Source organism: Mauremys reevesii, linkage group 13 (assembly GCF_016161935.1).
Source record: "Mauremys reevesii isolate NIE-2019 linkage group 13, ASM1616193v1, whole genome shotgun sequence".
In the NCBI taxonomy this organism is placed as follows: Eukaryota; Metazoa; Chordata; order Testudines; family Geoemydidae; genus Mauremys; species Mauremys reevesii.
This window is the reverse complement of record NC_052635.1, coordinates 15951704-16004146: the sequence shown is the minus strand read 5'-3', so window position 1 is coordinate 16004146 and position 52443 is coordinate 15951704. Positions and strand designations below refer to the sequence as shown.

General features: G+C 44.1%; 3 protein-coding genes and 1 long non-coding RNA gene across 4 annotated transcripts; 3 read left to right on the top strand and 1 right to left on the bottom strand.

Annotated features, from left to right (window-relative positions):
- Positions 1-21876: 21876 nt before the first annotated feature.
- On the top strand, positions 21877-26436 carry LOC120380129 (olfactory receptor 5V1-like). Its single transcript, XM_039497624.1, has 3 exons — positions 21877-22779; positions 24740-24754; positions 26428-26436. The coding sequence occupies exons 1-3, from the start codon at positions 21877-21879 to the stop codon at positions 26434-26436; spliced, it is 927 nt and encodes a 308-aa protein (XP_039353558.1).
- Positions 26437-29985: 3549 nt separating this feature from the next.
- LOC120380341 (olfactory receptor 10A4-like) lies at positions 29986-30972 on the top strand. The gene has a single exon (XM_039497977.1). The coding sequence runs from the start codon at positions 29986-29988 to the stop codon at positions 30970-30972; it is 987 nt and encodes a 328-aa protein (XP_039353911.1).
- Positions 30973-38306: 7334 nt separating this feature from the next.
- LOC120380345 lies at positions 38307-43185 on the top strand. Its single transcript, XR_005587730.1, has 3 exons — positions 38307-38345; positions 41589-41724; positions 42925-43185. It is a non-coding gene; the product is annotated as an uncharacterized LOC120380345 (long non-coding RNA).
- Positions 43186-45069: 1884 nt separating this feature from the next.
- Positions 45070-51908, bottom strand: LOC120380128 (olfactory receptor 11A1-like). The gene is made up of 2 exons (XM_039497623.1): positions 51803-51908; positions 45070-46041 (listed from the first exon to the last, which is right to left on the bottom strand). Exons 1-2 carry the CDS (start codon positions 51857-51859, stop codon positions 45070-45072), a joined length of 1029 nt encoding a protein of 342 aa, XP_039353557.1. The 5' UTR covers positions 51860-51908.
- Between the last annotated feature and the right edge of the window lie 535 nt (positions 51909-52443).

Genomic DNA, 52443 nt, shown 5'->3' with positions numbered 1-52443 from the left:
ATATCCAGGAAGTCTTATCCTTCTAGAGCAATGGGGTCAGTCCCAAAGACCATCCGTTACTCTGGATAAGCAGCCCCCTCCTGTCATCCCAGGCCACACTCCCCCACCAAGGCTAGAGAAGGAACAGAACCCAGGAGTCCGGACTTCTCCTGGGAAACCATTCCCCACGTAAAAGTCACAAAGACCCTAGGCACAGGAAGCCCAGGGCCCTCCTCATTCCCCATTGATTTCCATACTCGGCAGCTCACAGGGTCTGGCCCAGCTCAGAGACTCCCAGCCTGGGGAACAGTGTCCCACAAGGGAAGGGCTGGGAGCCCCATTACTGGGACATTTCCAAACACACTGGAGACAACTTTGGAGAAGCCCCTGCCCAGTCTGAGGGTGAGGGGCTCTTGGGGGCTCTTTGCAAATGAAATCCCCCTTTGGAGATGTTCTCTCCCCCTCTTTCTGCCTCTCTCTAGACAGATAGGGGAAGCCACCGAGGAACCCTAATGCCACTCACTTGCTCTAGGTGATGGTACAATAGATGGCGGATGTTCAGGGTCAGCAGATGTCCCTCGGCCTCCTCCTCACTCTTGAAGCCCAAGGCAGGCTGGAGAGGGTGGTGACCTGAGGAGTTACCCTGCGCAGTCAGCAGTAAGGGTGATGACTCTAGGGCGATCGACTGGCTGTGAAAACAAGAGTGTATCTTATTGCCAGGGGATGGAGAAAGTCAGCCAGCAGCAGTGGGGTGCAGAACACTGCCCTAGTGTGGAGGTGACAGCAGCTCCAGGATCCTGACATCCCAGCACTTTACACACCTTCCTGGAGCCTCCCAACCCCCCTGGGCTGTAGCGATGGGACCCCAACCCTACTGATGGCAAACGGGCCTCAGCTACCGGCTCAGGGTCACACCGAGTGTCAGAACCGTGGATGGACCCCTTCACTAACCACTGCTGCACACTCCCTCCCACAGCTGGCAATTGCAACCAGGCCCTAATGTCCAGTCCCCCTGCCATTGAGAGGGAGTGTCACTCCTGCTTCCATTGCTGCCTATTGATCTTTGGGACTGGTCAAGTTGCTCTCCCTCTCTATGTCTCTCTGGGACTCCCATCCCCGAATGGGCTTTAAAAAAGACAATGGTTAAAGTTTGGCCCCAACTCTTTTTTTTCTCTACACTAGCCACTTTAGCCAAGTTTAGAATTCTTGACGTTCAAAACCTGGAAACCCTTTCTCCTTTGCAGACAGTTTGAGCATCTCTTCTCACCCAGGCTCACTGCTGCCAGGAGTTAGAGAATCCACCCTATTCCCATTGGACCTACCCAAGGAGTCACACAGCAAAGCGGTGACAGAGCCAGAAAGAGAAGCCAACAGTCCTGACTCCTGTTCTAACTAACAGACAACAACCCCCACAGAGGCAGGGATAGAGCACAGGAAATAAGGGTTGAACATTTTCATGGAAACAGTTTTCTGTCAGAAAATCCATTGAGACTAACCCACTTTGTTTCTTGAAATCATAACACATAGGATGAAAATTCTTTGCAAACAAATATTTGTTTGCAAAACACGAGCATCTCCTGTTTGTCACAGTGCATTAAACTGTCTCGTCGTACACAAAGAGGCGACACTCTGATTTAGAAAAATAGATAAGATGCTTCAGTCTGAGCTAAGTAGTTGCTGCTCTTAACAATTTCAAAAGATTAAAATACAAATAAAATATAATATTACAGTCAAACCTCGCATTAACGTGCCCCGCCATAACGTGAAATCGCATATAACGCAATCACAGGTTGGCTCCCCTTTACAGTATAATACAGTATGGTACTGTACCAATGGTCCCCAACACCATGGCAGGGGAGAGAAGCTGCAGCCCCGCACCTGCCAGGGACAGAGAACTCCGAGTCTGCGGGCGCCAGTGCTCTCTGTCCCTGGCAGGTTCTGGGCCGCGGCTTCTCTCCGGCTTCAAGAGGAGCCGCGGCTCCCCGCTTGCCGGGGACAGAGAGCACCAACATCCACAGCCACGGAGTTCTCTGTCCCCGGTAGGCAGGGAGCCGCAGCTCCTCTCCCCTGCTGGGCACTAGGGGCACAAGGCGGTGCACATCAATGCACCGCATTGGGGACCACTGACAAACCTTGCTATACCGCGACCCCACATTTAGCGCGATGGAAGTTTTTGGAGCCCAAACATCGCGTTATAGCGGGGTTTCACTGTATGTCATAATCTGATATCACTCAATGTGATAGGACACCTCCTATTCTGCTCTGCTACTAGTGACACTCTTCAGTGGATCCCCATCACCCACCCGAGATAGGTGGGAGAGGACTGTTATTCATACTTGACGGAAGGAGAAACTAAGGCTGAGAAAGGAGCAGTGACTTGTCTTAGCTGATGCAGCCAGTCAGTAGCAGAGTTGCCCTCAAATGAGCTACAGACCAACAATTATTCATAGGAATTATTCAGCAAGTATTTTTGAAGAATTGGAATGTTAGAGAGGATCATGAACTGCTCCGAGACAATTCATGGAGAGCAGCATCAACACTGGTCAAACATATAACTGGTTGTGACTTATTTGCTTCTTCATAAAAGAGAACAACAAAGACCAGAGTTTAGTCCCTGTCAATAGCCCCCTCCTCAGCCAATCAAGGTTGAGACTTTGAGGGGTGGGAGGCTAAGGGTTCTCATCAAATAGCCCAAAGAATGGCGCAGGTCACCACCGAGGGGATCACTCTTGGAGCACTATTCCAGTCTCACCTCTCTGTGAGGGCCTCCCACAACCCCCTGCCCCCCAGCCCCTGCTGCACACACAGATCTCCTGGTGGTGGGAGGAGAGCAGAGGAAAAGGACAAAGGAAGCAAGAAGAGAAAGGTTGTGGGGACAGAGGCAAAGGGAAAACAAAAAGGAGAAACCCCAATGTCCCCAGTGATTCTAAGGGACAAGTCCTACATTGGGAATACAATGCTGCCACTTCAATCTAGTGTTTTCCATTCCTAGAATTCAGCTGACACCTGATGGATTAGACTGAACAGGTTCCAAACCTCTCGGAGACTCTTACCTTCTATACAGGGACATCTGTTTTCTAGCAAAATCAATAAACGAAAAGGAGATAACTCTGAAGAGGGTCCTCCTTGCGCTCACGTAGGTGACAATGAATTCTCTTGGTCCTCAAGGAGAGACCTCGAGAAGGAGACGTGCTGAAGCAAAGCCACAGGGATCTCCAAGGTTGCCCCTGTCCTGCAACCCTGTCCTGCCTGGCTGATGTCAAGATCTCTCTGTGAGTTCATTGCCTCCCCACCACCTTTGTCCAATAGGCTGAGGTCCTGCCAAAGGCCCTTGTGATGTCACTGCCACACCCAACCCTCCCCTGCAGTGCTGATGTCCTGCCCCTGTCCAGCCACATTGGATGTTTGAGCTGCTTCCCCTGGATCACCCCACTCAGGCCTGGTCTACACTAGGACTTTAATTTGAATTTAGCAGCGTTAATTCGAATTAACCGCGCACCCATCCACACCAGGAAGCCATTTAATTCGACATAGAGGGCTCTTTAGTTCGAATTCTGTACTCCTCCCTGACGAGGGGAGTAGCGCTAAATTCGACATGGCTATGTCGAAATAGGCTAGGTGTGGATGCAAATCGAACTTAGTAGCTCCGGGAGCTATCCCACAGTGCACCACTCTGTTGACGCTCTGGACAGCAGTCCGAGCTTGGATGTTCTGACCAGCCACACAGGAAATGCCCAGGGAAAATTTGACACACTCCGGCGCCTTGTGGATGTTCTGCAGGACCACAGCCAGGAGGACAGAGCCCCCCGCAGTGTATCTGCAACCGCCCTCCTCCGCCACAAAGTCCCATACCTCCCGTCACCCAAAGTAACCAGAAGGAGTGGCGCCAGGGGCCGTGAAAACTGTCACTGCACCCCAGCAGAGTGCTCAAGTACCCAAAAGCTCTCATACCCTAATTTTTGAGAATTCCTTCCCTTCCTGACTCACCCTAGCCTCAATCCCAGTTTCATCCCCTGACTGTCTGGTTAATTATTAAAAATACTTTGCTGTTAATTACTGTTTCCATCATGCTTTTTTACACAATGCTGCGTTTGATGGGGTGGGTGGGTGGGTGGTTGGTTGGGGAAGGGGGTAGGTTATTGCATAGGTCAGTCACCTTTAGCAGGGTACAGAGACGGGGGCAGGATCAGCAGCAGGGCACACACACAGTTCAGTCAGTAGGCACCCTGGTCGGTATGGGAGGTGGTTTGCAGGTTCTGTGTGGGTGGGGGGGTACGTGACTTTGTAGCGGGGGAGGATGGTTACAGATCTCATGCAACGGTCCCTGTCCTGGACCACAGAGCCACGCAGCAGAGGAATCTGTATCTGTCCTCCCCCGCCACAAGGCCACATAGCCCCCGCACACAGAGTCCCAAAAAGGAGGGATGGCAGGCTCCGTTGAAACAACCAGTCCGGCACTGCAGACCGCTCTGGGAGCAGGAGCCTGTCATTCCTCGAGTTTAGAGGTAGTCTTTACATCACCGCACACCCTACCCAGCACAGTCTGCGTCCCAGTTTCAACCATTTAATGCAAAGTCATCAATAAAGAAACCTTTGTACAGTTACAGTGGAACATGTATTTTATTTTTAAACGTGTGTTGGAAGTGGGGGAAGCGGGGTGGACGGGGTATGTAACTGCAGATGCTAGTAAACAGTAACTTGGTAAAGAAACAGGGGCAGGTTCAGCTTCTCTGTAAAGAAACTGAACAGTCACAGGTCACGCTGCTCGCTGCTCGCTGGTACTTGAAGAGTTCCTTGTCGCTGTGCAAGGCGCCTGCATAGGGCTTCATGAGCCAGGGCATTAGCGGGTAGGCTGGGTCCCTGAGAATCACTGTAGGCATCTGCACATCCCCAAGAGTTATTTTGTGGTCCGGGAAGAAACTACCTTCCTGCAGGCGTCTAAACAGAGCAGAGTTCCTGAAAACACGCGCGTCATGAACTTTGCCTGGCCACCCGACGTTGATGTTGGTAAAACGTCCCCCATGGTCCACCAGTGCTCGCAGCACCATTGAAAAGTAGCCCTATTTCTCAGCAGCTGACTGTGGAAGAGGTGGACGATAAGGTGCGAGGAGTTGACAACGGCCACAACTGCAGTGGGCTCCGTGCTCGCAGTGCTGTGGCGCCCGCGCTGTCACTGAGCAGAAAAGTGCACGAACAGATTGCCCGCAGGCGCTTTCGGGGAGGGAGGGAGGGCGTGATTGACGGTTCAATGATGACAGTTACCCAAAACCACCCTCGACACATTTTTTCCCCCAGCATGCATTGGGGGGAAATCCCAGAATTCCAATGGGCAGCGGGGAGTGCGGGAACTGTGGGATAGCTTCCCACAGTGCACTGCTTCCAAAGTCGACGCTGGCCCTGTTACTGTGGACACACACAGTCGAATTAGTGTATTTAGTGTGGATACACAAATTCGACTTCATAAGGTTGATTCCACAAATTCGACTTAAGTTGATTCGAAATAGTCTTGTAGTGTAGACATACCCTCAATAACACTTCATTGTGGGATGACATTGACTACACAGTAGAACACAAAAGGCTGTTCCCCAGGCCGCAATCAGGTTTTCATAAGTTAGAAGACTTTATAGCCAGAAGGAACCATTAGAGCATTTAATCTGATCCCCTGCATATCCTAAGGCCTCCTGTATGTCAGAAGAGCTGGTATCTATCCTCTATTAGAAGATATCAAGAGATGGAGAAGCCATCGTTTCTCTTGGTACAGTCAAACCTCACAATAACGCGCCCCACCATAACGCGAAATCGCATATAATGCAATCACAGGTTGGCTCCTCTTTAAGGCATAATACAGTACGGTACTGTACCAATGGTCCTCAACACCATGGCAGGGGAGAGAAGCTGCAGCCCCGCATCTGCCGGGGACAGAGAACTACGAGGCTGCGGGCACCGGTGCTCTCTGTCCCCAGCAGGCGTGGGGCCGCAGCTTCTCTCCGCCTTCTCCGGGGCTGCCGGCGCCAGTGTTCTCTGTCCCTGGCAGGTGAGGGGCCGCAGCTTCTCTCCAGCTTCAAGAGGAGCCGCAGCTCCCCACCTGCCGGGGACAGAGAACTCCAGGGCTGCAGGCGCTGGTGCTCTCTGTCCCCAGCAGGTGTGGGGCTGTGGCTTCTCTCCCCCTTCAAGAGGAGCCGCGGCTCCCCGCCTGCCGGGGACAGAGAACTCCGGGACTGCGGGGCTGCCCCCCACCCCAACTTATGAGACAAGCAAACTTCTGGAGTGGTTCTGCCTTTGCCGCCGGGGTGAGGGTGGAACCTGCTGAGCGCTGAATGGGGGAGGAGGTTCACCCACCCTTTGGAACACCAGTCACTGGCCCTAGCAATGGGAAAGTGGGAATTTCTCCCCACTCCCCAGATTCCTCACTGTCACTCCAAGAGGATCTCTTCTCTCTGAGACCCATTCCCCTTGGCCCCAGTTATGATCCCCAGACAAAACAAGCCATGTTTCTTTCATCTCTCAGGCCAGAGATCAGAGGCCTCACCAAGGCTGGAAAACAAGATCCCTGCATCCTTCTTCCTTAGGGTGTAGAATAAAGCCCTTGAATCGTCTAGAACAGTGGCTCTCAACCTTTCCAGATTACTGTACCCCTTTCAGGAGCCTGATTTGTCTTGCGTACCCCAAGTTTCACCTCACTTAAAAACTACTTGCTTGCAAAATCAAATATACAGATGTGTCGCAGCACACTATTACTAAAATTGCTTACTTTCTCTTTTACCATAATTAAATTAGAATATAAATATCGTACTTACATTTCAGTGTATAGTACACAGAGCAGCATAAACAAGTCATTGTCTGTATAAAATTTTAGTTTGTACTGACTTAGCTACTGCTTTTTAATGTAGCCTGTTGTAAACATAGGCAAATATCTAGATGAGTTGATGTATCCCCTGGAAGACCTCTGTGTACCCCTGGTTGAGAACCACGGGGCTAGGCAACAAAGCCAGAGGCTCAGCTAGACTGAGTCAGCCTCACTCAATTGGACTGGCCCAGAGAGTCTTTGAGGTTTCTTCTTTCTTCAGAGGACAGACACATCCAGCCCCCTCCCAAGAACCAGTTATGCCCAGAGACAATCCCCGAGTTGTCAGTCCTCCCTTTACACGAATGCCAAGTACTATCAAGCCACCAATGCCGTTGGTTTCATGGGAGGCTAACCAGAGCCAGCAGTTTGTAGACTCTTCTGGCTAGCTGTTTCTTCCCCACATGCATGCTTTAGATATTGGGCCATGCCTAGATTATCCTTAACCTCCATTCCATCCTCAGTGTTTAGCGGTCCCACTTCTTCTTTCTTTGTTTTCTTCTTATTTATATGGCTATAGAACCTTTTACTATTGGTTTTAATTCCCTTTGCAAGGTCCAACTCCACATGGATTTTAGCCTTTCTCACTTTATCCCTACATGTTCTGACCTGAATAAGGTAGCTTTCCTTGCTAATCCCTCCCATCTTCCACCCCTTGTAGGCTTTCTACTTTTTCTTAATCACCTCTCTGAGATGCTTGCTCATCCAACTTGGTCTACAACTCCTGCCTATGAATGTTTTCTCCTTTCTTGGGATGCAGGCTTCTGATAGTTTCTGCAGCTTTGACTTGAAGTAATTCCAGACCTCCTCCGCCTTTAGATCCACAAGTTCTTCAGTCCAATCCACTTCCCTAACTAATTTCCTTAATTCTTTTAAATCAAAAACCCTAGTCACAGATCTATTTTTGTTTATCCTTCTATCTAGTTTGAACTGAATTAGCTCATGATCACTCGAACCAAGGTTGTCCCCTACAATGATTTCTTCTATGAGGTCCTCACTAGTCACCAAAACCAAATATAAAATGTCATCCCATCTTGTTGGTTCTTCAACTACTTGGCGAAGAAATCCATCAGCTACCACATCCAGAAATATCTGAGCCCTATTACTACTACTAGCACTTGTCCTCCAGTCTATATCTGGGAAGTTAAAGTCTCCCATAATCACACAATTCCCATTAGTGTTTACTTCATTAAAAACATTAAAGAGGTCTCTATCCATATCCAAATCAGATCCTGGCTGTCTGTAGCACACCCCAAACACTATCTCAGGGGAGGCTCTAGTAGCTTTCTTTCCCAATGTGATTTTTGCCCAGACAGACTCTGTCTTATCCATTCAATCACTTCTTATTTCTTTACAGTTAACCTCATCATTGATATACAATGCTACTCCACCACCTTTGCCTTTATTTCTGTCTTTCCTAAACAGCACATAGCCTTCAATACCTGTTCTCCCATGTTTCTGTTATCCTTATAATATCCGGTTTCACTTCCTGCACCAGTAGCTCTAGTTCCTCCATTTTGTTACCCAGGCTCGCATTAGTGTACAGACATCTTAATTTTTGCCGTTTCACTTCACTCACATTCTTTACCCGGTTAGGCACAGAGATTCTACCACCAGTATCATCAATTAGACTGGTATCTACACTACCCTTCCTCCTTATGTCCATTCTTCTGCCCACGGTTGTATCCTCTCTTACTTTGTTTTCTTTCCTCTCATCTCCCAACCATCTCCCCCAAATTCTTAGTTTTAAAGCTCTCTTAATCAGTTGTGCCAGCTTCCATCCTAGAAGTCTATTTCCCTCCTTACTCAGGTGAAGTCCATCCTGAGAGAACAGTCCTCTGTCCATGAATGCTTCCCAGTGGCCGTACATCCCAAAGCCCTCCTTATAGCACCACTGCCTGAGCCATCTGTTGATTGCCATAATCTTGTCACACCTTTGTGCCCTTCTGTAGGAACAGGCAGAATCCCACTGAAGATCACCTGAGTCTCGATTTCCTTAAGCGTCTTCCCCAGTCTGGCAAAGTCTCCCTTGATACATTCCAGCGAGAATCTAGCCGTATCATTCGTTCCCACATGAAGGACAATCAGCAGATTCTTTCCCATTCCCGTTAGGATCCTTTTCAGCCTCAGGTCCACATCCCATATCTTAGCACCTGGCAGACAGCACACTCTTCTATTCTCTGGATCAGTTCTAGTTACAGGCCTGTCTATTCTTCTCAGTAAGGAGTTCCCAATCACGTAGACCTGCCTTTTCCTGGTGTGATTCTCCGGTCTATACCCTGCTCCCACTGGCTGCAAGTCCTCTCGATTTCTGTTGCCCCTTGCAATCCTCTGCAACCCATCTCGTATCCTCTTGGGGTTCATATTTAGTGTTGTCTCCATTAACTTTTCCCCTCTTCCTATAAGACTAGCTGCTCTTCTCTTCTTCCTTGCCCTCTCACCTTCAGCGACCACCTGCTGTGCCCCTTCATTTTCCAACTCTGCAAACCTGTTCCTGAGCTCTATTTCTCCTTCATTGGCCCATCTTTTTCTCTGCCTGGTTCTCTTCAGTCACATGCTTCCACCATCCACTTTCCTCACCCAGCAGTCTCCCCTCAGAGTTCTTTGGTCTTGCTTCCATCTGCAAGTCTGAGCTTATCCCTTCAGCCTCCTCATATCTTTGCTCCGTCATCTTCTCGGATCTTTTCTTCCATCAGCTCTATCAGGTGGCACTTCATGCAGATGAAACTCTTCTCAGGTAGCCCCTCCAGGATCATGTACATGCCACAGCTTCCACATCCAATCATCCTCATTGTGTTTTTCACTGCTGCCTCTGTATCGGTCATGGCCTTCCCACCTAAAACCTGTCAGTCCAGGAAACACAAACCAAAACAAACCCCCAACAGGCACCAGAACACTGGCAGAACACCACCCACTCCCGTCAGTTCCTCTGCCTAGGTCTCCAAGTCTCCTCCGCAAACTCCCCTCGCAAACTCCTCTGTTTACAGCTCTGTTTGCTGACTCCTATGCCACTGTAGCTGTCTATGTAAAAGAACTAAAAAAGAGCCACTGTGGCTTAACAACCATGTAAAAGAAGCAGTGCGAGATAAAAAGGCATCTTTTAAAAAGTGAAAGTCAAATTCCAGTGAGGTAAATAGAAAGGAGCATAAACACTGCCAAATTAAGTGTTAAAAAGTAATAAGAAAAGCAAAAGAGGAATTTGAAGAGTGGCTAGCCAAAAACTCAAAAGGTAATAACAAAATGTTTTTTAAGTCCATCAGAAGTAGAAAGCCTGCTAAACAACAAGTGGGGCCTCTGGGTGATCGAGATTTTAAAAAGCACTTAAAGATGATAAAGTCATTGCAGAGAAACTAAATGAAATCTTTGCTTCAGTCTTCACGGCTGAGGATGTTAGGGAGATTCGCAAACCTAAGCCATCCTTTGTAAGTGACAAATCTGAAGAATTGTCACAGATTGAAGTTTCATTAGAGGAGGTTTTGGAGTTAATTGATAAAGTTAACACTAACAAGTCACCGGGACCTGATGGAATTCACCCAAGAGTTCTGAAAGAACTCAAATGTGAAATTGTGGAACTATTAACTATGGTTGGAACCTGTCCTTTAAATCAGCTTCTGTACCCAATGACTGGAAGATAGTTAATATAACGCCAATATTTAAAGAGGTGATCCTGGCAATTACAGACTGGTAAATCTAACATCAGTACCGGGCAAATTAGTTGAAACAATAGTAAAGAATAAAATTGTCAGACACATAGTAGAACATAAATTGCTGGGCAAAATTCAACATGGCTTCTGTAAAGAGAAATCATGTTTTATTAATCTATTAAAGTTCTTTGAAGGGGTCAACAAACATGTGTACAAGGGGGATCCAGTGGACATAGTGTACTTAGATTTCCAAAAAGCCTTTGACATGGTCCCTCACCAAAGGCTCTTATGTAAATTAAGTTGTTATGGAATAAGGGGGAAGATCCTTTCATGGATTGAGAACTTGTTAAAAGACAGGGAATAAAGGGTAGGAATAAATGGTAAATTTTCAGAATGGAGAGGGATAACTAGTGGTGTTCCCCAAGGGTCAGTCCTAGGACCAATCCTATTCAATTTATTCATAAATAATCTGAAGAAAGGGGTAAACAGTGAGGTGGCAAAGTTTGCAGACAATACTAAATTGCTCAAGATAGTTAAGACCAAAGCAGACTGTGAAGAACTTCAAAAAGATCTCACAAAACTAAGTGATTGGGCAACAAAATGGCAAATGAAATTTAATGTGGATAAATGTAAAGTAATGCACTTTGGAAAAATAACCCCAACTATACATACAATATGATGGGGGCTAATTTATCTACAACTAATCAGGAAAGAGATCTTGGAGTCATCGTGGATAGTTCTCTGAAGACATCCACACAGTGTGCAGCGGCAGTCAAAAAAGCAAACAGGATGTTAGGAATCATTAAAAAAAGGAATAGAGAATAAGACGGAGAATATCTTATTGCTCATATATAAATCCATGATTTGCCCACATCTTGAATACTGAGTATAGATGTGGTCTCCTCATCTCAAAAAAGATATACTGGCATTAGAAAAAGTTGAGAAAAGGGCAACTAAAATGATTAGGGTTTGGAACGGGTCCCATATGAGGAAAGATTAAAGAGGCTAGGACTTTTCAGCTTGGAAAAGAGGAGGGTCTTGCGCTTGTTGCAGTCAGTTTTGGGGACACTCATTTTAGCAGTTCCCTGCCTTTGAACTGCTCTGTGCAGCTGGTGGATGCAAAGTGTATTCTGCCCTGCAGTGCCACGTGCGAGTCCCTTCTCAATGACACAGGCCAGCCCCAGAAATGGTCTCAGTTCTATCTATTTGCATCTCCTATTGCCCTTGCAACACCTTAGTTGGGTCAGGACTGTCCCCGTTGACCTGGGCTCTGAGTATGATTCCTTGTCTTTGCCAAACCTCTGGGCTTCCAAGGGCCCTGTGAGATGTCTGCAGTTGCCTTACAAGAGCTGGTCATAGCAGGCCTTGGCCCAGATAACAGCAGTAAAGATCTGCCTGGTGATGTGTCCAGAGATCACTGCTAGGGCCTGGCAGTTTGCATCTGGCTCATGGGAGTGTAGTGAACAGCAGTTAGTTTACAAGGCCCATATGATGGGGATGGAAATAGCATTACTTCAGATGTCGGAGATTTCCCGTGGTTACATGCACACATATATTGAACCTAGAGAGAGTCATTTTTTGCCCAAATATTTATTTTGATGTAAAATGGCTTTTTCTGTCACAGAAATAAACATTTTGTGCATTTTATTGTCTCCATTCCAATTGGCTCCTGGCTAAACCACCATAATGGGAAAAAAGTAGGGCCACCTCCCATCCTGATCTTTCTCCTCAATTGGACAACACAGACTTGACTTCTGGCAGGATTCTCAATTGTGACTTTAGCAGTATGCATGAGACTAGTATAAAGTGGGAAAAGATGACTAAGACAAATCTGAGAGGAGAAAAGGGACAAATCTCACAATATAATAAAAGTGCACAATTAACCTGAGCTGGGATTTTCCAAGGAGCCTAGGTACCCAACTCTTATAAAACCCAGCCCTGGTTAAAAACTTGAATTTTCTCGTAAGAAATTTTAAGTGAATGATGTTCACCAGGTTTTGAACAGATCCAGAGAGTGGGATATCAAGGAAGCTTTATAAGAGGGAAGAAAAATAAAAGATGTGGAAGATATGGCAAGACACAGTTGAAAGCAATCTCCAGTAAAAGAGTGGAGATACCATGAAGTTAGGCATTTTTCAGTATTATACAGAGTATCAAGAAAAGACACAGTCCAGGCTGGACTGCCATCATGTGTGAATGATTCCATATTATTCTTAGGAGAGAGAACTTCAATGAACACATAATCCTGTGGTATACAAAGATGAATTGAAAGAGATGATATTTTAAATTTGGATCGGGTATAATAATAAAAATAAATATAGGCTACACCAAGATGTAAGAATATTTAGACACATGTGCCTGTGACACCAGCACTGATTAAGCCAAATTGGCACAGCCCAAATTAATTCTAAAGGATATATGCTAAAATAAAAATAATAAAAATCTTAGTAACAAAAATTCAGCACAGAACAATCGCTGAGATTTTCAAACCCAGGCAATTGAATGAACAGTTCTGATTACTCCAGCATGGTAAGTAGCGGAAGCTCCAGAAAAAACTTCTATACAGACATTGAGGCCACCTTCAGTGATTCCTAGACAATTCTTAACCAGCAAGTCCTCAGTTTGAAACACAGCCCTCTGCACAAGGCAATCCACAGGAAAACTATGACCATCGTCTGAAACACCTATAGTCCCTCCTTAAAATGTTTCAGATCCTCAGCTGTTAAAAATCCACTGAAGTCTCTGCAGGTATGTCAGTTTTCACCAGCTGAAAAACTGACTCTTAACCTTAAGAACAGAATGACTGACTCCACATTGTGAATTCTTTAATTAGTTCAGAAAAAAAAGATTTACCTGGAAGTGATCTGAATTCTAACTTCAACTTTTGTGTTTTAATGGCTGATATTATCTGGAATTATCTGGATTGAAGCTGGGATTTTAAAGGGGATTTAAGAGTGGTAGGTTCCCAAATCCCATAGACTTGCATACCTCACTCCTGTGAACCGCTCTGAAAATCCAGAAACAGAAGTGGGGATGTGCAGTCAATGTCAAACCATAAAACTTAACATGTTATATTTTGAGGTTTCAAGGGAAGAGATCCAATCAGCTATGAACCATCCCTACGTTCCTGGTATCTACTTACCAGTACACAAGTAGATCCTGTTGAACTGAGCAAGAGATTTTCATATGGGACCTACTCCAATGGCCACAGAACTCAGTGAGAACCTTTACCAATTAATTCCATGGTCATTGGATCAATTCCATACTGAAGGGAGAAGGTCCGAGGAAGGGCTGGAAAACCGAGAGGAAGGAGAAATCATTCACCATTCAGGAAGAAGAAGAGAGAGAACAAACATCTTCCCTCTGCTTCAGCATGCAGAAGGGGTGCAGAATTTGGAAAGAAAGAAAGAGAGAGGAAGAGAGAAAGAGATGTATTAAATCATGGTTGATAGTTGGCCCGGTATATCCAATGTTGTCACATAGGGTCAAAAGTGTCCCTTGTGCACCTTCCTGTCAATGTCTGCATCCTGATGTTCCATTTGTATGCCATAATATTGCCTCAAGTTAGCATTATTCCATGGCACAATCACTGCAAAGCAACAACAGAGACCAGGATGGTACAGCTTTTCTTTGCAGCTTTGTTCAGACACAAAGGGCCAGATTTTTAAAGATATTTGGCACCTAGTGGGATTTTCAAAAGCACCTGGGTACCTAAAACCCATTGAAAATCTGGCTAGGTACCTAAATACCTTTAAAAATCTGGCCCAAAGTGACTCTCCATTTCATTTAGTCTTCATCTCCAGTAATCTAAGATGTACATCTGCAAATCCACTGCTGTGTGAGACACTCCTTGCAGGATTCTAGATGTTTTACTTCTTTCCTCTCTTGTTACTAATGGTGGTTGGGGTTGCTTGGCAACATCATGACAGAATATCTTTGGGGATAATTCCCTTGTGGTCACTAAAACATATATAAGTAATTGCAGTATGGCACTTAGGGAATCCTGCTTAGATTGTGCCATTTGCTTCTATCCAGGTGAGTTAGGCAGAGATTTGTAGGGGGGGGAGATTGGGGGAAAAAAATCTGTTTCTTGTTTCCACTGGCATTTCTAGTAGATTAATTAATGGAACATGTCTGAATCAAATCAAAGCCAGCTGGCCAGATCCTAAGCATGTATAAAGCAGTACAACAAATGCAGAACTCAATGGAGCTACACAGATTTATGCAAGCTGGGGATCTGGCCCACTGATTCCAACGTAGCTATGGCTGATTGACACCATCTGGGGACCTGGTTCAATATGATAGGGTGCGTTTGTTTGAGCTTGTGTGCAGTGCATCTAACACATATGATCGTTTCCTTTCACATGTGTTTTCATGTGCATGTGTGTGTTGCTAGACCTGTATTTGTTAGGAATTTGTATGCATGTGTTTGTAGATATGTGTGAGTGAGAACATATTTTTGTAGGTTTTTTTGTTGATATGTTTGTGTGCATGATTCTTTTTGCAGCTTTCTATGTATCATTGGGTTTTTATGATCATATCCTTGTGTCAATCACATCCGTATGTTCATAAGTGTGTGTCTGACTGCATTTGTCTGTTCAGCTGTGTCATCGTGGGTTTCTGTGCAAGATTGTCTATTGTGAATGTATGTTCATCTATGTGTGTTTAATTGGTTTTTGAAGGGGATTTTCCAAAGAAACTAAATAAACAAGGAACACAAGTCCCACGGAAATGCCAGAGACATGAACCTCTGTCTTTCCAAGCAAACCCCACCCAAAGTCTGAGGATGTGAGTTGGCAGATTGTGTCTTTGTGTTTGTGTCTGTTTGTGTGTCAAAGAATCATAGCATTGGCTAGGACCTTGAGAAGTCATCAAATCCAGCACCCTGCACTGATGCAGGAACAAGAAAACGTGGACCGTCCCTGACAGGTGTTTTTCCACCCTCATCTTATACATTTCCAGTGATGAGGATTGCACAACCTCCCTTGGAAGCCTACTCCCTGATTTAATGATAGAGACACGGTGGGTGAGGTAATATTTTTTATTGGATCACCTTCTGTTGGTGAGAGACACAAGCTTTTAAGTTGACACAGAACTCTTCTTCAGGTCAATATTTCATGAGGTTATTGTTGTGCAATATGTGAAGGGTATTGGAATTGGAATTGGAAAAGGTTCAGAAAAGGACAACAAACATGTTTAGGGGTATGGAACAGCTGCCATATGAGGAGAGATTAATAAAACTGGGACTTTTCAGTTTGGAAAAGAGACGACTAAGGGGGATATGATAGAGGTCTATAAAATCATGACTGGTGTGGAGAAAGTAAATAAGGAAGTGTTATTTACTCCTTCTCATAACACATTTAGGGGTCACTAAATGAAATTAATAGGCAGCAGACTTAAAACAAACAAAAGGAAGTATTTTTTTCAAACAACACACAGTCAGTCTGTGGAACTCCTTGCCAGAGGATGTTGTGAAGGCCAAGACTATAACAGGGTTCAAAAAGGAACTAGATAAATCCATGTAGAATAGGTCCATCAATGGCTATTAGCCAGGATGGACAGGGATAGTGTCCAGTTTGCCAGAAACTGGGAATGGGCGACAGGGAATGGATCACTTGATGATTGCCTGTTCTGTTCATTCCCTCTGTGGCACCTGGCACTGGCCACTGCCAGAAGACAGGATACTTGGCTAGATGGACCTTTTGTCTGACTCAGTATGCCAGTTCTTATGTTCTTATGTAGTTTTAAAGGGGACAGGATCCATTGTTCTCCATGTCCACTGAGGACAGGACAAAGAGTCGTTTTTATTTCCCGCTAGGCAGTTTCAGGTTAGATATTAAGAAAAACTTTCTAACTATAAGGATAGTTAAGCACTGGAACAGTTCAGCCAGGGAGGTTGTGAGATCCTCATCACTGGAGATTTTTAAAAAACAGGTTGGACAAACACCTGCTAGACTTGATCTAAGTTTAATTGGTCTTGCCTCAGCACAAGGAGCTAGACTAGATGACCTCCTGAGATCTCATCCAGCCTTACATTTCTTTGCAATTCTCTGTCTATTTATATCTGTGGATTTGTTTGTGTCAGACTATTGTGCTTGTATGTTTATGACTAAGGCCACAATTTTCAAAGGAAGCGATGGGCCAGATTTTTAAAGCTATTTAGGCACCTAGTGGGATTTTCAAACATCTACATGTCTAACACACATTGAAATCATTTGGACCTTAGTGATTTTGGATGCCTCCATTTTCAGTTGTCTAATCTGTGATGCCTTTAAAGGGGATGATTTTCAGAAACTACTGAGCACCCTCCCGCTGAAAAATCATGTCCATTTATGATGACTTAAATTGGGCCACTCAGAATCTTTTAGGCAGCTATGAAAACCTTTCTTAGAGGGGGAGATTTTTCAAAGGCACAAGGGGTAGCTAGGCATCCAGCTCCCATTTCAAATGCAGCCCATGTCTTTAAAAATCCTCCTCGACCACCAATGCCAACTCTGAATGCCATATTAAATATGTTATCTGGACTTCTGCTCATCTGGGCAGCCCCATATTTTACAGTTCCCATCCCTCCCTTATGTCTGCCAGGCCTCTGCATCCCAAGGCAAATCCACAGTTTCTGGGAACTCAGTATAACTTGACTAATCATGTGAGTCAGGTCTTCTCTAAATAAACACTTAGTTTGCCACAAGCTGGGGTGTTCTACCATGCACAAAATATCTAAGTGGATGCTGCTGCTGTGCAATAATAGCTCCCAAGTGCACTTTGAGCTGCAAAGAAGACTAGCTCAAAGCACACTAGGGGTAGGTCTATACTTACCCACCGGGTCGACGCGGAGAGTTCGACTTCTCGGAGTCTAGACGCGATAGTTCGAACTCCGGACACGCTCCCGTCGACTCTGGAACTCCACCACTGCAAACGGCTGTGGCGGAGTCGACGGGGGAGCCGCGAACTTTGATCCCGCGGCGTCTGGACGGGTGAGTAGGTCGAACTAAGGTAGTTCGAGTTCAGCTACGCGAAAACTTGCGTACCTTAGTTTGCCCCCCCCCTCCTTAGTGTAGACCAGGCCTAGGAGAACTGTTAGCATGTGGCAGCAATGTCCAGACATACTCTGGGTACACAGCAGGCTAGTGTGGAGTAGGCTTACACCCCATCACTATGTGTCCACGTAGCTGCGCCCTTAGTGATGGTCTGAAAGTCTTGTGGCTTGCGTGCTTTATGGCACAGGTGGGAGAGAGATATTAATTAGGTAAGGAGGTGAGAGTAGGGAGTGGCCCCGGAGAGAAAGGAGATAGAAAGTGGGCGAAAGAAAGAAAGAAAGAAAGAAAGAAAGAAAGAAAGAAAGAAAGAAAGAAAGAAAGCTAATATGGTCCTGATAAAGATGATAGATAGATAGATAGATAGATAGATAGATAGATAGATAGATAGATAGATAGATAGATAGATAGATAGTGAGTGAGTGATTAAAAAGAGATATGGGGAACGAGTTCATTCATTCTTCTACTGCTGAAAAGTATTATTCGGTTTATCTATGTCATATTCAGTGATGTACCTGGGTATGAACCCAGGTGGGATGTAGACGAGGAAATGGTGTACACTGGCTGGCTGGGAGGTGGCATGGAAAATGCATAGAGGTGGCAGTGGGAAAGGTTGGTATGAAAATGTTCCACACACCAGCCATGGGAGAGTGTTGCAGAGCTTTTATGAATTTAGTACCAGATCTGCACAGGACTGTCCTGAGACAGGATTCCTCCTGTATTGCCCAGCCCTGAATTGCAATAGCATCCCACAGTCCTATAGATAGGGGTTAGTCTCTCCTAGATCAATGAGGAATTTAAGTCCGCAACCCAAAATTGTATTGAGTAGAAATAGCTAAGCACACAAAACCACAGACATGCACAAACATATACAGACACAGAATCCACACACATATGCCACTGCACTTACACACATGCAAACACTATTAAACACACACTGACATTACCAGAAATGCACATATAACACATACAATCAAATACATGCACATTGAAACACACATATGCAGATACTACCAGAATCACACAAAAGCACACACAACTGATCAAACATCTACATACAAATTAGCAAAAATTCATAACTGTATGCATACACAATTAAACACCAATAGGCACTACCACAATCACACAGAATCACAAATACAGTAGCATACGTGAACAACACCACACACAGCACAACCAAATCCATATATAATAGAAAGTAGGCACTACTGCAATCACACACACAAAAACAAGCATACACATAAGAACGACCATACTGGGTCAGACCAAAGGTCCATCTAGCCAAGTATCCTGTCTTTGAACAGTGGCCAATGCCAGGTGCCCCAGAGGGAATGAACAGAACAGGTAATCATCAAGTGATCCATTCCCTGTTGCCCATGCCCAGCTTCTGGAAAACAGAGGCTAGGGACACCATCCCTGCCCATCTTGGATAATATTCATTGATAGACCTATTCTACATGAATTTATCTAGTTCTTGTCTGAACCCTGTGATAGTCTTGACCATCACAATATCCTCTGGCAAAGAGCTCCACAGGTTGATTGTGCTTTGTGTATGTAAGGGGACTGTTGCCCCCTTACTAACATTCAGTGGGTGGGGGTTGGTTGCTAGCTCCCAGCACTAAAAAAGGAGGGGTCGATGGGAAATCAGGAGCCTGAGACTGACAGTCTCCAGGAACAATGGGGAGAGGCCAATGCTCCAGATCAGCCTGATTTATAGGGCGGGCAGGCTAATCAAGGAGTCAGGAGGCCAGGGGGGTCCCGTCCTCCGTGTGAGCTGGAATTGTCTGAGTCAGATGGAGTGGGGCTGAGCTAAGGAGAGAGCAGGGCCCCAAGCTAAGATGATGGGAGCGGAGCTGCAGCCCAAAAAGCCAGAGCACAGCCCAGAGAGAGCAGACCTGCCCTGGGAGCAGAGCTGCAGCAACCGGAGCCAGAGGGGCCAGCGAAGCAGCCCAGGGAGTTGAAGGCAGAGCAGCAGCAGCAGCTGTGCTGAGGCAGTGTGGAGCCGGGGCTGGGGCAGTCCGGAGCTGGGTGCAGTGAGCAGCTGGGGAGAGCAAGGGGGACCCTGGGTAGTGGGCCCAGCGCAGTGAGACGCCTTAGCCAAGAGGCCCTGCAGGCCAGACTGGAAGGGATCGTAACCCTGACAGGGCGGGGGTGACACAGGGGAGAAGGGTCCTGCCACCCAGAGCCTGAGAGTGTGTGGCCACCGCCAGAGCAAGTGTCCAACCCACAGCGTCCCTGCAGCACAGCCAGGGCCTGAGAAGGAGGCCTGGGACCTACAAGGAACAGACTGTGAACTGCCCTGACGTTCCAGAGACACTGTTTGTGATGTTCCCTGCCACAGAGCAGGGTGACGTGTTTCCTTTAACCTTTCCCATTTTTCCTTATTCTTTTTTAAATTAATTGTTAATTAAATAACTTGTATTTGCCTTAAATTGTATGATGTGATCAGTGGGTCAGGGAGGTGCGCAGTGCATAGAGGGTACCCCGGAGTGGGGACACCCTAGCCCCTGTCCTAGGTGACCACAGCAGGGTTGGGGGGTCGAGGCCCCCAGGAATCCTGGGCCCAGCCTTGTTGGGGTTACGAGGACTCTGCCAGACAGGAGAGTCCTCAAGGACAGGGGGGCCTCTGGGTAAAGGAAGTGGGAGCGAGGACTCAGATCCTTTCGCTAGCCCACTTCACCAGGGTAGCGCAGAAGCCAGGAAAGTTCCCCACAATAGCGGGACCATTCCCCCGCTTACATGTAAACAAATCATCATAGAATCATAGAATCTCAGGGTTGGAAGGGACCTCAGGAGGTCATCTAGTCCAACCCCCTGCTCAAAGCAGGACCAAACCCAACTAAATCATCCAAGCCAGGGCTTTGTCAAGCCTGACCTTAAAAACCTCTAAGGAAGGAGATTCCACCACCTCCCTAGGTAACCCATTCCAGTTCTTCACCACCCTACTAGTGAAAAAGTTTTTCCTAATATCCAACCTAAACCTCCCCCTCTGCAACTTAAGACCATTACTCCTTGTTCTGTCATCTTCTACCACTGAGAACAGTCTACATCCATCCTCTTTGGAACCCCCTTTCAGGTAGTTGAAAGCAGCTATCAAATCCCCCCTCATTCTTCTCTTCTGCAGACTAAACAATCCCAGTTCCCTCAGCCTCTCCTCATAAGTCATGTGCTCCAGCCCCCTAATCATTTTTGTTGCCCTCCGCTGGACTCTCTCCAATTTATCCACATCCTTCTTGTAGTGTGGGGCCCAAAACTGGACACAGTACTCCAAATGAGGCCTCACCAGTGCTGAGTAGAGGGGAATGATCACATCCCTTGATCTGCTGGAAATGCCCCTACTTATACAACCCAAAATGCCATTAGCCTTCTTGGCAACAAGGGCACACTGTTGACTCATATTCAGCTTTTCGTCCACCGTAACCCCTAGGTCCTTTTCTGCAGAACTGCTACCCAGCCATTCGGTCCCTAGTCTGTAGCAGTGCATGGGATTCTTCCGTCCTAAGTGCAGGACTCTGCACTTGTCCTTGTTGAACCTCATCATATTTCTTTTGGCCCAATCCTCTAATTTGTCTACTTCCTTTTGTTTGTTTTAAGCCTGCTGCCTATTAATTTCATCTGGTGACCCCTAGTTCTTGTGTTATGAGGAGTAAATAATACTTCCTTTTTTTACTTTCTTCACACCAGTCATGATTTTATAGACCTCTGTCCTATCACCCCTTAGTTGTCTCTTTTCCAAGCTGAAAAGTCCTAGTCTTATTAATCTCTCCTCATATGGCAGCCATTCCATACCCCTAATAATTTTTGTTGCCGTTTTCTGAACCTTTTCCAATTCCAATACATCTTTTTGGAGATGGGGTGACTACACCTGCATGCAGTATTCAAGAATTGGCGTACAATGGACTTATATAGAGGCAATATGACATTTTTGCCTTATTATCTATCCCTTTCTTACTGATTCCCAACATTCTGTTCTCTTCTTTGACTGCCGCTGCACACTGAGTGGATGTTTTCAGAACACACACAATCATATATATGCACAATAAAACTCTCACGGACACAAATATACACAACCAGATACACTAACAAACACAATTATGCAATCAAACACAAATACACACCGGAAGAGACACACAGATTCACTTTCCTGCCTTTATATTGCACAATTTAAGCTGAAATTATCCCCTAAAGTGTTCTGTCTTACTTCATAAACAACCTAAATCTGAGTTTTTCAAAAATTACCTAAGGGATTTAGATGCCCAGTCCCCATAAACTGTAACAAGGTCAGGGCATCCAAATCCTCTACATTGCTTTGAAACCTCAGCCTCATTCTTTAAATTTATTCCCTTTCGAGTCATCCCTCTCAGCTGTGAAGAAAATGGCAAATGAAACTGCCCCAACTGAGTTCATCATCATGGGGTTCTCCATCCTCCAGCAGCTGCAGTTCTTGCTCTTTGGCGTCTTCTTGGTCACCTACCTGTGCACCCTGGTGGGGAACATCTCCATCATCATCATCGTCTGCACGGATGCCCAGCTCCGCACCCCCATGTACTTTTTCCTGGGGAACCTCTCTTTCCTGGACCTCTGTTACACCACCACCAATGTCCCCCAGATGTTGGTGCACCTGCTGGTGGAAAGGAAGAGGATCAGCTATGCAGGATGCATTGTCCAGCTCTATTTTTTCCTGGCCTTTGTGGGCACGGAGTGTATCCTCCTGGTGGTGATGGCTTATGACCGCTATGTGGCAATATGCAACCCCTTGCACTACTTGGTCATCATGAGAAAATCCCTCTGCTTCCAGCTGGCTGGTGCCGCTTGGGCCAGTGGCTTCCTCAACTCTGCAGTGCACACGTTTTTCACCTTTCGGCTGCCCTTCTGCGGGGCCAACCAGATCAACTACTTCTTCTGCGACATCCCGCCCCTCCTCAAGCTCTCCTGTGGAGACACTTCCCTCAATGAGATTATCCTGCTTGCTGTCGGGGTCTTCATTGGGTGGATCCCATTCCTGTGCATCGTCCTGTCTTACGTTTACATCATCTCCACCATCCTGAAGATACGCTCCACAGAGGGGAGGCTCAAAACTTTCTCCACCTGCGGGTCCCACCTGACCATTGTCCTGCTGTATTATGGGAGCTCCATCTTCACTTATGTCAGGCCCATATCCAGCTACTCGCTGGACAGTGACAGACTGATCTCAGTGCTTTACAGCATAGTAACCCCCATGTTGAACCCAATGATCTACACTCTGAGGAACAAAGATGTGAAGGGGGCTCTGAGAAAAGTTTTCATGGGGAAATTGTGCTTGCAATGAAAGTGGCAAATTTCCACCCATTGGTCTAGGGGGCTGCTCAACATTATCTGGGTGCTAAAGTTCTCTCCTTTGTGCTTTCCTATTTATGTTCAGTAGAATTGCTGAAAACATGAAAAAATAAAATTTACAATAATATATAATAAAAACCTAGACATTATTTTAATTTGAACATTTAAATAGTCCCATTTTTGTCTTTTTTGATTAAACTTTGTAATGTATTACTAATTACAGGGTTTTTTATTTACAATATTTAAGTGAAATTGTATTCAAAATAATTCTCAAACTGGTTAGCACAATTTTTCATTTACTGAAACTACTGAGGTAAATAACAAAATAATAAACTATTTCAATAAATGTTTATATCACAAAAATAATTGCAACCCCCCCCACACACACAGAGGATATATAAAAGGCTCAAACATGTTACTGATCAGTAGGGAAAGGGGAGGTTGTGCATATTTATGGGTTTAATTATTGACTCTCTATTAAAATTCTAACTTCATCAAATTTATAGTGCAGAGGTTTTGTTTATTTTTTTCTACATACTGTTCATGGACTTCGCAGAGTGGGGAAATCAAACAGTGACAGAATTCATTCTCCTGGGATTTGGGGATCTCCCAGAGCTGCAGATATTTCTCTTCCTGCTGTTTCTAGTGATCTACATTGTTACCATGGAGGGGAACATCCTCATCATGGCACTAGTTGTGGCTGATCAGCACCTTCACACCCCCATGTACTTCTTTCTGGGGAACTTGTCCTGCTTGGAGACCAGCTACACCTCCACCATCCCTGCCCAGGATGCTGGCCAGTCTCTTTACTGAGGATAGACCTATTTCTGTTAACAGGTGTGTCACTCAGTTCTATATTATTGCTTCTCTAGTGTGTACGGAATGTTATCTCTTATCCAGGATGGTTTATGATTCGTATTTAGCCATATGTAAATCGCTATTTTATGAAGCCATCATGAATAGTAGGTTATGTCTACATTTAGCAGCTGGGTCTTGGATGAGTGGGTTTCTGGCTAGCACCATAGTGATAATGTCACAATTGGATACCAATGCACCAAGAGCCCTGTACACAGTGTTCTCTGTCTTTTACACTGTCTTGACTGCTCTGGTCAACCCACTCATCTACAACCTGGAAAACAGAGAGGTCAAGTAGGCCCAGAGGAAAGCTGTCAGTAACATCATGGGTTTCTCAGAATCCAGATATTCAAGCTAACATGTTTACGGTAAAATAAAATACAAAGTGATTGGTCTGTGGTTCTTCCTTATTCATGCATGTGTCCCAGTGAAGTCACCAGACTCTGCATGTGAATAAAGATTATGCATGGGATTTTCCATGGAGCCTAAGGAAATTGAGTAGGCTTACTGAAGGCTTGTCTACATGGGCGGGGTGGTGGTGTTGCAGTATGGGAGGTGCGAGTTCTAAAGCACATTAACATGCTGTGCATTCATTGATCTCTGTAGCTCCTCTAGGGTGCTTTAAGGTAATGCTGTTTGCTCTTCGACTCCCTTAGAAATCCCAACCTCTGCACATAAAACCCTCTAGAGGAGATGGACGAGGGTGCAGACTGCAGGTGAGGGAGCCAGTGCTGCATATTAAATTAATTTATCACATGCCTCTGCATTTCATCGCATCAGTGAAACTTCCATGAGTGTATGTAGAGCAGTGTGTTTGCCCCTTGTTATAAATTCCTGGGTGAACGATCCCTGCGTACACAGTAAACATGTTCGTACGTAACATATGTGAATATTTCTTTAATTTGTATGTGACTGCTATTACTACTACTAATAGATCTTCTCCCTTCCGGGCTTCTCCTCTGATGTCATCCACCACCAACAGGCTTCATGTTCTAGGCTCCCCACTTTCTGGCCTCTTGTCTCAGTCTCTTAGCCTAGTCAGTCCCATTTTTCTCCCTGGACCCCAGATGCTCATCAGATGTGTTTTCCCTCCTCCCCGAACACTATCCCCCTTCCCCACTGGCTCCCACTCCCAGACTCTTTGTCCAGCCAGTCCCAGGCCCCCACGTCCTCATTCATATCTGTCATAGGTTTTCTCTCCCACTTGGAGCTTTTGGGTTCCAAGATGGGGACCTGCATGAGCTCCTCTAAACTAATCCTAGTCTAGATCTGGTCCTGCTGCCACCAGTTACGTTTAAAGTGGATAACACACTGCCTGTTCCCCCCAAAACTCTCCCTGGGAAACATAGATTCAATCTCCCTGAATCTCAACACAAAGGGAAGCAGCCCACTTCCCCCCTCCCTCTCTCTCCTAGCCTACTCCGGAGAGATACACACCGATTCAACTCCGTGAATCAAACCCAGGAGGAACTCACTGTTCCCCCTCTCCTTCCCCTGAATTTCCACACGAGAAGGAATTAACCAAGTCCAAAGAAAAGAAAAGGATTTATTAAAAGAACAAAAAGAAAGTCCACTATCTCTGTAATACCAGGATGGAACAATACACAGAGTCTAACCTATAAACCCAGAGAGAATTCCCCCTCCCCCTTTCTTTCTCAGTAAAAGCAAAGTAACAGCAATAGAAATAAAGAGATTCCTTCAGCAAAACACACAATTGCAAAATGTAGAAATAAACTTATAATACTAGTACACCTTTCTAATACTCACTAGACTGAATAGATGAAAAGTACTGCAGAAACCTGGGAGGACTTGATTAAGATGTCTGGACTCCCTTAATTCCCAAGAGAGACTCAACTCAAAACAAAGAACACAGAAAAAAAAAACTTCCCTCCACAGAGATTTGAAATTACCTTGTCCCTGATTGGTCCTCTGGTCAGGTGTTCCTCAGGTACTGCTTGTTAACCCTTTACAGGTAAAAGAGACCTTAACCCTTAACTAACTGTTTATGACAATGTCATCTGATCTACCTGTTTCCTGCCCTTCATCAGGTCCCAATACCAATTCCTATTTTCAACCAGTCTTCCCCACCCAGCTACCAACCCTAGTCTCTCCCCTCAGTTCTCAGACCCAGTCTTCTTTCCAAAATGGTTCCAGTCTCTCTTCACCACCCCCAACATTCCAGGCCCAACTCCCAGGCCCAGTTCTATTCCCAGACATCACAGACTCCATGTCCCTGCCTACTGCATTCCCTCATCCATGGCTTTGATCTTCTTCCCTATGCATTTCACTGAAATGGCGTCCTCCTCCAATGTTGTCTTGGCTTAGTGGGATGAGGAGGGGGGTGTCTATGAGAGCACAGGAGAGATAGGCTCCCTGCTGTCATTTCTGGTGCCTGACGTGAGTTGGGACAGACTGTTAAGAATAAGGGGTAAACACATTTTTGGGAGACCACTTAAAACAAAGTGGGCAATTGTTATGGCCTTCAAACAACCCCCCAGCCTCTCCAAATTATCATCAGAAGCATGTTCACCACAGATCAGGACTCACCAACTCAATGCAGCACCAGATTCTTCGAGAAGAGCAGATGCAAAGCTGGCAGCCATATCTCCACTGCTACAATGATCAATATTCATAAATCTGTAAATCATGGACTCCACAGAGATGCTGGTTTTATGGCTCATTACAACAATTTGTCACACACCCCTCTGCCTGCTAATCCTTAATTGCCCCCTCAACGTTAAATGGTCTCCCACAGCATGTGTAAACCCCTTATGCTTAAAAATCTGTCTTAACCTGTATTTAGCTCAGACACTCTTCTTTCCTTCCCCAGACCTGAAGAAGAGCCCTGTGAAGCTCAAAAGCTTATCTCTTCCACCAGCAGAAGTTGGTCCAAAAAAAGATATTGCCTCACCCATCTTGTATCTCTCATATCCTGGGACCAACACAGCTACTAAACTACTGCAAACAGACAGAGATAGACAGAGCGTGGAATAGAACTTTTTCCCACAAGACATAATAATAGCTAGTTTCCTCATTACAATTGAAAAAAAAAGCAAAATTTGATCTAATTGAAAAGCAACACTGAGTAGATGATCCAGTCATGCTAGGTGCTAACTAGAGCTGCCTGGAAAAACAAGGAAACATTTGGACAAAATTTTTTGTGGGGGAAAATGTTTCCTCTTGTTCACTGAAAAATGTTTTGATGGAAGGTTTTTTTCCCTACCTGCTCTGATGCTCAGCCCTTCCTAAAAGTTGATGTGTGAGTAAAGAACCAGCCCACATGTCTGATGAGCATTGAACAAAGGGTAAAGTTATGGATTTCCCTCTCCACACATGTCCATTATACACTGCAGCAGCCCAGCCACAGGGAGAGACTGCTGTGCACCATGGGAGATGTAGTCTGGCCAGAGAGGAAGGCCCATGGAGGAGAATGAAAACATGTGGGACTTGGGACTGCAGTTACCATGGGATACAGCAGCAACTCTGAGAGAGCAGAAGACAATATCTACCCAACCCAAATCTACGCAAAACATTCAGTTTGGGGTCAACAAATGGAAATGTATCATTTTGATTCCAGAATGCAGAGATTCTTTGAAGTTCACATATCAGTTGTGAGGGTTTTTTTGGTGCATGTTGGGTGTGTAAAGGGGGGAGTTAACATCTTGTTCTGTGAACTTTTTTCATATATTAATGTAACTGTCGTGCCTTCACTTGAATTTCTCTTGATTTTGCACTAGCATAAGTGAGAATAAATTTGGGCCCACTGATTTCATTAGTTATTCCTAATTCAAAGTGTGTTGTGTGAGTGGAGCATCAAGCCTCATGGCTTTCCATGGTGTTACTCCTGATTTACAACAGGATGAGTGACAGGAGAATATGGCCCACTGACTTCAGTGGAGTCACTCTGGAGTAACACTAAAGTGAGCCTCCGAAGAATCAGTCCCCTTGACTACAATGGGATTACTGCTGATATATACTGGGGCAAGTGAGAGGAGACCTAGACCCACCATACCTGTCCATGTGGGGTAAGTGAGAGGAAAATCTATCCATACAGAAAGCTATTCAAATGTTGAGCCCTTTAGACTTAGATTTACTCTTGCTTTATACCCCATTGGGCTAAATCCTCAGCTGACATAACTCTGTGATGCTTCACTGAAATCACTATCTGGGGACCTGGCCATTTGACTTCATGTGTTACGCTGGGTATATCCGGATGTGATTATTTTCTCCACAGAGTTCATTGGATTAAGTTACCTGTCCTGGACAAATATTAACTGATCGATCCTCACAGCAACTCACCACACCCAATAGTGTCATTAATAAATGTGATTATCCCCACCTTACAGATAGGGAAACCTAAGAAAAGAGGTTACCAGGGGGTTTCCATGTAGGCATTTTGTTGCACAACTCTCTTCCACAAGGTTTATTGTACCTTCATGAAAAGCAATTGGTACTGGTCACTGTCAGAGACATGGCAGCGAGGAAGGTGGATGACTGATCACATCAAATGTGGCAACACTTGTGTTCCATAGGATTGGTAAACAGAGAGACCTCCTTTGAGGATAGAAACTTTTCTGTCTTCAACATTTTCCCAGTTTGCCTCTCTGTTATACCTATTGGATGTAAGGACTAAAAATAAATATATTATTAATTATGCTTTCACAGCATTTGAAAATTCTCATCAGCATTATTCTCCAGGGAGATTTTTCTCTCTCATATAATGAACAAGGGCAGACATTTGCCTTTTGGTAACAGATCCAAGACAACTATGCCAGGCCAGTGATCAGAATTTTTGTTGGGGAGTGGCTCGTAGGAAGAATTTGGGGATCAGAAACAGATGGTAGAACTTGTATCCTGGGTCTCAGGAAGGTTGCTTAAAGAGGTCACCTCAGCGATCTCAAGTTTTTCTTATACTGGTTTTGAAGGAAAGAGAAACTCTCTTATTAGATTTCCAGAAGGTAAAAGATAAATGTAAGATTATATATGTTCATGCCATTTTGCTTCCGACTAATAAGGATTTTCTCCTTACATTATAGTACCTATTAGAGCAGGTAGAAAAAAAATCCATCAGCATTTATTTGAAGAATTTGGTTTTCAAGAAGACAATAATTTTCACAAGATGTGTCTGATTTTTCTTAAAAATTTCAGAATTTCATTGGAAACCCCCCCTGCCTAAAACTATTTAAAAATCAGATTTTGGTTGAATAATTTTCAGTTTGGTTTTTAAATTTGGGGATTTAGAACGTTGTCAGCCCAAAACATTTGGTTTTAGAAATTATAGTGTCAATGTTCTGTTGGGAGTTTTTGAGCAGCCACTGTAGTGAAAAACATATAGAAGAACCATTGTCTTTCTATGAGACATGTCCAGACCAGACAGTTTTAGATTGTAGAACACCCTGGATTTATTCAGGACTAGTCAGAATGGAGGTGGCTGGTATCTGTGAAGATTTATGTGGATTTGTGTCTCCTCATTTGCTCACTCCATAAACAGTCCTCTAGATTAATGTTAGGTAAAGTTAGGAGGCAAGTAATTTCAAACATTCCTCACTGCCCGCCCCCCAACACACACACACTTTTTCTGGTTTATCCGAGTATCTATCTACCTCTGCATATTCAATAATTTGTTTCTCAGAGCGCTTTCTCAGTTACAGAAGATAAAAGAAATCATATCGCACATGAGTTTATAGTTTGAGCTGAGTGCAAGAAATATATATTTTTTCAGATCTGAAGAAGAAAAAAGCAAGCATTAAAACGAATATTTCAATGCTTAACTAAACACTTGTATACTGCTGTTTACTGACCTAGACCCTGGTATAAAAATCAGTTCTATGTGTGTTGGGCTTTACCTGTGAGTACGTACAGAAAGTTGTCAGTGATCTCAGAGCACTATGAAGATGTTAAGTACTTATGTTTATTAGTAGATGACATACCACTTTCATCCTCATTTTATAGCTGTGAAAACTGAGGTACAGAACTACATGTTTTTCTCAAGGTCACACTATTTCAGGAATAGAACCCAGCTTTTCTGACTACTAGATTTCATCCATGGCATTAGACTACATGGAAGGAGACAGCAAAATGGTGGAAAATTGAGGTACCAGCCTGGCTAGAGGGTTGGGGTTACTGTATCTATGTTCATGGTATTGACAGGTCAAAAGTCAGATGCCTAGAAAAGCAGAGATGCTGAAAAACTCATCCATGACTGCATTTAACCATCAACAACATTACAATGACACCACAAAACCTCAAATTGCCTTTTTCATGTCATATTCCACAGCTTATATATATTTAATTTAATTTCTTGTTAGATCCCATGGAAGACCTGGAGAAATGGACTGGAAACTGGAGAAATCAAACATCAATCACAGAATTCATTCTACTGGGATTTGGGAATCTCCATGAAATGCAGATCCCTCTCTTCCTGCTGTTCCTGGTGATCTACATTGTGACCATGGCTGGGAACATCCTTATTGTTGCGCTAGTTGTGGCTGATCAGCACCTCCACACCCCCATGTACTTCTTCCTGGGGAATTTGTCCTGCTTGGAGACCTGCTACAGCTCCACCATCCTGCCCAGGATGCTGGCTGGTCTCCTGACTGGGGACAGGACTATTTCATTTATTGAGTGCATCACACAACTGTATTTCTTTAGTTCTATGGCATCTGTGGAATGTTGCCTCTTATCAGCGATGTCTTACGATCGGTATTTAGCGATATGCAAACCTCTGTATTATGCAGTCCTTATGAATGGCAGTATCTCCTTCCGCCTGGCAGCTGGGTCGTGGGTAAGTGGGTTTGTGGCTTGCACCATCACGACATCTTGGATATCACAAATTATTTATTGTGGCCCCAGTGAAATTGACCATTTCTTTTGTGATTACGCCCCATTAGTAAAACTGTCCTGCAGTGACACCCGCCTGATGACTCTTGTGATCTTCCTGTTCACCTCCATATTAACACTGCCTCCCTTTCTATTAACCCTGGCATCCTATGTGTGCATCATCACCACCATCCACAGAATCCCTTCCACTGCCGGGAGGCAAAAGGCCTTTTCCACCTGCTCCTCTCACCTCATAGTGGTGACCATCTTCTATGGGACCCTGATCATTGTCTATCTGCTACCAGACACTGACACACTGAGAGACCTGAACAAAGTGTTCTCTCTCTTCTACACAGTCCTGACTCCCCTGGCCAATCCACTCATCTACAGCCTGAGAAACAGAGAGGTGAAGGAGGCCCTGAGGAAAGCTGCTAATGAGGCTATGAATTTCATAACAAATAGCAAACTATTTTGTATATAGTTATTGCACACTGCAATAAAGTCAAGATAATGGGAACTCGTCTCATTGTATGATACTGTGAATCACAGCTTGTACAGACAGCTCTTGCCCAGTACAGCAGTTCTGTTAAATACAATGGGACCCCCGCTGTCTGGAAGAGCTATCTGTACAAATAAGGGCAGCAGAGCCAAGCAATTCCTCACTCTGGGATGGATGGACCCTAGATCTGCCTGTGGAAATGTGAGCTAATGGGCCAGAACCCATCCAGTTCCTACTGCCATCAACTCCATTTATTACCCACTGACATCTGTGGCAGTGGCAGGGGGTTGGAAATGGTGAATTTACCCACAGTGCGGAGGGTCTACCTAACACATATGTGTCACTCATTTCCCCACCGAGGCCCTGTTTTCAGTAGTGAAGTGTAAAGGAAGTGGCCTATAGCCTTTGTGTAGACCCTTTACCAAGGGGTGGATTTCATCCTCTCTCAGAAGTTGTCTTTCACTGGAGTTGTATCAGCAGCATCCGTTAATACATTTTGAAGACTGATATTGACCTGTTTGTCTATCTGGTTGATTTAAAAACAAAATATGTTTTTTTTTAGGTTACCCTAATTGCTCTTTATCTCTCCAGTCTTGGAATCACCGGGGTTTAGAACAGCAGCATGTGTCAATAAAATTTAGGACCACTCTCTCTCTCCCTCTCTCTCTCTCTCTCTCTCTCTCTCTCTCTCTTTCTGAGATTAATTTTGAAATAAAATGGTTTTTTTATGCTACTAATGGTGATTTTAATTATATAATTATTATAAGATGTTATGTTAAAATGTAGTAATAATAATAATGCTTCAATTTAAACTTTATTTTTATTATTCTTATTATCCTTCGGTATTACATCATGGGGATTTTCCTTAAACAAATAGCCTTCACAATATACAAGATCTTTAAGCTTAAAAAGGAGAAAGCTACTGTCTAAAATGTATCCCCATGAGTCACCAATAAATGCTGACCACAAATCAACTCTGTAGGCCTGGGTAGTCTGGAATTTTGTTAAACCTTCTGCAGAATTCCTGTGTTTTAGCTCTCACTCTCCTTTGACTCACCTTAACATTTTCACTGTGTCTGTCTTGAGGAGGTCACTGATCATGATGTCTTGCACCCCCAATGTGTTCTTGAGCAGCTAGTTCATAGCCAAGAGCTCCAGTAATCACTGGGATAATCTTTGTTCTAGATTTCTGTAATGATTCCACTTCACACTTCACCCCCTTCACTTCTTGTTCCTTTTAATGTCTTTCTGCTGGGTTGGCAATACTAATAAACATAGGCTTGTTTGTCATAATGAGTTTTAGTTGTATATTACTGAGCACTGAATCTCTCTCTTTGACTCTGTGTGAGACTGGCATTCACACTCTCATGTGTTCCTAGAAATGAGAAAACAGAATAACCTTCCCTTTCTTCAAAACTAAGATCATAACAGTTATACACTCGTGTGACCATGTGAAGGTTAATACATTAAGATTCAGACTGGACTTTGTGTTTACTGGCCATGATACAACAGCTTCCTGTTTAATGGCTTTGACTTTAGTGGGTCTACATCAGTGTAAAATCGCAGGGACACTTTTGATTTGCTCCCACTGTATGAGGCTGTGTGTAAATATTATGATAGGTGGCAGCAGGGTGCCTGGAGAGGAATCTAAAGTAGGAAGCATATGAGTGGCTTCCTTTCCAGTCAGTAGAATTAATGTGGACAGAATCAAATCAACAGTAGTGTAAACAGGAGGAGAACAATACCCTATAAACACATTATCTAGGTAATGAACCCTCATGGTGCGAGGCAATTGCCCATGAGGTCGGGAAGAAACAATTCTTCCATCCCCTCCCTGCCAAACACCACCGGGTCTGGTTCTCCTCTCACTTATTGCAGTTTTACACCAGTGTACATGTGATGACTTCGCTGGATTTACTCATAATTTACACCAGCATAAGTGAGGGATTCTTTCAACCAAAATCAACAAGGAATCCGGTGGCAACTTAAAGACTAACAGATTTATTTGGGCATAAGCTTTTGTGGGTAAAAACCTCACTTCTTCAGATGCATCAAGAGATAATTTCAGTTGCAGTCATTATTATACTGACACATGAAGCGAAGGGAGTTAGTTCACAAGTGGAGAACCAGTGTTGACAGGGCCAATTTGATCATGGTGGATGTAGTTCACTCCCAATAATTGATGAGGAGGTATCAATTCCAGGAGAGGTAAAGATGCTTTTGTAGTGAGCCAGCCACTCCAAGTCCCTATTCAAGCCCCAATTAATGGTGTTAAATTTGCAAATGAATTTTAGTTCTGCAGTTTCTCTTTGAATTCTGTTTCTGAAGGTTTTTGTTCAAGAATAGTGACTTTAAAATCTGTTATAGAATGTCCAGGAAGATTGAAGTGTTTCCTACTGGCTTTTGTACATTACCATTCCTGATGTCTGATTTGTATCTATTTATTCTTTTATGCAGAGACTGTCCGGTTTGGCCAATGTACATGGCAGAGGGGCATTGCTGGCACATGATGCCAAATTATCTATCTATCTATCTATCTGATGGCACACCAACCAGTCAGTCTAACTCCCCAGGGCCCCGTGGTGACAACTATTGTGTCCAGATTCGGGCACCACACTCTAAGAAAGATGTGAACAAATTTTACATGCTGTGGGTGGGAAGGATCAAGGAATGGCAGAAATGTTAGTTTCCAGTCCCAGTGACCTGGCCAGGAGCAAATTACTGCTGCCAGGTAGGAAGGAGGGAGCAGAGAGGAGGGAACTATCTTCCTGAGTCATAAATCCTTCCCTTGGCTACGTAGCAGAGACCCACCACCACTCTGATGAAGCACGGGAGTGGGTAGCTGGTGGCCATGGAACCCTGAATAACACTCACAAGGGCCAAAACATGAATGAGAGCTCTTGGCTCACCTGCACAGTTACCTTCCCTTAATTAGTCACTTCAGGTAACAGAACTGCACCATTCACATTAGCAGGAGATGAAGAGTGGGGATTGGTTGATTTACCTCTGATGTCACCAGGGTCCAATTTAAAAGAGACCTGAGCTATTCACTTGGCCATGTGTATAATTTATTTTCAATCTAATGATTAGACACAACTTTTCTAAAAAAAAAAAACTTCATTAAAACCTAATATCTTCACATGTAGCCTACACTTATGTTAAATGAGGATTAATATTATGGATCATGGGAAGGGTATGTTTTATTCCAGTTTTAAAATCACTCAGGAGAAAACAAGGCGAAGGCAAATGCTAAATTGCAAGCAGAGTACTTTTTAAATTATTTTATTCTCACTAATGCATTAAGGTATTGACTTTCAACATCACCCACACTCAAAGAATGAGTAATCCAAGGTCAGGCAGATCATGTTCTTGATACACCACAATCGTCAGACCTTAAAGTGGGGTGGGAGAGGTATTGTTAAGGATTTGTCTTGTCCTTCTATGGATATGAATAGATATAGATATTAGTTTAAAATATCTGTATTCTTGTGAAAGAAAAAAATCTAACAACAGCTTTTCTTAAGGCTTCCTTCACCTCCTGGTTTCTCAGGCTGTATATGAGGGGATTGACCAATGGGGTGCGGACACCACAAAAGACAGAGAACACTTTGTTCAAGTCCCTCAGTGCATCAGAATCTGATAACAGAGACACAATGACTATAGTCCCACAGAAAATTGTCACCACAATGAGGTGAGAGGAGCAGGTGGAAAAGGCCTTTTGCCTCCCGGTGATGAAAGGGATTTGCAAGATCATGAAGATGATACAAACAGAATGCCAGATTCAACAGAAATGGCGGAAATGTGAATATGGAGTGATAATCAAGATGGCCCATTTCAGAAAGTTGACAAAAAGGTGTGAGGATACTTAACACGGAGAAATAGACTCAATTTGTGTAATGACCCAGCCACTCCCAGTCTCTATTAAAGCCAAAGTTAATGGTATCTAGTTTGCATATTAATTCAATTTCAGCAGTTTCTCATCAGAGTCTGTTTTTGAAGCTTTTCTGTTGCAAAATTGCCACCTTTAAGTCTGTTACTGAGTGACCAGAGAGGTTGAAGTGTCCTCCTACTGGGTTTTGAATGTTATGATTCCTGATGTCAGATTTGTGTCCATTTATTCCTTTGCATAGGGACTGCCCGGTTTGGCCAATATACATGGTAGAGGGGCATTGCTGACACATGATGGCATATATCATGCTGGTAGATGTGCAGGTGAATGAGCCCCTGATGGAGTGACTGATGTTAAATATCCTCACGCCTTTTTGTCAACTGTCTGAAATGGGCCATCTTGATTATCACTACAAACATTTTTTTTCTCCTGCTGATAATAGCTCATCTTAATTAATTAGCCTCCTTTTCATGTTTTCTGTATATATATATATGTCTTCTTACTATATGTTCCATTCTATGCATTTGATGTAGGGGTCTGTAGCCCACGAAAGTTTATGCTCAAATAAATTTGTGAGTCTCTTAAGTCATCAAGGGCCACCAATATGGCTCACCCCAGGGTGAAGCAGTGGGAGTTTGCTCAGAGACAGTGATCTAGGAACAGTGACCAGTCATTACCTAGATCAGGGGGCTCAGAAGAATATGGGATTCTGTAGAGACTCTGGCCACTAGACCATTCTGCCCTGCACCAAACGGTGGCTCTATAGCCCCTTGCTCCTAGACCACTCTGCCCTGCATTGAAGGGCTACTTTATAGACTTTGGCCACTAGGCCCCACTACCCTACACTGACGGGTGGCTCTATAGGCTCCGGCCACTAGGCCACACTGCCCTGAACCAAAGGGTGGCTCTATAGATTCTGACCACTAGGCCCCGATGCCATGCACCAAAGGGCTGCTCCATAGACTCCAGCCGCTAGACCATGCTGCCCCACACCGAAGGGCTGCTTTATAGACAGTGACTGACAGGCCACACTGCCTTGACCCTAGGGGTGTGGACCCTCACACTGTCCCAGTGGTTGAGTCAAGACTCAAGATAGCGGAGGCATGCTGGGTAAAATTTCAAAAGGGCCTATGTTAATTGACACTGGAAATGATACTGCTGCCTAGTATCTCTATGGTCGAATACATCTCACCTTCAGCTTCCTGAACACGCCTCTGTGTTACATTAGCCACAAGGTCTGATATTATCATTGTAGGTTGAAGGAATTCTATTTCATTCCATTGGCTTCATGTGAAAACCTGAGATAAACACTGTTGCTGCTCTCACACCTCTTTTACCCGTATTTCCACTGCAGAGTCCACCAGATTCCAGTGGAGTGGACAGTAGAATTTGATTGCAGAAACCTGAGTTTTATTCCTTTCTCTTTCTTTCCCTGACCTTGGGCTTACACTTCCTTTCTCCGAGGCTCTGTTCCCGCCATTACAAAATAGCTGACGATGATATCACTTACCGTTTTCTTAAAGTGACTTGAAATCATAGAACTGAAAGGGACCTCGAGAGGTCATCTAGTCCAGTTCTCTGCACTCGTGGCAGGAATAAGTATTATCTAGACCACCCCTGACAGGTGTTTCTATAATTTGCTCTTAAAAATGTCCAATAATGTAGATTACGCAATCTCCCTAATCAATTTATTCCAGTGCTTAACCTCTCTGACAATTTGGCGGCTTTTCCTAATGTCCAATCTAAACCGCCCTTGCTGCTATTTAAATCCATTGCTTCTTGTCCTATCATCAGAGGTTAAGAAGAACTATTTTTCCCCCTCCTCCTTGTAACGACCTTTTATGTACTTGAAAATTATTATCATGTCCCCTCTCAGTCTTCTCTTTTCCAGACTAAACAAACCCATTTTTTTCAATCTTCTCTCATAGGTCATGTCTTCTAGATCTTTAGTCATTTTTGTTGCTCTTCTCTGGCCTTTCTAAAGTGTGCCCATAACTTTCCTGAAATGTGGCACCCAGAACAGGACACAATACTCCAGCTGATGCCTAATCAGAGTGGAATAGAGAAGAATTGCTTCTCATGTCTTGCTTACAACACTCCTGCTAATACATCCCAGAATGATGTTCGCTTTTTTGGCAACAAATAATATATAAATTGCAAAAAAAGTGAACATCATTCTGGGATGTATTAGCAGGAGTGAAGTAATTCTTTTCTACATATATATAAATAATATCCTTTACCCACAAGAAGTAATTCTTCTTCTCTACTATATCTATATCTATATCTATATCTATATCTATATCTATATCTATACCCTTTTTATCTTTACCCAGAGACTTTCAACAAGTCTTTCCCTATTTCCATCTCAACCTCAGTCCAAGTGTATTCATTTTTAATACATAAGGCAACACCTCCTCCCATTTTTCCCTGCCTGTCCTTCCTGAGCTAGCTGTACACTTTTTTACCAATATTCCAGTCATGTGTATTATCCCACCAAGTCTCTGTGATGCCAACTATGCCATAGTTGTGGTTATTTACTAGCATTTTGAATTCTTCCTGCTTATTCCCCACACTTCTTGTATTAGTATACAGACATCTAATATACTGATTTGACATCCCCTCCTCCAGTTCTGTCCTGTCTCTTCCTTATCCCTGCTATAACAGCTCATGCTCCCCTCAAATTCATTTCTCAGCAAGGATACAGAACCTGGGGCCACCCAGATGATAATAAACCTCTCATAGAATTTTGACCTAATGTGGAATGCAGAAACCGAGGGTTTTGAAATACTGAAAGTAATTTCAATGGGACATATTCATCAAACAGCCACAGAGAGAAATTTCAATGGGAAAAATGGGGCAGTTTGGTTGAAATGCCCATGACTCACTTGGTGAAAATCTCTATAATAAGATTCCAGGATGGTGACTCCATGTGTTATTCTGAAGCATATTAAGACTGAAAAACCAAAAGGAATCCGGCAAAAGGTGGAAACATGGACAAAGAGACGAGGAACAGTACAAAAGTGTACGACAAACACATTGGGAGGAAATCAGAAAGGCTAAAGCACACAATAATTAAAACCCAATAAGAAGAGTAATAAATACATTAATTGGGAAGGTGAAAAAAAATGACATCAAGAAGGCTGACAAATCAACACAACCACCCCTCACAATAAAACAACTATCCCACACAGTAAACCCGCATAATCTCTCAGAGCAGCACACACAGGGGCGGCTCTAGGCACCAGCAAAGGAAGCACCTGCTTGGAGCAGCCCATTTGCAGGGGTGGCATGGGAGCTGAGAACCAACAGAGGGCTATGGAAGTTGTAGTTCCTTGGTTAGCTCCCTGCCTATAGAGCCAGCCCTGGAGCAGGGAAAGAACTACATTTCCCAGGATTCCCTTGGCAACTATCAACTGGAAAGGAAGGAGGGGGAACTCATGCGGCTACCTGCTCTGAGTGGAGAGTGGTAGGGAGATCATATTTTAACATTCAGAAAACAGGACACTCCAGGGGGAGGGAAGCCCCATCCTGCCACCATCCACTCCGTCCGACTGCCCCCCACAGAAACCCCAACCCATCCAACTCCCCCCTGCTCCCTATCCCCTGATCACCCCCTCCCGGGACCCCTGCCCCTATCTGCCCCCCAGGACCCCACCGCCTATCTAAGCACCGCTGCTCCTTGTCCCCTGATTGCCCCCTCCTGGGACCCCTGCTCCAACTGCCCCTTGGGACCCCACCCCCTATCTAAGCGCCGCTGCTCCTTGTCCCCAACTGCCACCTCCTGAGACCACCCCCCAACGTCCCCCCAGGACCTCACCTCCTACCTGTCCCCAGATAACCCCTGGGACTCCCATACCTATCCAACCACTGCCTGTCCCCTGACTGCCCCCCCGAACCTCCACCCCATCCAATCCCCCCTGCTCCCTGTCCCTTGATTGTCCCCCCAGAATCCCCTACCCCTTCTCCAACCCCCCAGCCCCCTTACCGTGCCACTCAGACCAGCGTGTCTGGCTCCGCGCAGCCCCAGACACCCTGCTGCATACATGCTGCCGTGCTCCCCCATGGGGGAAGGGATGATCCCAGGGCTGGGGCTGCAGCGGGGTGGGGGAGGGCACTGATGGGGGGGAAAGGGGGAAGTCCAGCACTGAGGCAGCAGGGGGTGTGGATTGGGGGGGGAGAGCCCAGGGCTGGGGCAGCAGGGAGGTGCAGGGGGCAGCCCAGGGCTGGAACGGGTGGCAGCCAAAATTTTTTTTGCTTGGGGCAGCAAAAAACCTGGAGCCGGCCCTGAGCACACACCCACACAGATCAACTCAAATCTGCCAGCACAACAGAATCCCCACACAAATCATCACAATCACTCACACTGCAACCCAACTATTTTACCCAGTAAATCCAGTCACACATAATCCCTAACCGGAACACAAATTGACGAAGGTTTCTAACCATTCGAGGAATAGAGTTCTGGAACAGCCTTCCATGAGGAGTAGTGGGGGCAAAAGACATATCTAGCTTTAAGATTAAGCTTGATAAGTTTATGGAGGGGATGGTATGATGGGATAGCCTAATTTTGGCAATTAGTTTGGCAATTGATCTTTGATTATCAGCAGGTAAGTATGCCCAGTGGTCTGTGATGGGATGTTAGATGGGGTGGGATCTGAGTTACTACAGAGAATTCTTTCCTGGGTGCTGGCTGGTGAGTCTTGCCCACATGCTCAGGGTTTAACTGATCACCATATTTGGGGTCGGGAAGGAATTTTCATCCAGGACAGATTGGCAGAGGGCCTGGAGGTTTTTCGCCTTCCTCTGCAGCATGGGGCACGGGTCCCTTGCTGGAGGATTCTCTGCAGCTTGATGTCTTCAAACCACAATTTGAGAACTTCAGTAACTCAGACAAAGGTTAGGGGGTTGTTATAGAAGTGGATGGGTGAGATTATGTGGCCTGCATTGTGCAGGAGGGCAGACTAGATGATCATAATGGTCCCTTCTGACCTTAAAGTCTATGAGTCTAAGTCTATAAATCCCTTATTTACCACCCACACAAATCAACACAAATGTCCCAGTACAATACAATCCACACAGAAATCAACACAAACAAATACACAGCTTCACCAGCACACACAACCCTAAACATCACTCTGAACACCAGACTGTCTATTGAGTCTGTATCACATGATGCAAAGAGCTACAATAATGGTTCAGAGCTCTGTTAGTTTCCATTATCACTGAGATTCACGGTCTGTTGTTGGCCAGTTTTTAAGTTCTCTGCCATTTTGTGTTTTTTTTTTAATTCCAAATTACTGTTGTGTGGCAGCACAGGCTTTCAACTCCTAGTGAAGGACTAATCCAATTGCCTCGAGGGCTAGAAGCCTGGCAAAGTGACCGGGCTGTCAGGGCAGCTAAAGAGCAGGTAACATTTGGAAGAAGAAGGAGCTCAGACAAATTTGGAAGAAATAGCTCTAACTTTTAAAAGTTTTCAATTAATCACTAATGGATGGAAACTAAGATGTTGCTCTCCTTTCCCCTCCATGCCTTCCTTTCTCCTTCTTTTTTCCCTCCCATCAAAACCCTTTACCATTCTTTTCTTCTTTTGTTTTCTTTCTGTTTTCCCAATAGTTATGTTTTGTGGGGGGAATCAATACAACCAATCAATAAATATAAAGAAATGTGCACACTTAAAAGTGCATTTCAATAACTGGGTTGACATGGAAAATGAAATTAAGATTTGAGCATTTTAAGGAGTTAATTGGGAAACAAACCACTCACTGAAGAGAGATGCACTGCTTGAAAACTGGAATAAGTGAGAGGAGAATGACACTATTCTTCTTCTTCTACTTCTGTGTAATGTCCCTATATAAAGTCCTACCTAATGTACCTGCACAGACTCAGATTATCACTTTCACAGCACCATTCCCCATGTGAGGCTTTGCAACCATTTCTACATGCCTTGGTGCCTACATGGGAATTGTTCCTAAAGAGAGTCTACTGTGGTGTTGCCAGGCAACCTGAGCCCCTTAGTAACAAATGCCAAAGAGGTCAGCCTTCTGGAACAACACAGGGTTTTCTCCTATGTCTGAGAGAGGGATGGGTTTAGAATGGACACCTTAAATCTGTGGGGGCTGGAACAGCTGAGACCAAGTTGACTGGTCATCAGACAAAACAGCAGAGAGGCCCGATATGATAATGGTTCCCAAGGCATTGCTTTGCACTGACGGTGCTGTAGAGTGGTCCCATGCTGCTGTGATGTGATGTGGACATGCAGATTCAGCATCCAAATACAGATGTTGTAAAAGGGCAGCCAGCCTCATGCATCATGGTTATAGGTGACCCTCCATGCGCCTGATAGAGTTAGATTTTCATTACCTCTTTCCTATTCCTTCTTTCTGTCAACATTTCAGTATCTCCCTCACTCTTCCTGCATGGGGGAGAGAAGGCAAATGTTTCCTCTCTCTCTTCCTCCTCCTGAATGGGTGTCTTTGTTCCCTTTTCATCTCCAAGCCCTTCCTAGGGTGAGATCCTCCTATCACAAATCATAAATAGTTCAAACTGTGTTGTACACTGTGACCATCAGGAAGAACAGGGCCCTGTGTGAGGTCTTGTGGAGAAGTTCTGTTTCTTCAGCACATCCTGAACTTTCCGTTCTATCACATTCAATAATTGGGATTGCTCCTCTTTTCCAACCAGCCATCTCTTCTCCTTATTTCTACCACAGCCTGGAAAGTGCCTCTCCACTATGTTCTCTCCATGACAGAGTCACAATGAGGCCCACGGATTAAGACAATTCGACTTTGACTCCATCTTCTAATCCAGTCTCCCTGAAACTGAACACAAAGAGATGTATAGCACAGGTTTGACATTCCTCAGCTCTAGAAACGTATCCCAAAGCTGAGGCAACTGGAATGTCCGCACATGCTTCAGCCATGCTGGCTCCCATCTCTCCTCTTTGGTGGATCAATGAGACCTCAGACAGCTTTGTGAATGTGGTCTGAGGGAACTGAGATTGTTTAGTCTGCAGAAGAGAAAAATGAGGGGGGATTTGATAGCTGCTTTCAACTACCTGAAAGGGGGTTCCAAAGAGGATGGATCTAGACTGTTCTCAGTGGTAGAAGATGACAGAACAAGGAGTAATGGTCTCAAGTTGCAGAGGGGGAGGTTTAGGTTGTACATTAGGAAAAACTTTTTCACTAGTACGGTTGGTGAAGCACTGGAATGGGTTACCTAGGGAGGTAGTGGAATCTCCTTCCTTAGAGGTTTTTAAGGTCAGGCTTGACAAAGCCCTGGCTGGGATGATTTAGTTGGGTTTGGTCCTGCTTTGAGCAGGGGGTTGGACTAGATGACCTCCTGAGGTCCCTTCCAACCCTGAGATTCTATGATTCTATGGTGCCATAGCGTAAATATACACCATTTATGTGCAGAAAATCCTGTCTCCCTCTGCCATCTGGACCAATCATATATAGCAGCCTGGCACTAATTTACATGTAGAGATATTATTCCTTTAAATCAGATTAAATTCCTTAGTTTTTGTTACAGGTTATTCTGGATTTAAGAAAGAAAGAAAGAAAGAAAGAAAGAAAGAAAGAAAGAAAGAAAGAAAGAAAGAAAGGGAATATTTATCTTGGCTCATGCACATGTGGCTTATATGCTAATTTTTATAAAATTTGCAGATGACTCAAACTGAAAAGACAGACATGAACAATTTTGACAGTATATTTTTAGTTTTCATCCCTAATGACCTGTAAGGAAGCAAATTTCAGCTTCCAGGAAGCAAGGGGGGAGCAGAGAGGAGGGAACCCTTCCCTTGTCTGGTCCTGGGACTGTGGAGCAGAGACCCACCACCTCCCTGAAAAACACAGGAGCGGGAAGCTTGTATGACTAACGCTCTTGGAGGCCAAGGCATCAGTGAGAACTCTTGGTCCATTTGGCATTTCATGTCTTTCATACACTTTCCAATACTTTCAGATAGTAATCCCTTTTTATTTTTTTTTGTAATTTTTAAAGAAAGCAAACTGAGTTTTGAGTTTTGTTTACCTTCCCTTCATTCATTTCAGGACATTGAATTGAAACATTCATTAGTGGGAGATGAAGAGTGGTGATTGGCTGATTTACCTATGATGTCACCAGGGTCCTAGTACAAAGTAACCTGAACTACTGACCTGACCACGAGTAAACTTTATTCCTAATTGGTTATTTGACAAAATTCTTCTTAACATAGAACTTCATTACTGCCTAATGTCTTCAAATGTAACTGACACAAATATTGTAAAGGAGTTCTAACATTAAGGAAAGTGGAAAGAGTATGTTTTATTCCAGTTTTAAAATCACTTGGACAAAGCTAGAGATGACAAATGCTAAATTTCTTCACAATGTCATTTTAATTATTTTATTCTTATGAACTCATTAAAATAGTTACTTGAAAATTCATCCACTATCAAAGGAGAATAATCCAAATGCAGGGAAGATGCACAGGTTTCTTCAGACATGAGTGCAGATCTGAGGGTGCAGTGAAAGTCTAAGGATATGGCTCGGTGTCCTAATTTTCCTCTAAAACGAGTCAGATGGCACATGTAGACAACACCCAGACTCTACACTTGGATTCAGGAAGTTCTGATTCTGAGAATCATGTTGTATTCATTTAAAAAACAAACAAACAAACAAACAAAAGCTTTTATCAAGGCTTCCTTTACCTCCTTGTTTCTCAGGCTGCAGATGAGGGGGGTCAACAAATGGGTCAGGACATAAAAGACAGACAACACTTTTTTCAGGTCCCTCAGTTTATCGGAGTCCAATAGCAGATACACCAGGATCAATGTCCCATAGAAAATTGTCACCATGATGAGTAAGAGGAGCAGGTGGAAAAAGCCTTTTGCCTCCCGGTGGTGGAAGGAATTCGCAGGATGGTAGAAAAGATATGAACATAGGATGACATCATTAATAGAAATGGAGGCAGGATGAATATGGAGAAAGATATGAAACTAGCAACTTCCACAATCCTATTTATATTATTTTATTCTCATGAACTAATTAAAATATTTACTTGCAAATTCATTCACACTTAAATGCAGGAAGGATGCACAGTATTTTTCAGACATGAGAGTGAGTGTGAGGGTGAAGTGAATATCTATGGGTATGGCTTGGTGTCCTAATTTTCCTCCAAAACTGAGTGAGATGCTGTAATGGAGTGGGACTCACCACCTGGCCCCTCCCGCTGGTAACTCTGGGAATTAGCTCTGTCCAGTGGAGCGCCCCCTCCTGGTGGTGTCCCGTCCATCATTCTGCCCTCTGTTGCTGTCTCTGGACCCATGTTGCTGCCTGCTCAGCGGCATCCTCTTTGAGGCCACTGCCCTCCGGCAGTGCCCCTTAGTCCATCTGCACCCCCTTCCGGGGGTCAGTGATCAGGAGTCCTACACCCCAGCCACTATGTCCAACCACCCTCTGAGTCCAATCCCTCTTGTCAGGGATCTGGTGTAGTCTAATGGCTGCTCCCTCCGGCCAATGGCTGGGTGTACTGCAAGGACTGAAGCGGGGGACCCAGGCCCACCCTCTACTCTGGGTCCCGGACCAGGGACCCTCTGGTGGCAGCCTCGCTGTCCTCCTTCATTCCCCTTGTCTGTCTGATTCCCTGGGCCACTTCCCCTATGGCCCCTTGCACCCTCTAGGCCCTTCCCTTCAGGGCCTGCAGCCTGGTGGCTATGGGCTCAAGCTCCCTAGCCTCCCTGAGCCTGGCCAGCACTGCGCTGTCCACGGTGCTAGTCTCCACCCTTGGAGACTGACCTTCCCCTGTCAAAGGCCTGTGACATACTGACTGCTCCTGCTCTGGGCAGCCTTTATATACGTCTGAGCTTGGCCCTGATTGGCTGTCTCCAAACTGGGCCCTGATTGGCTCCCCATAAGCCCTTTTCTGATTGGCTCCCTGTCTGCGCAGGCGCCCTGGCCTGCCACAGCCCATTCTCACAGGGAGTGGGGCAGTCTGCCCCACTACAGATGCCCACAGATAGGTAACACACCAACTCAACAGTTGGATACAGGAAGTTCTGATTCTGACAGTCATGAGTTCACCAGGCACACAAAGATAAGTATAGGCTACTCACATGAATCAGAATATGCAAGATCATATTCCCATGATTGTCCTCTCTCTCTCTCTCTCTCTCTCTCTCTCTCTCTCTCTCTCTCTTTCTATATATCTATATATTTGCTTAAAATTTTGAATTCCTGAAAAAGACAAACAATCTAAGGAGAGCTTTTCTCAAGGCTTCTTTTACCTCCTTGTTTCTCAGGCTGTATATGAGGGGGTTGACCAAAGGGGTCAGGACTCCATAGAAGAAAGAGAACACTTTGTTCAGGTCCCTCAATGCATCAGATTCTGAGACCAAATACACCATTATGAGAGTCCCATAGAAAATTGTCACCACGATGAGGTGAGAGGAGCATGTGGAAAAGGCCTTTTGCCTCCCGGTGGTGGACGGGATTCTCAGGATGTTGTAGATGATACAAACATAGGTTGCCACCGTCAATACAAATGGAGGCATGGTGAATATGGAAGTAGATATGAAACTGGCAAATTCCACCATGCGGTTGTCAGTGCAGGAGAGTTTTATTATTGGACGAAAATCACAAAAGAAATGGTCAATTTCATTGGGGCCACAGAATGTTAATTGTGACATCATAAATACAAAGATGGTAAGAGACAAAAATCCACCTATCCACAACCCTACCACTAGCTGGAGGCACAACCTGTCATTCATAAATGCTGAGTAATGCAGAGGTTTGCATATTGCTAAATACCGATCATAGGACATCACAGATAAAAGCAAACACTCTGTCCCTGCCAGAGAACCAAAGAAATAAAATTGAGTGATGCAGCCCATAACAGAAATAGACTTGTCCCCAGTGAGGAGACTGGCCAGCACCCTGGGCAGGATGGTAGAGGTGTAGCAGGTCTCCAAGCAGGACAAGTTTCCCAGGAAGAAGTACATGGGAGTGTGAAGGTGCTCATCAGTCACAACTAGTACAATGATGAGTATGTTCCCGGCCACGGTCACAATATAAATCACTAGGAACACCAGGAAGAGAAGAATCTGAAGTTGAGGGAGATCCCCAAATCCCAGAAGGATGAATTCTGTGATGGTCGTTTGATTTCCCTCCTGTATGTTTGTTGTCAGCTTCATCTAGGGGAGATAAAAGAAATTATGCAATTGAGAATCTAACTTCCATTACAAAACAGTAATGTTTTTTAGTCTGGCCTCTCCCTGATGGTATACATCCCGACAGTTGAGTGAAGACTTCAGAGGGTAGAGGCAGTTGGGGGTACAAATTAAAAAAAAAGGCCAAAGTTAATTGATATTGGAAGTGTAACTACTTCCTGGTATATCTATGGTTGAACACATCTCACCTTCAGCTGCCTGACCATGTTTGTTTATTTCTATAGGCGCAATGTCTGAGATTATCATTGTAAATTATGGGGAACTAAATGTCACTCCATTGGTTTCATATGGAAACCTTAGAAAAATCCTATTGCTGGTCTGATACTTCATATACCCATATTTACACTGCAGAGTCCACCATATTCCAGTGGAGTAGACAAAATAATTTAACTCCAGAGACCTGGGTTTTATTATTGGCTCCACCACTACCTGACTTTGGGTTTATCACTTCCCCTCACTGTGCCTCTCTTCCCTCCATTATGTAATAGTTGTTGATGATACCACTTATTCTTTTCTTAATGTAATCTGAAATTTAGGAAAGAAGAACTGTCTACATGTGTTCACATGCACTTGTGTAAAATGGAAATATGATACTGAAGACACTATGGAAAGTTTTACTAGTTATGTCAATGAGTTTGCTATTTAACTTCTCATTATTAGCAAACCGCTGTGAGACCGTGCATAACTTTCAATACACTCTATGAAGAGAAACTAAACATGCCTCAATATGATATTTCCACCTCAGTCTCACAGAAATGGCCTCAATTTTTTGTTTAAAAACACACAAAGTTTTTTAGACACTTATTTTCCCCCAACCCTATATGAGAGAGATATTTTTCCCAAAACTCTCCTAATGGGAATCAGAGACTAGGTTTCTTTATTGGAAAGGATTTGCAACCTTCTTTTTGAGAGCTATTCAATGCCTAAAATTTATGGGTAATATTTTCCAAACTGCCAGACTTTGAAAATTATCCATGCACCTACATGTGCAGATTGAACCCTCAGTCCCTTTGAACATCTTGTGTTGAGATACCATGTGGAATAATATAGGATGCATAGTTAGATTAAGGAGGTCTGCCAATGTTTCCTTGGCTAAGGTGGCTGTGGCATTTTGGGGAACATGTCTTTGTCTGTTTTATCATTCCTTGTGTTTTGTTAATGTCATTTCAAATTGGAACAATCATCCTGGATGGGATCAACTCTTTTGTAGAAGGAAACATGGAGTGGGTCATGGGGAAGTCATGCCTCGGTAGCAGTGACAACACTATCAAGGGCCACCAACACTGAATGTCTGATGACTGGTGAAACAGTGGGAGTTTTGAGATATCCATGTCTAGGAACATTGGCCAGATGTTGCCCACATCCAAGTGCGTCAGCAGCACATGGGATTTATAGGCTCAAGCCAAGCATAAAAATCTAGTATCTGTTTTCAGAAAGTGATTGATCCAGGATGTTCTGTTTTAAGCTAGGTTTTCCCTTTGACCAATATTTGGAATTGGTCCAACAAATAAATCCATAGGGAATTCATTAATCCAAAGTGGTGAGTTTGTTGTCTGTTAGTTTCTTTGTTTGTTCCGTGATTGCTACTTGACTGACATTATAACGTGGTCTGGGGTTTTTTGGGGGGTGGGGGGGGGAGGTCTGTGTGCTGAACCTAGGGGCCTTCTAGACACATCTGGATGCTTTAATCTGTAGACCCTTTAGCACCTATTAACCCTTAACCAGAGAGTGAAACTACTAAGGGAGAACAGGGGTTTAAAAAGCCAGCTCCTAAGTGATCAGAGGAGCTATCAACCAGGAGCAGCAAAGAGGGGAGGTTTGCAAGGTAGATTAGAGAGAGAGTGGGAGAGCTAGATCCACATAATTAGCATTGTCTAAACTTAGGGCAATACATCCTCCCTCACCCTTTCAACCCAAAAAAACACAGAGAAACAATACCCAACAAAAAACCTGCAAAAATAAAAGTAATGCAGGCAGAAGTCCATCAGCAGAGTGGGGGCTATCCAGTTCATTGCACTGAATGCAGCATATATCATTACCTGTCTTGTTGGCAAATGGGGTATATGTGCATTTGGTGCAAGGAGCTTACGACCCTCAGAGACCGAGTACGGGTTCTGGAGACCAAAGTGGCTGAACTGCAGGAGCTAAGGGAGATAGATAGATACATAGATAAGACTTTCCTGGGCACAGTAGAACACTTCCACTCCCAGTCTGACAGCCTCTGTGCTGCTGAGAAGGATGAAAGTCTTGGGGAAGGACAACACCAAAGTGGAACAGAGAGAAACTAACCCATAGTTGGGACCCACATTCTAGATGATGTCATGGTATCCTCTTGTACTGACCTGTCCTAGGGAGGGATCCCCTACTTACTAAGAGGAGGCAGGTAGTAGTAATGGGGATTCAATGATTAGAAATATAGACAGCTGGGTTTGTGATGATTGGGTGAACCACATGGTGAATTGCCTGCTAGGTGCAAAGGTTGCAGATCTCTTAACATACCCAGACAGGCTTATGCGCAGTGCTGGGCGAGGAGCTGGTGGGTGTGGTACCACGTAGGTACCGATGACATAGGAAAATGTAGAAGAGAGTTACTGCAGGCTAAATTGAGGCTGATAATTTAAGAGATTAAAGTCCAGGACCATCATGGTAGCATTCTCTGAAACGTTTCCCATTTCTGCACGCAGGGCCGGTAAGAGAGGCAGAACTTCAAGGTCTCAATGAGTGGATGAGTTGATAATATAGAGAGGAGGGTGTTAGATGTATTAGGAACTAGGGAACTATTTGGGGAATGAGGAACCTATACAGGAAGGATGGTATCCACCTAAACCAAAATGGCACCAGATTGCTTGCATGTAAAATTAAAAATATGTCGTAAAGGAGTTTTCAAACGAAGGGCTTGGGAAAATCAACAGGTGCCTCACAGAAACTTGGTGGAATGATGATAATGAAAGGGACACAATCATACCAGGGTACAAAATGTATAGGAATGGCAGAGTAGGTCATGCAATTGGGGGAATGACACTATCTGTGAAAGAAAGTGTAGTAGAGTGAAATGTAGTCCAAAATCTTAAATGAATAAATCTGTACATTAGACTCTCTAGGGATAGAAATACCATGCTTGAATAATAAGAGTATAACAGTAGGGATATACCACTGACCACCTAACCACAGTGTTGAATGTGAAATGCTCAGAGAGATTAGAGAGGCTATAAAAATAGAAAACTCAGTAATAACAGGAAACTGCCCTTCCAGTCTGGGCTCAGTTCCTTTCCCCTGTTCAGTCTTTTTTTGTTTCCAGCAGTCTTTTTGGATGGGATAGCAGGGGAGAACTGAGGACCTGGATTACCTCACACCCCACCCTTAAATAGGATTTGTATAAGGCGGGAGTCCTTTGTTTCCTAGTCTGTCTAATGTACAGATTTAATTTTACACAGAATCTTCTCTTAACAGTGTTAAGTTACAAGAAGTCCCAAGTAATGTTTTCGTATCAGGTGACAAGAGCACCTGACTCCGTAAGGCCATTGTAGCCATTCTTCACAGGGTGACCCACATGATCACAGCAAGACTGAGCTCTTTTACAGTCCATTGTCTCTTGCTGATGAGCCATCAGCACTGTCCGGCTTTTTCATTGTTGTACCTGAAGTGTTAGCAGGGGCATCACCCAAAGTAACATAGTTGAAATATAGCTACATAGTCAATATTCCTAATTTCAGATACAGAAATGATACATGCATACAAATAGGATAATAGCATTCAACTTTCCAATGATATCTCATATGAGCCATCTTGGATAAAGTATCTCAGTTATGTCATATTCATATCATAAGCATATTTTCATAAATAATATGGAATGACACATCACAATGCACATTGGAAAACACAATCCCAACTGTACATATACAATAATGGGGTGTAAATTACTCAAGAAATTTATCTTGCAGTCATAGTGGATAGTACTCTGAAAACATCCACTCAATGTTCAGTGGCAATCCAAAAACTAACACAGAATCTTGGGAATCATTAAGAAAGGGACAGGTAATAAGACAGAAAATATATAGTCTCGATATAAATCTATTGTACCCCCACATCTTGAATACTATGTGCAGATCTCATCGTCCCATCTGAAAAAAGATATATTCGAGTTGGAAAAGGTTCAGAAAAGGGCAACACAAATCATTATGGGTATGGAACAGCTGCCATATGAGGAGAGATTAATAAGAATGGGACTTTTCAGCTTTGAAAAGAGAGGACTAAGCAGGGGATATGATAGGGGTCTATAAAGTCATGACTAATGTGGAGAAAGTAAACAAGGAAGTGTTATTTACTCTTCATAACAGAAAATGAAATTAATAGGCAGCAGGTTTAAAATAAAAAAAATGAAGTATTTTTTCACACAATGCACAGTCAGTCTGTGGAACTCTTTGTCAGATGTTGTAAAGGCCAAGACTATAACAGGGTGCAAAAAAGAACTAGATACATTCATGGAGGATAGGTCCATCAATGGCTATTAGCCAGGATGAGCAGGGACGGTGTCCCTAGCCTCTGTTTGCCAGAAGCTGGGAATGGGTGACAAGGGATGGATCACTTGATGATTACCCATTCTGTTAATTCCCTCTGGGGCACCTGGCACTGGCCATTGTCAGAAGATAGGATACTGGGCTAGCTGTGCTCAAGGAAGATAAGTCCATTTGGATAAACTAAATTAATTCCTTTCTTCAGTCTTCATGGTAGAGGATGAGGGAGATTCCCACACCTGAGCCACTCTTTTTAGGTTACAAATATGAGGAATTGTCCCAGACTGAGGTGTCATTTGAGGAGGTTTTGGAACAAATTGATAAATTAAACAGTAATGAGTCACCATGACCAATGGTATTCACCCAAGAGGTCAGAAGGAACGCCAATGTGAAATTGCAGAATTATTAAGTGTGGTATCATTTAAATCAGCTTCTGCAACAGATGCCTGGAGGATAGCTAATGTGACATCTCTTTTTTTGTAAAAAGGCTCCAGAAGAGATCCTGGCATTTACAGGCTGGTAAGCCAAACTTCAGTACCAGGCAAATTGGTTGAAAGTATGGTAAAGAACAGAATTGTCAGACACATATATGAACATGATTTGTTGGGGAAGAGTCAACATGGATTTTTTAAAAGAAAATCGTGCCTCACCAATCTATAAGAATTCTTTGAGGAGGTCATCAAGCATGTGAACAAGAGTGATCCAGTGGATATAGTGTTCTTAGACTTTCAGAAAGCCTTTGACAAGTTCCTTCATCAAAGGCTCTTAAGCAAAGTAAGCTGTCATGGGATAAGAAAGAAATTCCTCTCATGGATCACTAACTGGTTGAAAGACAGGAAACAAAGAGTAGAAGTATGTAGTAGGAAAAAAGCCTCAGACATAAGCCTCTGTATGAGAGACCTGGTATAAGGCAGGACCTTCTTACAAAATCTGGCAAAAACAGGGCTGATATTGCAAAAATACACATTCCTAAAAAGTTCTAAGTACAGAGTACTCACTCCAGTTAGTGCTCATCTCTTATTCATGAACCCAGTGCCTTAAAAAATCAAGCCTACAGCTAGAACCCAATATTTCAGAATTCAGACAAAGACTTTGGAATAGTTACACACACACAAAGAGGCACACAACCCCATGCACACAGTTAAAGAGGTGTGCATGCCCTACTCAGGAGAATCTAGTAATTTTCCAGTGGATGCAGGAGCATGACTCACATACAGAGGGAACATGAAATGCAGAGCCTGGGGCCACCCAGAAGATAAGTAGCCCATCTTAGAATTTTGATTGAATGCAGAATGCAGAAGCTGAGGATTGTAAAAGGCTGGAAGTCATTTCAATGGGACATATTCACCGAATTGCCATAGAGAGAAATTTCCAATGGCAAAAATGGGGCAAATAGGTTGAAATTCTAATCTTTCTCTGTGGTTGACTTGGTGACAATCTATACAAAGAAGATTCCAGCATTGTGACTGTGTTTCATTCTGAATCATATTAAGCCTGAAAATCAAAATGGAGCTGTACAAAAGGTGGACACATGGACAAATAGATAAGGATGACTAGAGAAGTATACAACAGGGATGTAGGGGCACAATCTGAAAGGCTAAGGTACAAGATGACTTGCACCTAGCAAGGGACATAAAAGGCAATAAGAAGAGGAATTATAAGTACCTTAGCAGCAATATAAAAAGAAATAAAAGAGCAGGTCAACTACTTAGTAGGGGACGTGAACTTATAACGGATTACATCAAGAAGGCTGACAAATATGCACAACCATCCTCATAATAAAGCAACTTTCTCACACAATAACTTGAAACACACATAACCTCTCACTGCAGCACACACCCACACAGATCAA

What these genes read in the sequence shown, in the direction of transcription:
- LOC120380129 (XM_039497624.1), top strand. Translation starts at nt 21,877, where the DNA reads ATGGCAAATGAAACTGCCCCAACTGAGTTCATCATCATGGGGTTCTCC.
- LOC120380341 (XM_039497977.1), top strand. Translation starts at nt 29,986, where the DNA reads ATGGAAGACCTGGAGAAATGGACTGGAAACTGGAGAAATCAAACATCA.
- LOC120380128 (XM_039497623.1), bottom strand. Translation starts at nt 51,859, where the DNA reads ATGGGCTACTTATCTTCTGGGTGGCCCCAGGCTCTGCATTTCATGTTC. An exon ending in ATTTCATGTTCCCTCTGTAT is followed by an intron (nt 46,042 to 51,802) that starts GTGAGTCATGCT and finishes TATCTCCCCTAG; the next exon opens with ATGAAGCTGACAACAAACAT.